The following is a 72,089-nucleotide window of genomic DNA, read 5'->3' as shown; positions in this document are numbered from 1 at the left end:
GGAGAACATACTCTTGGAACTTTAGTTGAAATTGCCATCACCATCACTGGGGCCTCTAAGTGGTGTCTAGGACTGCATATCAAACACACCAGTCTATGCAGAAAGACTACTCTGTCTAAAGACAGCCTTCTGGTTCCAGAGCTCTTCTGCCTCTCCCCCCTCACACGCACATTTCAAACTCAACACTACCATCTGTTCAGTTCAGTGACAGCTCTTCAGTTTAGCCATATTTTCTGTACTAGACTAGTAATGTTAAAACTGGGGCGCTGTCACTGAACTGAACAGATGTGAATTTGGAGTCTGACATACTTGCGGGAGGTGGTTTGCATGTGACCACAAGCCAAACTGGAATTAGATCAAGTTGCCTTTCTGAATGAAATGAATCTGGGATCAGTATTCATGCCAATGTTGGTGGGAGCAGGGAAAGTTCTACTGAAATAAATTCCAAGGTATAGCAAGGGGACATTGAACTACATGCAAATTTGAATACTCAAATCAAATCTTTCTACTTATAATAATAATGAAATGAGAATTAAACCCCAACCCTGAAATGAGCCCAAGATTCATCCTATCTCACACCACACCACCCATTTTATCCTCACAAGAACCCTCTGAGGTCTGTTACGCTGCAGGGTAACTGGCCTGGGCTCACTCTGAAATCTTCTGAGCTGAACAGCAGTTTTAATCCAGGTCTAACACTAACTAACACTCTTGTTTATTACAGTACAATAGTGTTTACTTTTTGTTTACTCTACTCTGGCCTTCCCCCTCCCTGCAAGTCACTCTTCATCTTTCTCTTTGTGGGATGAGAAGAAATAGAGAAGGAAAGAGAATTTTAAAAATTGATACAGAATCCTCAAAAAGCCACCCTTCACAGCTTTGAGCCTTGGAAGAAGTCATGGGAAGTCTCTATTGCAGATCCCACTCTTGCCCTTCCCGTCAGCCTCCTCTATAAGGGAGGAGTTGAAAGGTAAACTTAGTGACCTTTAAGGATCAATGGCAAGCTTGCCTTAAATGACAGGCCCTAACAGCCCATACAAAGTCTTGCCCTTGATCTATTGTGCAACTTCCAGACTCTCCATGAGCCTCGGATTTGCTTAGCAACCAACAAATAGGGAACAGAAGGACTGGTCTTGCTCCTACCAGCAGGAGAGTATAATTTGGCCAACCTGCTCCATGTATCACAATACATATTCCAGAACTTTCCGTTGGAAAAGTCTCTGAGTGCTTCCTTCACAACATTCGCTAAGGAAAGCTCCTCTGAAGTGACCATATCAAGAAAGGGATGACAATTGACAATATTGGTTAGCTTGTTGCTTACTTATTATAGCTATTTTTCTCAGAATGCCTCACATTTGCTGAAGCACAGTATCAAATAAAGGATGGCAATTTTAATTAGTGTATTTCTGACTTATTACAGGCCTTTTTCTGCCACTCCTCAGTCATGTTCCCAGGGTGGCTGACTATATCTGTATTGCTTCATATATAAATATATAGCTATTATCTTAACATATCATAAATTTTAAGTCTTGTCACGCTGTAGTTCTCTTGGCAACAGACAGGTGGCACTGCTACCAGCAGCATGATGAGAGGCAACAAATGGGCGGCCAAGGTGACCCATGGAGGAACAGCCAGAATAGGTTGCAGCAGCCCCTCAGAAGGTACCTTGCTCCGTTGCCAGTCCTGGTCTCCTTCCCTTGGGATCCAGAGCCCCATGCTGGCTGGTGCTGCTACTGACCAACTTCCTCTGCCCTGAGCAGCTTGGGGAATCTACTGCCACTGCCAAATACAAGTGTGGTTTGGAGCAACTCTTGATCCAACTCTTCATCCAGCTTGGCTGTAGTGGAAGGGGGAAGATCTTAGTAGTGTGGCTTGCTCAAGGAGAGAATAGAGGTCCCATTGAATAGAAACCTCTTCTCCCTCCAGGTCTGCCCTTGGAAGCCACCCCACACAGCTCCTTTCCAACGCTGGCATATGATGTGCCTAGAGCAGGGGTAGGCAAACTAAGGCCCGGGGGCCAGATCCAGCCCAATCGCCTTCTGAATCTGGCCTGCGGACGGTCCAGGAATCAGCATGTTCTTACATGAGTAGAATGTGTCCTTTTATTTAAGATGCATCTCTGGGTTATTTGTGAGGCCTACCTGGTGTTTTTACATGATTAGAATGTGTCCTTTTATTTAAAATGCATCTCTGGGTTATTTGTGGGGCATAAGAATTCATTCATATTTTTTTTCAAAATATTGTCTGGCCCCCCACAAGGTCTGAGGGACAGTGGACTGGCCCCCTGCTGAAAAAAGTTTGGTGACCCCTGGCCTAGAGGGTGCAGAGCTTCCCTGCTCCTCTGCTTTGCACCTCTGACACCAGAGGTACAAAGAAGTACCTGAGAGGACCACACAGCCCTTTCTGCTGCTCCCCCCTTCAACCTCCAATGTTGGGGGAGCCTTACCCACCTGTCAAAGTTGGCCCCACTTCCTGTCTCAGGGGTTTGGGGCGGATGGTAACGCCAATAGCAGCGTGGGGGAAGCATTGGGAGTGTTGTTGGGGGTGGAGGAAGTTTGGTAAGGAAGATAGGCAGGGTTGTTGAACAATATGAGTGAAAGTGCAGTCGTGTGGGTGGGTGTGTTATAAGTGATGAGATATCAGTTTCAAAATTCAGAGTGGTCCTTAGGCGATGAGAAAAACTAATTTCAAAAAACTAATTTCTAGAGCTGAAAAGAATATTGGAATTTGGTGAGTTTTTCCAGTTTTGTCATTCAAATCCTGGAATGAGAGGGGAATTTTGAAGCAAAATTTGAATTAGCCACAAAAGAGAAATGTTTGCCCCAGGTTTTAAAATTGTTGGCATCTCTTAGCAGGATTCAAATAAAAAAATCTTATAAACTTGTCATAATCTAAACACCATGCTAGAAATTTTTTAATTTTTTTTTTTAATTATCTACATATCGCCTAAATACCCTCTCATACACAGGGCTATCCAATGTGTATCTAATGTTAGAGCAATACAATGGCACGGCATCCATCAAACCATCATTCAGTCCACACAAGTGTTCAGTCACAGAATGGTTAAACCCTAAGAGTTCTACCGGTCCATTTTTTCTCCTGCATTACAAAATGCACGCAATATAAGATTGAGAAAAACGACAGCTTCAGACTTCAGGGCTTCCTAAAATAAAATAAAAATCGAACCCCAAAATGTAGACTTCAGAGTACTCTCCTTGAATGAAAACCTACAGCGCTCGCGCTCTCTCTCTCTCTCTCTCTCTCTGTGTGTGTGCGCCTGCCTGTGTGTATGTTTTGCCCCTCCTCCACCTTCTTCACCCCCTTCCCCTTCCTCTGAATGTCATCTGTGTTTGAAAGGCTGTTCCTGCAGGGTCCGAAGCCATCTCCTGCGACTGGTGCCCTCTTAAATACCAGAGGGGGAGCTGGAGACTGGGCAGTTTTCTGACTATGCTTTGAAATGACACTTGAAAGAGGAAGAAAGAGCATAAATGTCACTGTGTCACCCCCGATGAGCTTGAGGGCCCTTCACGCTCCCAGAACCTAATCTGAAGGCACAGCTCACTCCTCCAGGGAGCAACGCAGAGGCACAGAGATGAACCAAAGGTGTAGCTATCCCTTGCCTTGCTCTTTTTATTTCAGAAGCATCTTTTAAAAAAAAATCCCAAAGGCTTATTAATTCAAATTGCTCTTGGAAGAGATTCTCAGGCACAGCACAGACTGCGCAGTTTTGTTCTTTCCTAGGAAGGGTGTCTGTTCTGACATTTTTAAATCTAGCACCCTGAAACTCTTGGGTAATTTATAGAAGGGGAAAAGCTGTCCCTGGCCCTCACCTCTCCCTTGCCCTGGAGACCTCCTCTGAGTCTGCGCCCCATCTGAATTTAGGCAGGTGGTGAGTAGAGTTGGGGGGTTTCTTATTTGTGGCACTGTATATATGAAGTGGCACCCCCAACCTTGATGTCTTTCCAGCTTCACTTTAGCTGTTGGTGGGAACAGAAGATATTGAGGATGAGAGCATGGAATGGGCAAAGTGATGAGTTTTTCCCCCACAAATCTGATTTTTCAAAGCCCTTTTTCAAAGAGGGTCATTTCACATCAATGATCTTCAACTTTTTTCTGTGAAGTTAAGTCCTGTCAATTGGGATAGAGTGTTAACTTTCAAGTGCGAGGTTAAGACTGCATTCTGATTCCTATTTCCAGGGTTCTGTGTGATGGGGAGACTTCTAAGCATGTTTTGCTGAACAGACATCCCAGTGGTCAGGGATGATGGGAGTTGTAGTCCAACTACAGCTGGAGACCCAAGTAAGAGAAACACTGCTGAAACACTGGTTAGGCTGTTTCCCATGTGTAGTTGATGCTGATACAATCTGTGGAGCAAGAGAAGGCTGTTTAGCCCATGTATAGTTCCCCATATGGGGAAATGAAGGGGTAGAGACTCTGTGGCCATGGCTATTTATGTGCTCTGCGCAAACCAGAATGGAAATGAAGGAAGTTTGGGACTCTTGCTTTAAGATATAGGTTGCCCCTGGTGGCTGCAAAAACCCAGTCAGGTGGGCAGAGTATCAGTAAAAAATGGTGATATTGATGATTCTCCTTTACTTACCTGAGTAGAGTCGCTTGTCCTTGCATCCCAATTGCACCACTGGAGTTAGGATTCTTGCTGAATGTTTGTATCTTGAATTCTGAAATGGAATGCCTGTAAAGGTTCTATAGAAAACTAACATTTGGTTAACTTGACTATTTGTGCTAAGTGTCCTTTCACCTGTTCCTAATTGTGTGCCCAAATTCTCGTGACGCAAGGACAGTGTGATGTCCTTTAATGCTACATGTTTTGCTAAATGAGAGCATAGGTACCTGACCAGTCCTTAGGCATTGCTGATGTGCCATAACTGGCTGCACAGTTAACCTGTCTGCAATGCTAACTTCTTAGGGTGGATAAGGAGATTAAGTCATCTCTGACTATTTGCAGAGTTCATTGGGAATGTTTTCGCTTATGCCACCTTTTCACAGTTGGGAAAGATGCAAGGCTCATTTCCTTGAGCAGAAACGGCAGGCTTTTTTACCCTGTGCAAATTCTCTGAAGACCACCCCTTTCCATTCCTTCTAGGTAGCTTGTTTTGTAATGAGAAAGAAAAAACTGCTATACCACCTCAGGCTAGAATAGCTACTGGAAAGACTAAGAAAATTTAAAATAGCACGCAGCCACCCATGTTTTCATTGAATTCATGCAGCAAAGCTTCACCTCCTAATATCCTTACTGACGGGACAAAAGTGTTTTTATACATAGTTTAGCTTGTGAGACAGGCAATTTCCATATTGGTGATCATACATGGCATCATGTGCTATGCTGATTCTCCAAACAGAAAACTTTGGTGCATGGTTTTGGCATTGCAGAGTAGACTAGGTGGCTCTTTGGGTCTCTACAAATCTATGATTCTGTTATTCTAAGGTTTCTAACAAGCAGCAGTTATTTTTCTGAATAGCTTCCAGTCTATAATTGTGAACAGCGTTTGCAGACCTTCCAAGTGTCCCTAGGGACGTCCCTGAATTAGAGAAGCTGTTTCAGTTTCTGATTTGATCCCGGAATGTTCCACTTTTCCTTTGCATGTCCCTGTTTTCATTGGAGAAATGTTGGAGGGTATGGATTTTTCTGACCCCTGAGCTGTCTGAAGGCAATCCTGTTTAGGGAAGGTTTTTTAAAAAAAATGTTTAATGTTTTATTATGTTTTTATGTATGTTGGAAGCTGCCCAGATTGCTGGGGTAACCCAATAAGATGTGTATAAATAGTAAAAAATATCATTATGGAATGGGACATCCCTATTTTCATCGGAAAAGTGTTGGAGGGTATGTGCTTGCATTCTTCACATTGGGCTGTAGGGTCACAATCTGGAGACGGTGCATGTACCTTTTAAACTCCCGCCATGACTTGAGAAATGAGGAAACGGAAGCGTCTCCCACCTGTTGGTCCTCTCTCTCCTTTCACCTGTCCTTCTCCCCAAAACATACAAGGGCAAACACAGCGTCCTGTTTGTAGGGAGGGAGGAGGGTCTTCGGAAACACGAGGAGCAAGGAGGCCTGAGCAGGAAAAGTCACATTTGTCTTATCTCCTGTATCATCAGGGTGTTTATTTTTTTTTTTAAATGTTTTTATTAGTTTTACAGAATAATAAAGAACAAAGAATAAAATACAAAAGTTTCATAAATCATATTTCTTTTACAGAATCTTTTGGACTTCCCCACATCTTCCCGAATCTGCATTATTTATAATACCAACTTCAGCATTTTGTTATCTTATTTCATCGCTTATTGTATCTTTCATTTTGTCATATTACCCATTTCAATATATTTGTAACCCAATATTCATAATACAAAGTCTTCAGCTATTTATTATCTTATTTCATTACTTATTGTATCTTTCAGTTCATTATTGTATCTTTCAATTCATTACTTATTGTATCTTTCAATTTCATGTTACCAAAGTCAAAGTTATTGTAACCATGATCTTATATATTGTGATTAAAACATAATGCAATAAAGATTTTTCTTAATTTCACCTCTCTTTTCTTGTGCCTTAATTTTCATTTCACCTAATTACCATTGCTGGGGCTAATATTTCCTAAAAAGTGCATTTTCTTAACATTCATACAGCTTATAATATTTTTGTAAATAGTCCTTAAATTTTTTCCAGTCCTCTTCCATTTTTTCTTCTCCCAAGTCTCGGATTCTGCCAGTCATTTCCGCCAGTTCCATATAGTCCATCAACTGCGTCTGCCATTCCTCCAGTGTGGGTAAATCTTGTGTCTTCCAACACTTTGCGATGAGAATTCTTGCTGCTGTTGTAGCATACATAAAAAAAGTTCTATCCTTCTTTAACACATTCTGGTCTACAATGCCCAGAAGGAAGGCCTCCGGTTTCTTAGGCAAGGTATATCTAAATACCTTTTTTAACTCATTATAGATCATTTCCCAAAAGGCCTTCACTTTCGGACATGTCCACCAGAGATGAAAGAACGTCCCTTCCGCCTCTTTACACTTCCAGCATTTATTATCAGACAGGTGATATATCTTAGCAAGCTTGACTGGGGTCATGTACCACCGGTATATCATTTTCATAATATTTTCTTTCAGGGCACTACATGCCGTGAATTCCAATCCGGTGGTCCATAACCTTTCCCAGTCCTCAAACATAATGTTATGTCCAATATCCTGTGCCCACTTTATCATGGCGGATTTGACTGTCTCATCCTGTGTATTCCATTTAAGCAGCAAGTTATACATTCTTGATAGTAATTTGTCTTTAGGTTCTAACAATTCTGTCTCTAATTTCGATTTTTCCACCTGAAACCCAACCTTTTTATCTGTTTTAAAAATTTCCCGAATTTGAGCATAATGCAACCAATCTCGCACCTTGCTTTTTACATTTTCAAAACTCTGCAGCTTCCAATTGTCACCATCTTTTTCAATTAATTCCCAATATTTTGGCCAGTAGGCCTCCATGTTAAGTCTCTTACGTGCCTTGGCCTCTGCCGGTGAAAGCCACCTTGGTGTTTTGCTCTCCAATAAGTCTTTATATTTTGTCCAGACCATAAAAATTGCTCTTCTAACAATATGATTTTTGAACATTTTATGAACTTTAACCTTGTCGTACCACAAATACGCATGCCACCCAAAAGCGTTATCAAACCCTTCCAGATCTAGGACATCAGTGTTCTCTAACAAAAACCAATCTTTCATCCAGCAGAAGGCTGTAGATTCATAATATAACCTCAAGTCTGGCAGGGCAAATCCCCCCCTTTCTTTCGCATCTGTTAGTATTTTAAACTTAATTCGGGGCTTTTTGCCCTGCCAAACGAACTTAGAGATATCCTTCTGCCACTTTCCAAAACATACCACTTTGTCCACAATCTGCAGGGTCTGAAACAAGAATAACATTTTCGGCAAAACATTCATCTTTATAGCTGCTATTCGGCCTAACAAGGAAAGTTTTAGTCTTGTCCAAATTTCCAAATCCCTTTTGATTTCTGACCAGCATTTCTCATAGTTGTCCTTAAACAAATTCAAGTTTTTAGAAGTCAGGTACACCCCTAGGTATTTTACCTTTTTAACCACATTTAATCCTGTCTCTTTCAAAAACTCATCTGCTTCTGTAGACGTTAGGTTCTTTGCTAAGACCTTAGTCTTTTGCTTGTTCAACTTAAATCCCGCCACCCGACCATAATCGGAAATTAAATCCAAAACTCTTTTTGTGCTAGAAACTGGCTCCTGTAATGTTAATACCAAATCATCTGCAAACGCTTTCAGTTTGTATTGTTTCACTCCAACCTCAATGCCCCGAACTGACCGGTCCCTTCTAATCATATTCAAAAGCACCTCCAGGACCGAGATAAACAATAATGGGGATAGAGGGCACCCTTGTCGTGTCCCTTTTTCAATATTGAATTCCTCCGTCACCACATTGTTTACTATCAATTTAGCTTTTTGATCTGAATATATTGCTTCTATACCATTTTCAAACCCCCGTCCCGCTCCCATCCCTTCCAAATTTTTCTTCATGAACATCCAAGAAATATTGTCAAAGGCTTTCTCCGCATCAATAAAAATTAGCACCGCTCTAGTATTAATATTTGTTTGTAAGAGTTCCAAAATGTCAATAATGTTTCTCGTATTGTCAAACAAATGCCTACCCGGGAGAAAGCCTGCTTGATCTTTGTGAATCACCTCGTTCAGTACTTTTTTAAATCTATTTGCCAAAATATCTGCAAAAATTTTGTAATCCACATTTAGGAGTGAGATGGGACGGTAGTTCTTAAGTTGAGTCTTTTCAGTTTCTGTTTTAGGAATCAATGTGATGAAAGCTTCTTTCCACGTTTCTGGTGCCTTCTTACCCTCCATGATCTGGTTACATACCTCCATCAAGGGTTGTATCAAATAGTCTTTCAAAACCTTATAATATTTGGAGGTAAGTCCATCAGGGCCTGGAGATTTGCCTAATTGGAGGTTCTGTATGGCACTCTCGATTTCCTGCTGTGAAACTTTAACATTCAGGGTTGTTCTCATTTCCTGGGAAATTTTTTGTAATCCGTTAGTTTTGATAAATTGATCTATCTCAGATTCTTTCTGCGGCCCTTGTGCATAAAGATCTTTGAAATATCTCTGGAAACATTTCCTAATTTCTTCAGGCTTCTGAACCATTCTTCCTTCAATCTCTAGATTTGTAACTGTATTTAGTTTTTGTCTTTTTTTCAACTGCCATGCTAGCAGTTTCCCACACTTGTTTGCTGACTCGAAAGATCTTTGTCTCATTTGTTTAATTTTCCACTCCACTTCTTGGTTTATCAGTTTCATGTATTGGGCCTGGAAAAATTTCACTTCTCTCAGCACTTCCTTAGACTTGGGCCTGGATCTTAATTTCCTTTCACCCTCACTTATTCTCTCCAATATCTTCTGCTTCTTTTCATTCCAGAGTCTTTTCTTTACAGTGTTTTGTTGTATGAGAAACCCTCTCATCACCGCTTTACTTGCGTCCCAGATTGTTCTTTTTTCCACCGTAGTGTTTAAGTTTATCTCAAAATAATCTTTTAAAGTTTTTTGGGCCTTCTTCACAATCTCCTGATCTCTGAATAAAGTGTCATTCATTTTCCATCGGAAGGATCCGGTTATGTTTAGTCTCAATTCCATTTTCAAAGCATTATGGTCGGAGCAAGTTTTTGGGCAGATTTCCACTTTTCCAGTTTTAGGTGCCAGTCCTTTAGTTATCCATATTTGGTCGATTCGTGTCCATGACTGATGAGCTTCAGAAAAGAAAGTTCCTTCTTTTCCTAGGGGGTTCTTGACTCTCCATATATCAATCAAATCCATATTGTCTGTCATTTCAAAAAAAGTTTTAGGTAGTCTGCCTTCTTTTGTTATATTTGCACTCTGCGACTTATCCATATTTACAGAGACAACCCCATTCATATCTCCCAACATAATGATGTTGTTATAGTCTAGATAGTCCAGTAAAGTCTCATGCAGCTTCTTAAAGAATTCCGATTTTCCATCATTTGGTGCATAGATTCCTAATATCAAAAATTTTTCTCCATGTGTATAAATTTCAATAGCCAAAATTCTGCCTTGTTCATCTTTAAATAGAAATTTCGGTGACAGGCTCTCCTTTGCATAAATCACTACTCCTCTTTTCTTAACTCTGTCCGAAGAAATAAATTCTTGGCCTAACCTTTTATTAATTAGCACTTTCCGATGAAGCCTTGTCACATGTGTTTCTTGCAGGCAAATAATGTCCAATTGTTCTTTCTTCAATATATGAAATACTTTCCTTCTTTTTTCTGGAGAATTTCCGCCATTTATATTCCAACTAAGAAGTTGCAGAGACATCCTGAATCAATTTATGGGCCTTACAATGGGGTGTCTAGGTCCCCCGTTCCCGGCGGTGGCAGTGATGGTCCAGCTCCAGGCTGTTTGGTTTCTGGTGGTGGGGGTGGCCAAGACGCAACTGCTCCTTTCTGGAGGTCTTCCCCGTTGTCGTGAAGAAACTTCTGCTGGTCCTCTGGTGTTCTGATTCTTATTTTCCTTCCTTTATAGCTGAATGATAGTCCTTGCGGGAACTCCCACCTATAAGGGATTGTGTTGTTTCTCAACAGCTTTGCCAATTCTAAGTATGAGGCTCTAAGATCCAATAACAATTTGGGTATGTCTCTGTAAATTTCAGCCTTTTTACCTTCTATCTCTAGGGATTTTTTGAAATGTAGGCCTAGTATCTTGTCTCTTTCTTCTCTTGATCTCAAAATAACCAAACAGTCTCTGGACTTGTCTTTCTTCACCGATCTGCCCAATCTAAATGCAGTCACAATTTTAAAGTCTTTATCTTCTTCTATTCCCCAAAATTTGGAGAATAAAAGTGTCAAAAATCCCTCCAAATTACCTTCCTCCAATTCTGGGACAGCTCTCAACCTAAGGTTATTCTCCTTGTTTCTCAATTCCACCATCGACAGGTAGGCCTGTTGTTCCCCTACCATCATCAGGGTGTTTAAAGGCACATGCTAATTCTCCTGGCTTCTACCTGACAACCACAACTGCACATGTGGCATCACGGTTTATGCATTTTCACATAACATCATGTGTACTCGGCTTAAAACACCTGTGATGAGAGTGCACTGGAGCTAGAGTAAATGGCCATGTGTACACAGCCTCAGAAACCCCTGTGAAGGCTTACATGGTTTTCAATGTGCCCCTTGATTTCTTTGTCCCTGACAGGCTACATTTTCCTGCATATCGAAAAATATTGTTATGGGCAGCAGTCAGCTTTCAGGGAAAATGTGGGGGAGAAGCCCGAACTGCCCCAAGCTGAAGGAATGAAGGGTGGGACTTGAAATTAGCATATCTCTGCGGGTGGTTTTGTTTGCTCCAGAAGACTAGGTGTGGACTCAACCTCGTGCCAGCTCAGATGCCCGGAAAGGGGCATATGTCCAAACTTGCTCCTGATTAGCGCAATTAAGAGAGAGGGAGATAGTAAATTGTCAAGCTGCCAACTGGGGAAACAACCCTTCTCTGTCTGGAACATTTCATACAAAGAGACTATAAACTTTACTGGATCACTAAGAACACCGAGCTCAAGGTTTACGCACACAACTGCATGCAACACATATCTCAAGGTGTTTCTACCACAGCCACTTCACCGCACAAGCAGCCGGCAAGACCCTCCTTCCACCAACTCATAAGCATCCCCCCCATTGAAAGAGAGGAGGAAAAATGAGAATGAATAGAGAAAGAGAAAGACAGGAAGTAAAAAAAGGCAATGTCAGAACATAGGAAACCAGCTGCCTTATGACAACACAGATAATTATTGCCCCCCACCCAACCTCCTCAGCATTCTTTGATCTATGGCATGGGTAGGCAAACAAGGGCCCGGGGGCCAGATCCGGCACCATCGCCTTCTAAATCCGGCCTGCAGAATCAGCGTGTTTTTACATGAGTAGAATGTGTCCTTTTATTTAAAATGCATCTCTGGGTTATTTGTGGGGCCTGCCTGGTGTTTTTACATGAGTAGAATGTGTGCTTTTATTTAAAATGCATCTCTGGGTTATTTATGGGGCATAGGAATTTGTTCCTTTACCCCCCACCCCCAAATATATATATATATGTAGTCCGGGCCCCCACAAGGTCTGAGGGACAGTGGACCAGCCCCCTGCTAAAAAAGTATGCAGACCCCGATCTATGGATTACAAACAGGGATCTTTTGCAGGCCTACCTGGAGGCACCAGAAGTTGATCCCGGGACTATTTGCACGCAAGGCATGTGCTCCACCAGAAAGCTACAGCCCTAAGGAAAGGACAAAAGTAGAGGTGGCTTGCAAGGAATAAAAAAGAAAGATAAAGTGTTAGAAAGAGTAAGAGAAATCAGCGAAAGAAAGCATTATTTGTCTGTATTATCTGTTTCTTTGGATCTTCTTTCTCCCCTTCAGTTTATTTCTCAGAAACAGCCTGGTTCCTCATTAAATGCACCCAGCTGCACGCACAAAATAGCTCCCACAGCACCATTTTTCTCCACGGCACAGAATGTGTATTAACCACATGTTAAAACAAACTCTGACATGCAAGCATGTGTACACAGCAAGCAATTGCTATATGGTAGTCTGGAGGAGTATAAAAGCAGCTCTTACTTCATTATCAGATTATTGTTATTTATGTTTGTATGGAATGTATTAGGTAGGGCACGAGGCTCTTCCTGGTAAACACTGCACCTCTTGCGTGATGCAAGTCTTTGCAAGAAAGAGCACCTCAATGGCACACCATTTTCCCTCGGCTTCCTATTAATTTCTGAGATAGAATAACAAATGCCCCCCCCCCTTTGCCTTGGAGTGCTGCAGCAGCCAATCCCTTCCCTTCCAGGCCAACCTTATTCCCATCTCTTGATCTAGCTTAACTCTGTGGGAGTCCAGGCTCTTGAGGCATACCTTTGTGAAGCCATTTTTGGAGGCAGGTCTCCAGATTACAAGTTGCTACAACTCACACTCTCAACCTGGCCCAGAGAGGTCCTCAGTTCAATCTATAAGCACTTGAATGTGATCCAGCAAAATCATGGAGCCTATCTGTAACTTAACGATTCCCACGCTGAAGGCAATGGGAAATTCCCAGACTTAAAAGTCTTGGTCATTAAACATCTTGTTGTGGAGCAGAGTGCTTAAAACCATTAAAGTCTGACCCCAAAGTACAATATGGGCAGCTTATACAGTGGCACCTCGGGTTACGAACTTAATTCGTTCCGGAGGTCCATTCTTAACCGGAAACCATTCTTAACCTGAGGTACCACTTTAGCTAATGGGGCCTCCCACTGCCGCCCTGCCACCGGCGCACAATTTCTGTTCTCATCCTGGGGCAAAGTTCTTAACCCGAGGTACTATTTCCGGGTTAGCTGAGTCTGTGACCTTAAGTGTTTGTAGCCCGAGGTGTTTGTAACCAGAGGTACCACTGTACTTGATTGTGACTCACAGCCATCCAGGCACTATAACATCCAAATCCATGAAATAATAAAAATATGTGCTTTTGAGGAGCATCCAACTAAGTCATAGCCAGAACAGACCTACTAAAATCATCTCCTCAGAGTATGACTTAGATCAATACAACCCTTTGAAGTTAACATTTTCAAATTACTTTGTTGTATCATGCTCAGGACCAGCCCACCCATGAGGCAAGGTGAGGCAACTTCCTCAGGCAGCAGGATCCACCAGGGCAGTAGATCCTGGTGTTGATCTTTTTTTCCACTCTTGTTCCTGATGTAGATCTTCCCTCACCCCCTCTTCCCTGCTGTCAAATGGAGCTTGGAGATAACTCAGTCAGTAGAGCATGAGTCTCTTAACCTCAGGGTTGTGGGTCTGAGCCCCATATTGGGCAAACGATTCCTGCATTGCAGGGGGTTGGACTAGATGACCCTGGTGGTCCCTTCCAACTCTACAGTTCTATGACTTTGGGGTCTGCCTCAGGTGCCCAGATGTCTTGGGCCAGCCCTGATCATGCTAGTCACTAGCTTTCACAATATGGGCTTTCAGCCCACACTTTCCGTATTTCCAGTTTCAGAAAACATCCCAGGAGCAGAATCTGCAGGGGCAAGTATGATGGAATAAGGGAATACTAGACTTTTGCTTGGCCTTTGCTCTGTTATGGTAGTGTTAGGGATATGACTCTGTCTTTGTAATGACAACCTATTCCCTCACCAGTCCCTGCACTGCAAAAGCCTCAGAGTCTTGTCAGAGTGGCTTAGCCTCTGCTTCTTCCCTAAGCAAATGAAGACTCAGACTGAGTTTTATGATGCTCTTCTTCTTGCTTGATTACAAAGACATTTATACAAGTTTATAATACATCAGCAGGATGTATGTGTATTTGTCCACATGGAAGACAGTGATTGGAGAATAGTTCTTAATTAATTATTATGAAACATTTAGGCTACAAGCCAGAAACTTATTAGGAGGCGAAAACTATCAAACTCAACTGGGCTTACTCCCCAGTTAACATCTAAGGATTGGACTGTAGGTTCTTTACATTTCAAAAGGACTTAAAGAAACCACATTATCAGGTAGCTGCTAATTCCCACCTACTGTGAATGTTTTTTTTAAATAAAAAAAAATTAAATAAAAAAAAACCTCTTTCACACTCTGAGCAGCATCAGGCCACTAGTTTTGTGATGCTACACCAGGGGCATAGTGGGAAATTAAAATGTTGGCTGGATCCAGCAGCACATACCTTCCAACATTTCTCCAGTGAAAACAGGGACATCCTAAGGAAAAGTGGGACATTCCAGGATCAAATCAGAATCCGGGACAGCTTCTCTAAATCAGGGACATCCCTGGAAAATAGGGACACTTGAGGGCTCTGGGAGCATTGTGATGTTCAGAGTGCTGCCCACCTCTGCCTGGAAGGCCCTCTCAAACATGGAGCCAGCCCTGATAGTGCTGAGGGCTTCTAAACCATTTTCTAACTGTAACTTTCCTCTTTCCTTTTCCCTTTTTCTGCCCCAAACCAGCAAATGTAGCCTGCAGCACCAACCATGTGTGCGCTCCCAGACCCCCACTCTCACAACATAGCCTGAGATATTAGCTCAAGCACAGATAGAAATGGAAGCGAGTTACAGAACTGAGGTTCTCTATCACCTCCCCCAACTTGCTTCTTTCCTTTTCTCCTTCTTCTTTTCACATCTTCAGTGCTGAGGCTTTGAGAGAATAAAGCACAGTCCACAAATGCAGTGTGAGATCAAGTAAATTGATTAGCTGAGGCTATGGACTACAGCCAAAGTATATTTGTTACTCAATTAACACTACTTAATTAATGCTAGGAACATTAATTCATACCCCCCAGCTGTACCACCTTCACAGATGCAGTAACTGTTTTTCTCACTAGGACTGCAATTCTTAGACACTTGTATATGGGAGTAAGTTCCATTGATTTCAATGAGGCTTACCTCTTGAGTAAACACATATAGGCGTGCACTGTAACTGTTCCAGGTACTGATTTGTATTTCCAAACACAGCTGTTTGACTGTGAGAACATCATGTGTATCGTCAACAGTGGTGTACTTGTCCATTCATTTCAGGGGGGCTGGAGAAATTTCCCATTAATTATGTCCCATTTTCCCTATTCTTGAGCTGGATCAGATAATTTTACTAGTATATGAAACTTTGTTTTAGAAGTTACACTGGGGATGGGGCATATCTCAGCGGTAGAGCATCTCCAAGGAAATACCCTTTAACAACAACAGCAATCTCTGAACATTTCAGGTGTGATTCTAATCCTTCTGACCGTTTCATTTCACTTTTATAATTTTGTGGCTTTTAGCTTACTTTGATTTTATTTACATTTCCCCCATTGTTTTATTAGTTTTGTAAACTGCCTTGGGGATATGATTGGTATAAAAATAATGCAAAGAAATAAAATACGTGGCCATCTCTTTAACTGCTACCTTATAAAGTGGTTTCCTCTCAGAGAAGGGGCAAACCATTTAACCTCATTTTCCTTGTGTTGGCTTTTGTGCAAATCAGTAGCTGAGCTTGAACTAACGGCTGAAGCCCCTTAGCAGGGACCAAGCAGGGACCACCAATAGCAGCAGCAGGGGACTAGATGTGGAATATATGGCTGAGGATTACCCAGAGAAGCTTCGTCTTTAAAAGTGGCAGACATATGGTTTATTCATCCAAGGAGAAAGCTGAATCTGAGGAACTTGGAGAGTTTGATTGGCAGGCGATGCTGGCATGTGTAGTCTTTGTGTTCAGCCTAATGTCAGCTGCACCAACTGCCCACAGGGCATACCTTTATGTTACTCAAACCACAAACTCTTAGAAGCTTACTCTGTGCTGTTTTACAAGAAAAGGGACTAGCGTAGGTAACCATTTCCTGTCTTTCATAACTCAAGGGATTGCAGGAAATACCTAAAATAGACTTTATTTGATGATGCCTGCCATTAATTTGATACATTGCTGAATGGAGAGATAAAGATAAACATTAAATGCCACTTGTAGCATGAAGGGTGGGTGGGTGGGTGGGTGGGTGTTTGCTTAGTAACACTTTCCAAACTTCTAAATCCTTCAAAGGTATCAACTTGCTCTCACAACTTCCGCTTGGAGATAGCAAAAGAAGCCATCAGCTTTCCAAGTTCCTCCTTCCTCCCAGGCACTCAGTTCTCCCACCTGGCTGTGAATGTGGGCCCTTCAGTGTCTGTCTTTCTCTCACATAGCTGGGGCCATGGCTGGCACAACAGGACAATGAATGTAGATCAAGTTTACAAGAAGGTTTCTGCCTGACATAAAGGCCAATGACTGAGAGAGTCCCACAAAGCATGATTGGTAATATTAGTTGCATAGTAACTTGTTTGGGGGGGACGCAGGTCACGCTGTGGTCTAAACCACTGAGCCTTGGGCTTGCTGATTGGAAGGTCGTGGTTCGAATCCCCGTGACGGGTTGAGCTCCTGTTGCTCAGTCCCATCTCCTGCCAACCTAGCAGTTCGAAAGCACGTCAAAGTGCAAGTAGATAAATAGGTACCACTCCAGCAGGAAGGTAAATGGTGTTTCCGTGCACTGCTCTGGTTCGCCAGAAGCAGCTTAGTCATGCTGGTCACATGACCCAGAAGCTGTACGCCAGCTCCCTTGGCCAATAAAGCGAGATGAGTGCCACAACCCCAGAGTCGTCCCGGAAGCTGTCTATGGACAAATGCCAGCTCCCTCGGCTTATAGAGCGAGATAAGCGTGCAACCCCAGAGTCGTTCGCAACTGGACCTAACTGTCAGGGGTCCTTTACCTTTACCTTTTTAACTTGTTTGGGACAGGGAAGGATTTGAATCTTTCCACTGCAACATGCTTGTCCAAATATCACTTTTTACTAGGATGGAGGACAAGCTGGCACCAGAAGATATATTGAGGAAAGGGTGCAGAGAGGACTCTCTCTCTATATATATATATCTCCATGTTATCTTGAGAGTTAGTTTGGTGTAGTGGTTAGAATGTTGGGCTAAGAACTGGGTGACTTGGGCCTGTTACTGTCTATCAGCCTAACCTACATCACAGGGTTGTTGTGAGGATAAAATGGGGAGAGGGAGAACCATGTATGCCACCTTGTGCTCCTTGTACAAAAAGGTGTGATATAAATAAAATAAGTAAATAGCAAATCCTAAACACAATTATTTGGTAAAGTAAGGCCCACTGCTTTTGATGGAGTTAACTTTCAAGTGAACCACACTTAGCATTGCAATCTTATTTTAATTTTATGCTTATGATTCCGTCATAATTTGTATGTGATGCCTGTCCTTTGAGTAATAATCAGAGATGGAGATCTGGGGGTGATGGTGGTGACTTCCCCCTCCTCTGGCACTGCCAGTGCCCAAAGACCTGGTGCCACCTCCAATCTCTTCATCATAAAGACTACAATTTCACTAGCATTTTTCTGGAGGGAAGGCAACTTTAATGACTACACCTGGAAGGCTGTTGGTCACTTGACTGGACGTGGAATGTTGACAGATGAGTCTAAGGGCCTGAGGGGAAAGGTGTGGAATGATAAAAGAGGAGATGGAAGGAAGGAAGGAAGAGAAGGAGCCCTTAACAATGGTTAGAGGAGCTAGAGGGATGAATGAAGCTGGGAAGAATAAGACATGGTCATGGAGAAGGACAAGGCTGGAGGACAGAAAACTGAGTGCACTCTTGTGCATTCTGCCTTGGCCTCTTAGCTAATGAAGTGCGGTGAAGGGTGTTTAAAGAAGATCCAGCTGCAGTTCCAGTAAGCTTCTATATGTGGAATAAAAGTGGAGGCAGTACCATCTTGTCCTTTGCCTCAGACAGTCTCCATAATGTATCCGTAATGCTGAATCTATATAGGACTCTCTAAAAAAAGCTGGTGAACAGATAAATGTCAGTTCTGGAGTTACTCTCTGATCCTAGCATTAAAAACAAAACAAAACCACAGTTCTACTGATGATACACCGGCTGTAGTTACAGCTAACATTTTTGAAAGCTGGCATTTGATGGTAGAAATTGTTGGGTTTGTTTATGTCTTTTTGTTTCCCATCTGTTTTTGTTTTAAAGTACAGCCAAAGGAGGGTTGGCAATGACATTGGAAAGGGGAAATATACCCCTCCCTCTCCATAATAACCTTCCCCCCCCCAATTGTTATTTGCTTTGTAGCAGGAAAGACACAAGAATCTTTACGGTACCAGGATATTTTACCTCAGGGGACAAATAGAAGCTTGAAGGGATTTTCAATCAGAAAATATGGGGCAGAGGAAGAATTAAACCCACTCCCACAGTTCTCTGATCAGATTTGAAGCCCCCACAACTGCTTATTAACTGTCCTACAAATAGGTGACCCTGGTCATGGGTCTCTCATGCCACCTCCCATTTGGCCCTGAGTTTCGTAACGCCCTCTGAGACAAAGCGCAGGGCAAATGAAGCTAGCTGGCATCCCATCTCCTCCCATGGCATTTGTAGGCTGATAGTATGAAACCTGGCACCGTCTTGAGGATTTCAGTGACCTCAAACCTGAGACCAGAAATCCCTTTAAACCTTAGTTTTTCTTAAAAAAAAAATCCAGCCAGGATCATTCAAATTGTAGTATGCAAGAAACATAGCCAGGGGCAATGAGATTTCAGAAGGCGATCTGGGTACTGGAGTCTGTTAATAAACGAGCCTTCTGGCTGCCAAAATCCAAAAATTGTTCTCCATTTGAAGAGAGCAAAGCTGGTTCTTGGAGGCAGCTGCTTACTTTCCCAGATCCTGCGGTGGGGAAAATCTTCCTTTATTCATTTGCAAGGATGCATACTTTTGTTCTGGGTATAGATTGCCCCTGCATTCACCTCTTCTGTGCAAGGATCTCTCTCTCTCTCTCTCTGCTCCTTCTCCACCACCACCACTCCTCCCTTTCTTCCCATCCTCCTCCTGGTTTTGAATCTTTAATGTCATCATAACATGTTTGTCCTGTTTGCAAAAGGGCAGGGCAGAGCTAGGGAGTTGACAGACTCAGAGTAAGCTAAGCCTCCAGCTAACCACCTTCTTTATGGCACAGTGGAAGGAGAGAAAAGCCCTAAAGCCTAATATTTTTGTCTTTCATTCCCTTTGAAAAGGGAGTGAAAAAAATGACTTCATAAATGTACTGTGGGTTACAGATGTCTTTTATTATCTTTATTATTTTTAGGGGGGAAAATAATCTCATGCAAAGATCTAAATTTATCTCATATTGAAAGTCATTAGTGTACAGGCCCAGTGCCTTGGATAACTATAGCAATGATTAAGAATAACAACCCAACTCTTGTTCTTTGGCACAGCAATGTCTGCTGCCTCAAATAGAGGATGTGACAAAGGGTAGATTGATTTATAGAAAGGTGGTTGAAATAACTGCTTTAAATAATGGCGTTACTCAGCATAGCAGGCAGGGAGAGAGACAGTTGCGATCAAATTTCCTATACTGAAATTAATCTACTTTTTGCACAAACCTGCGTATTTCCTTGTTCCTCTAATAATGAAAACTTTTTGTTGTGGAACTAAACAAAGCCTCTGTTCAGAAGTTTATGATTAGGGGAATGAGTTTGTGAGACCCTTCAGTTTACATACTGTCTACCTGCCCAATCCTCTGACATGTTTTTTTGCTTCTGATTTAATTAATTGCAGGCTAGCATTAAATCTGAACATTAAACTGTGGTTAATCTTAACTATGGTTTGTTGAAACAAGCCAGATTCATAACTTATATGTTGAAGTTGACTTGTTTCGAAACAAACCATATTAAAATTTCTTTGTAAGAATCAGATGAAATGACAAGCATTTAATCAAAAAATAAAAGGGAAATTTCCTCTTCCTTGTGGCCATGCCGGAGGAGGAAAGATTGGCAGGGAGCGGGGGCAGGAAATGCATTAGCCCAAGAAGGGCTCATTTAGACCCATTCCTGTCATGATAAACCACAATTCATTGTGAAGTCCAAATGCAGCCATTTTGGCACCAGCCTAAAACCTTTCATCCCGCAGTTGGTGCATCTTTTGGAATTCAGAATTATATATGCTAAAAGTCAGAATTATGTTTGGTTGTCTCTATAAACTCACTTTCTGAAGGCCAAGGCTACAATCCTTTGCATAGTTATTGGGAGCCAGTGTAAAAAGTGGTATTTGAGTTTGAAATGTTCAGGCGGTAAATAACCAGAACTTTCCAGAAGCAAGAACTGATGGTTACTAAATAAAATTGAATTTCTCAATGAGATGGAAAGTATACAACCATGCTGTTGGGTTGAGAGGGTCACAAATATTCATTCCAGGGCATTATGGAAATGTAGAACAAAGACTCTCCGGCCTACTGTAGCTGCTGCCACATGAGAGTAGGGTAGAGTGATTCAGGTGGGGTCAGACAGAACTTTGCCAAAGGCCTCTTCAACCCTGGAGTGTTTTGTGCCTGGGATAAGTAAGAACTAAGAAGCGCCTGGCTGTATCAAGCCAAAAGCACATCTACAGTCCAGCATCCTGCTCTCCCAGTGGTCAACAAGATCCCAATGGGAAGTCCACAAGCAAGACCTGAGTACAGCTGTAACCCCCCATCCCAAAACTTGTGATTCACAGCAAGTGGTACTCTGACAGCAGAAGTAGAAGAGCATAGCTCTCCTAGCCAGGTAGCAGAAAGCAGGGACTGTCCTGGGTAAAAGGGGACAATAGGAGGAAGAGTGAAATGCCTTGAGGAAAGAATGTGCAAAGAAGAAACAGAGATTGCTGACACGTGCCCAAGTCTGGCTTTGCGCCTTCTGTTTACAGTACTGACAGAGTGCCGCCACTTTTGGACAGGAAACGTGTGCAATCATGAAATCATAAAGGAGAGTCGGTCTGTGTTTTATCCCCCCCTTTTATGACAATTCAAAAATGATAAATTCACTTTGAAACTCGCTCTCCTCCTTTTCGGGTGGAGGCACTTAAAACAAACTGGTTTATGACCCAACTGATATCTCTGATTGCAGGTGGCAAAGGCAGGCCAAGTCTGATAAGATGACTGATACAGCACAAATGGCTGTTCTGAGTAAATGTGCTTGTTAAGCAGGAATCTTGAGATGTTAGGACATTGGCTTGTGTTCCTCGTTGGCCCTCTCTCGCTGACCACTCACTCAGGTTTCAGACAAAACCTGATGAGATGCAAACTGTATCTCTCTGACCATACAGGAGAGCACAGAAAATCTACTCAAAATACCACACCATCAGCACTGTCTTGAAGCTTGAAGGAAGATGGTAGCGAAATTAAAATGCCTAGGACAGACTTCTTAATAATGTGGAAAAGGCATTAATTTACAATAGACATATAAAAAAAGGCAGAGAGACGGGATCTTTGTTTTTGTTTTTATTGTTTTAAGCATCTATCTTAAAAAAAAGTCAGTGTCTTCTAACCACCTTCTAAATTAAGCATTAAGACCTGCTAAAGCATACCTTGACCCTCTGTAATGGATGCATGATAACAAAAAGAGGAGATGTGGAGGGAAATCTGTGAAAACACAGCAAAGGGGGAAGCTAATGTAAAATGGACTTACATGAATAACAGAAACAGAAAGCTGCTAATGGGGAAAGAATTCACAGAATTAGAAATTTTATTTTCTGAGGGAGGAAAGGAGGCAGCCCCAAATTGATGAAAAGAGCTAATGGCAACATTTGTGCTTGGACCCTAACTAATCTGGTATATCAGTTTGGTACTCAGACTTCATGCTTGTTGAGAAGACAGCACTTAAAGTGGCAGGCCTTGACAATTTCGCAACCTCCAAGTTGTAATATTTCATATGCTTACTGATTATATTGGCCTACAGCAGGTTGAGTCCCATTCTTCACATCTCTGCCCATGGCCACCAGGAAAATGGAGCAGTGGTTTGCAGATCCTCCACATGGTGGGAACAATCTGTGGCAGCAATCCATGTGGGAGCAAAGTTCTCACACTGGAGATGCCACTTTTGGTATAATTCCCATAGAATCATAGGGTGCATCCTGCCAGCACAAGACTGTCCATTTGTGCAACTGGGCTTTCCCCACTTCCTGCACACCCTTTACCTTCCCTTCCCCAAATCTTCAAATGGGAGAACTCCTAGAACAGTTTTGGGGAGTGTAGGGGAAGGCCATTCTGTTACAAAGCAAAAATACTTGCACCGATAAAATGCTCATGTTATGTTGGATTCCACCCTAAAACTTCAGAGTCAGAGGCAGCCTGATTCAGTGACAATACAGCTCTTACTGTTAGGACACATCACCTACTGTCACCAAAATCTGCTTCCCTGCAGTTTCTGCCCTTTGGTTCTAGTCCTGCCTGCCCTCTGGAGGAACAGGGAACAAATTTATGTGACTAATAGCCCCTGATAAGCATCACATCTGGTTTGCAGAGCCCACCTTGTCATTAGGGCAGAGTGAGCTGCTTTCCTCAGGCATCTTGATGTGGGGTGTCATAAAAGGGCAGAAGCAATGACTATTTATAATTTATAATTGTTGTATTTTTACTGCCAGGTAGAAGCATTTGTGGGATTTTCTGCCTTAAGTGCCAAAATAACTTGGTGTTTGATATTATCACCCTGACGAGTGTGCACACGTGTGCAGTGCTGTTACCTGCTTCACCTCAGGCGGCAAACTGCCTTGGGTGGACTCTGCTGGGATGGCTCTTGTGGTCACTACACAGATAAGAATCCATACTTCAGCCACATGACTCTATGGAAAACATGAGGAAATTCACCATTTTACAACTAGCCCCTGACTGTCAGTCAACCAGAGGGTTCGATTTAGGGATTAGCCAAAATGGCATTTTGAGCAACCGATTTACAGGATGCAGTTGGGGGAGTCCAGACCCTCCAAATGTCCCTATTTTTCTAGGGATGTCCCTGATTTAGAGAAGCCATCCCAGTTTCTGATTTGATCCCGGAATGTCCCGCTTTTCCTTAGGATGTCCCTTTTTTCATTGGAGAAATGCTGGAGGGCATGGAGTTATCCAACCCCCAAGCCATCTGAAGGCATTCCTGTAAAGGGAAGGGGTTTTTTAATGTTTAATGTGTTATTATGTTTTTTATATATTTTGGAAGCTGCCCAGAGAGACTGGGACAACCCAGTAAGGTGTGTGGGGTATAAATAGTAACAATATTATTATGGAATGGGACATCCCTATTTTCATTGGAGAAATGTTGGAGAGTATAGGAGTCAGTGCAGCTTTTTTCCCCATGGAGGGAACTGAGCAAATTTGCCCCTGGTAGTAGCAACACCACTCCTTCTAGCAGGTAGCAGAAAGTAGCTAGCATCCCTCCCTCCACACCCAAGCCCCTCAGAGCATAGGTGCCAACTCTCTGGGGCCCTGGGTGCCTGATTACCCACAAAATTCCCCATTAATGGGCCAGGCACCCACAAATTTCAGTGCCAGAGCCATACACACTGCATGGCACCCACAGCCACAGGGCCAAGTTGGAACTCCTGCCTCAGAGTGAGGGAAAGAATCATTTCCCTCACTTCAGTTGGCTGCAAAACACCTTTCTGAAGCCAGAGCAAAGGAAAATCTTCCTCCTTGTACTGTTACAGGATTTTGGTGAGGGTGGTGATGAGAATAATAATAATATTTATTTATTTATTTATTTATTTATTTATACCCCGCCCATCTGGCTGGGCCTCCCCAGCCACTCTGGGCGGCTTCCATAGAAACCAAAAATACAGTAAAATATCACACGTTAAAAACTTCCCTGAACAGGGCTGCCTTAAGATGTCTTCTGAATGTCAAGTATGGCAGCCACAAACACACACAAACAGGTGGCAGCTACGGTCCTGCAACAGCACAAAAAGAGTCAAGGATCAAGCAAGTCCTTCAAGACAGAATTGTCATATATTGCTACAAAATTCTGAAATAAGCTCCCTCCAAGCCACTGTAGCAAGCAACTGCAGCAAGCAACTGCAGGAGCTCAAGAGGCCCCCAAAGCACTAACATTTAGACAGTATCATCTAGCATACTGTGCCCTCTCCTCCCAAAAACTTGGGGCTAAACATTCTTCCCAAGAAGAGCATTTGGCTCTGAATTGTCATGTGAAGCAACTAATTAGCATTAAACAATCTTGAGCTGGTCAACCTCTTCAGTTCTGGAGACTCCTCTGCCCTCAGACAGAGACCTGGGAATAAGAAGTGTGAAATGGCTTTCATGACAAATTTCCCATGACAGGGTTTTCTAGTCATGAAGCATATGCATTCAAACACAGCATATTAATAAATGTGTTAGTCTTTAAGGTGCTAGACGACTCCGTTGTTTTTGCTGTAAGAAGCGAACATGGTTACCCCTCTGGAGATATGAAAATCCATATGTATATATGACATGCATGTTACATAGAAAAAGAACAATGTGACGTTCTTAAAGTGTGAAGAATGCCTGTTTCCAAAAGCCTGGAGAGTTGGTGGGATTCTCTTTTCCATGATAAGGGAAGTTGAGGAGGGATTTTTAACCAGACCTTGATTAAAATATGAGAGGACCACTCATATTTTATGGAGGGGAGGCACAAATAAAAATGCCTCAAGTGTTGGATCCAGCCCAGAAGCCTTCCCTGGTCTGAAAATGCCATGCCCTCAGGAACAAGACTAAAAGAGAGCTTTAAAAAGAAGATTCCCCCATTTCCGCTGCAGAGCGGGGACTGTGCCAAATTGAAAGGGAATGGCTTGTGGTGATGCAAGTCAGACAATCAGCTATATAGACATCACAAATAAAAGAGTAAGGAAGTGCTGGCTGGCTGCAAATCTGGTTAACAATCCTTTTTGTGCCTCACAAGAGAAACTAACTCATCTGACATTCCAGAAATAGCACAGCTACATCCCAGAGTGAGTAAGTCACTGGGCTGTGTATTCAAGCTGCAACATGCCGGATGCTGGCATCTCCTCTACTACAATTGCATTCAGTGGCTCTCTGCAGAGAAAGCTCCAGTGCCAGCTCCTCCCAGCATCTAGCCTCCCCCCCCCCACTCACTCCCTGGCAATAAAGAAAGACGCCCTAAATTACTAAGAGCAAAAGGGGAGCCTCGCTCCAGGCCAAGCATTTGGATGGGTCCGCCGAGTCCGTGAAAAGCAGCCGGCATGAGGGGACATGACACAACCTGCCGTAGGAATTGTACTGAAACTCTGAGCGTGTCAGAGCAGGAGAGCATCAGAGCAGTGACTGATGAAAATTAGTCTAGATAGGGAGGAGGAATGGTATGTCAGAGAGGGAGCGGGGGGGGGGGGCAGCAATCTGGCTCAGGGGAAGGAAGGGTAGGGTGCAGCCAGTGGTTCAGCTTGGTGCCTTGCCAAAGTACATATATGTTAATTGAGCAATCCTGTTTCACTGCTTTCTGAAGCAGGTAACAAAAGGCCAGAGTGTGCATAGCTGGACTGGAGGCAAACAGGGGTGGGTGGGTGGGTGGGGAAGAGAGAGGGGAATTAGCAATGCACCACTGGCCGTGTGGAACTATCTTCAGAAACAGCATTGCCTCATGAAATGCCTGGTTGGTCTGGAATATTCCAGAACTGGACACCAGGCCATCTGAAAAGATAAACAAGCTCACTTTGCAATGTCCTGTTTTAGGCCACTTTTAAAAATGACACTGATGGGAAATAACATGTTATGTATTCGTTTTACATTTGGTATGTCTCATGTGCTTTCGAATCTTACCGTATTTTTCGCTCTATAAGACGCACCGGACCACAAGACGCACCTAGTTTTTGGAGGAGGAAAACAAGAAAAAAAATATTCTGAATCTCAGAAGCCAGAACAGCAAGAGGGATCGCTGCGCAGCGAAAGCAGCGATCCCTCTTGCTGTTCTGGCTTCTGGGATAGCTGCACAGTCTGCATTCGCTCCATAAGACGCACACACATTTCCCCTTACTTTTTAGGAGGGAAAAATTGAGTCTTATAGAGCAAAAAATACGGTAATTGCACTCAGCATCATCCCATCAGGTACGACGCAATTGTCGTTCTGCAGAAGGGGATGAGCCAGCATTTCAGGCAGAAGACAGGAGCATTTCAAAACACTGACTGGTAACACCTGGGATTGAAAGTGAGACCTTTGGCATACAAACATGGGCTCTGTCACTGACCAGACACACTAGCCAAGTATACATGCAAAATGCTCTGCTGAAATCATCTCAGTAATCCTTATGACAACTCTGCAAGAGGCCACATATCACTGAATTGTTACAGATGTTGGGGTTTGGGAGAAGGGAAGTAAGGGAAGTAAGGGAGAGACTGACGGAATGGTTTTTTAATGGTTCTATGCTGCCTTTCCATAGCTCAAGGTCGCTTATAAAAAAAAGGGTTACAATTTAAACAATTAAGGTCACAGCATGAAACCACAAATAAAAATGCAGTGCAGCATAACACAACTTCTGTCTTATACAGCTGCGCCCCGTCCTAAGCTGAAACAACAAATTGGAGGGACACAAAGGGGAACACATGCATTGCATGCAGAAGGTTCCAGGTTCAATCCCTGTTATCTTCCGCTAAAAGGATCAAGCGGCAACAGGAGCAGAGGCAGGGGGTGTGGTGGGTGCGGGCCGCCCCAGGTGTCAACACTGAAGGGGGTGACAAAATGGCAGGTGACACTCACCGCAGGGCCTGCAGCATGCCCGAGCCACACGTCTCTCCTGGGAAAGACGCAATGGCTTGGGCGCACACAGGCTCCACGCTGCCCAAACGGTCCGCCCGCTGCTTCCCACCCAGCTGTAGGGCAGCTGAGTGGGAGGAGGCAGGCAGACTCCTCGGAAGCCCCACGGTGCACCCCACCCCTATGGGCGGCTCACCCCACCCTCGCCCCACCCCTATGGGCAGCTCGCCCACCCCTGGGCGCGCCGCCCCAGGCGCCCAAGCAGCTTTCTCCACTGCTGAGTGGCAAGTGAAGTGAGAGCCCTCTAGCTAAGACCCTCAAGAGCCACTGTCAGTCACAGTAGTAGGCAATTCTAGGCTAGATTGAGAACTAGTCTTACCTAGTATAAGATGGCATCTTGTGTTCCTAATTGGTGTAGGGGCTGACATGGGAAGAGACAGTCTCTAAGTCAGGGTGGGGGGGCCTCTGAACATAATTAGTCGCAGCAGGCCTCCCCACTTGGCCTGCCAAGCCATTTTGTCCAAGCCACATCCATCTGCCTACACCTGACTTCAGGTATGGAGCAAGTACAGGCCTGGCTTGGACAAAAGAGGCTTTGCAGGCACTGTAAATCATCTGCTTGGTGGTGGCTGTGCAGCATCTTCCAGGTGTTAAGTATCAGCTAATGGTTGGCACTTGGGAAACTCAGCCCTTCCCCAGTTCCAACAATCAGGTGACAGATGAGGCTTGAGAAGTGATGTGTCTAGCAGACATGTCCAAAGTCTGTATCAGGGGCCTAATCCGGCCCACCGGTCGATTTAATCCGGCCCCCGTGGCAGTATATGTACTGGGGGGAATCCTTAAAAAAGCTGAAGCTCAACAACTTCGGGGTAAACTTCAATCCTAAAAAAACTTTAACAATTCTGGGTTAAAATTGTAAAAAAAAAAGCTCAACATCTTTGGTCAGCCCTCACGATGTTCACTTCATCAAATCTGGCCCTCTTTGAAAAAAGTTTGGGCACTCCAGTAGGGCTTCTGAAGGGCCAATAATCAGACAAAGTGCTACATGCACCTTGTGTGGTTTGATTTCTAAATAGGTCACCTGCGTCATTGTGACATTGATCACTTGGCAGTTGGGTGGCCCTGTGCCACCCAGGCTGGGTCCATTGGGATGTATGGAGATAAGCACCCAGCCCATCGTCCAGATTTATTTGTCTATCTCTGCTCTAACATATGTGGGACTCAGGCTTCTGCAAGGCTTTCCTGACTAATACCAGTGCCTTGAATTAGGACCAGAACCATACTAGCAGCCAGCAAGAGTAATATAATGTATATTATATTTGTATATTATAATGTATAGTTGTAAATGTCCAATATCCATATGGAGACATATAGTCACTTTTTGCACTACCTGAACCTGCCTAGTAATCTTCAAGTGCTGCCCCACATACAAGGCTGGATATAAACTAAGTTAGCGCAGAGCATCTAAAACTATTAAAAGAATGTGGAATACAATGAGGGAAACAGGATATACATTGACTGATGCTGCCTACAAGACAACAGAGTTGGAGTCAGGAGAACTTAGGGAGGGGGAGAGAGAGAGGGAGAATTGGCCCACCACCAGAGAAAAGGCCTTTTCTCCAGTAGCCGTCCACCTTACCTCAGGAACCCCAGATATGTGAAGAAGGTTCCCCAGTGAAGCTGACAGGCAGGTTCATGTAAAATAAGGTAGATCTTTAGATACCTCACTAATAATGTTATAATGATTGTCAGTGTTTATTTTATTCTTCTTAGCTGCTGAACCCAATCACTGTTTTGTTGTTAGGTTGTCCTTTCTTCCACTCAGTGTCATTTTTGCCTAGCTATTCATGTGTTATAAAACTTACAGCCACAGCTACTACAACGGTTCATGGGCGTAGGTGTCAGTTACTAGTACAGGCCAAAGTCTGAACTCTCACAACTGCCACACACACCGGAGATGTATTTCACAATAAAGGAATTTGTTTTGTCTTCTGAAATGTGTGCGCAAAGGACATTCTAAATCAGTTTTGCCTGGCTCTGATTTTTATAGTTTCTACATAATAAATATACGAGCACATGTGTGCGTCAGTTCATCCAGCAAGCACAAGTAAGGTTTTAGCTGCTGAGCAGAAAGCAGTTCAGGACATGCACAAAAGGGAATAATTCTTCCAACTGAAACTGTAAGGTGAAACTAATTGAAATGCCTGTTTGTCTAGGGCTATGTATGCATATGAAAAATGCCCAGAAGCAGCATCTCTAAAGGCACAAGGATGTTGGTTCAGCACTGACTCAGAGAACAGTGATTTGAACTGAATCACAGGCAGGTAGAGCACCTCCTTCCCGCTTGGTAGAAAGTGATTTTGCAGTGCAGGCCCTGGCTAATGAGTGGCACAAAGAAAGCAAGGCAATGCATTTGTTGATTTTGCCAAATTTGCCAGTTGGGATTGGGACAGCTTTCAAGTTCTCCATGCCCCAGACAAGAGCTTTGTGCAACTCAAAAGCTTGTACATTTTCATCAGTTAATGAATGGCATCCAGTTCTAACTGTGCTCCATCTACTTTCCTTGGCAAACAAGATGTTGCCCATTGAAGTTGGACTGCATTGTGGTTTGAACCAAATCAAAGATGGTGAGGACCAGATGATGAAGTCACCAAAAGAAACTTATCCAGAGTTCAAAAAGTGGCCAGTTGACTAGTGGGGATGGTGTGGCAATGGATGTACCTATGATTGAGGTTGACTCAGGAAAGCTTTGGCTAAAGAAATGGGTCTTTGCCTAGCCCACCAAGATATAGATCCATTAAAAGAAATGTTCACCTCAAGAAAGATAATTGCAAAGGACCCTTTGTCTTTCTCAACTCTTTTTCTCACCGTGTTGTGGGCTCTGCAGGAGGGGACCAAGCTGAGGTGATGGCTGTTGACACCAGAGAGGCTGCCACTGTGACAAAACACAGAACTACACACTAAGTGTTAGTAAAGGTAAAGGGACCTCTGACCATTAGGTCCAGTCGTGGCCGACTCTGGGGTTGCGGCGCTCATCTCACTTTATTGGCCAAAGGTGCCAGTATACAGCTTCCGGGTCATGTGGCCAGCATGACTAAGCCGCTTCTGGCGAACCAGAGCAGCACACGGAAATGCCGTTTACCTTCCCGCCAGAGCGGTACCTATTTATCTACTTGCACTTTGACGTGCTTTCGAACTGCTAGGTTGGCAGGAGCAGGGACCAAGCATCGGGAGCTCACCCCGTCGCGGGGATTCAAACTGTCGATCTTCCGATCGGCAAGTCCTAGGCTCTGTGCTTTAACCCACAGCGCCACCTGCACACTAAGTGTTATCTACTATTAAATGTGCAAGGGCCAAGGATTGCACCCCTGCTGCTACTCACTGTAGCATCATTGCAGTGCCATGAGGACTATTATTCTTATGATTAGCAGTGGTAATGTGCAAAGTGCTTTTGAGCCTCCATCTTGCTTGCTTGCTTCCCAACAACAGCTTTGTGAATAAACTTTAAGAAGCAGAAATTGAGGTCATCAGGCTAACATGGGATTTGAACCTTGGTCTTCCCAATCAGGGATAGTCATCATGTCTACTCAGACTACAACTCCCATCACCCCTGACCGTTGGCCATGCTAGCTGGGTCTGAGGAGAGTTGGAGCCCAGTAACATCTGGGCTCCCTTTTGAACTTTGGCTACCCCTGCTCCAGATGCATGTACTTTATGGTATCCACAGATCACTCTCCCAGGCTTCCCCTGCACTGAGTATTTTGCGCATACTACATAAAAAGATTATTTGTGCTGTCAGCCCTGCCCAATGTGTTGATTGCCTGCATTTTTCTTTTTGGTGTGTGTAGTATGGTATTGAATGCAGAAGCCATTAAATTTAAAGGAGCAACCAGCACTGTCAGAACCGATAGCCCCAGAAATCTGTTCAGCAGCAGCAGAGCAAGAGATATCCACAGCCCACTGTGCATGAGAGAATCTTGGATCAGGCCCAGGCAGCTCAAATGCTATGCAAGTTTGCTCATGTCCCACAGAATTCAATGAGACATTTCCATATAGCACGGTATTGGAGTGGTGCAGCCTGATCCTATGCATGTCGACTCAGCAAGAAATCCCACTGTGTTCACCGTGGCTTACTTCCATGTACATCTGCACAGCCTTCATTTCGAAGCAACCTACAAAGTCATGTATTTGTACACACATTGCATGGATTTGGTTCTATTATTTTGCTTTGCATGCAAAGCGAACTACTTCCTGGTTTGGGTTTTTTCAATTCATATGAGTGATGATGACGATGATGACCAATACTTCAAAGTCTTTGAATTAGGCTGCAATCCTGTACTCAACTGGACTTATTTCTGATTAGGCAGCTATAGGATTACTTTGTTGGGCAAGGCACTACACATTAGGATCAATGTCCCTTGCCATCCTCTCCCCCATTCTCAAAACACCTTTCATCAGCTCTCATTAATAGAACATACATTTGAGGAGCCAGACCTTTCACTAAGTAGCAACAGATGCCTCATTTCTGCCTGTCTTCGTAGCTTCACTTATTTGCTGAAGTCACTGGAATGCAAGGGTTACTGACCCCCACGTGAGCCCACACCTACATTCCAGCACACAGAGTGTGCCCTCCAGCAAGCTGCACAGAAGAAACTCCTTGCAATTGGGCGTATCCATTCTACCAAGTGTTTGGATACATAGCCGGAGGCTTCATTTTAAAAAAGGAAAACAGCAAAGAAAGAAAAAAAGAAAGTACACACACACACACTGATGACACCACTTTAGTTCTTCTAAGTCATTGTGAAATATTTAACCCCTCCAAGACACAAGCACACTGGTCAGAAGAACAGAGGTATTAATTTTCTGTGGTATTTTCAATCATCCCACAATGATTGATCCACCCCGACAGAAAATACAGCACTCCAGGCAATCGTTTTACCTGGGGGTGGGGCATTATTTCTATTAACTGTAATTCAAGTTAAAAAGCAGTTATTTGTATTAGTGGCCATCTGGTGGATTAGAAATATCTGTGGATTACAGGAATTAAGAAATTAGTCTATATATGTTTACCCAGAAGAAAGTCCCCATTGTGCTCAGTGGGTTTTACTCCCAGGAAAAGTGTGTCTGGGACTACAGAATTAAGCACACCCTGTTCACTAAATCCAGCCTTTGTGGCACAGCCTCATTCCTTAAACAGGCACAATATGGTGCCCTTTTATTCTGTGTCTTCACAATCCCCAGGTCCACAGACCCCACATTTATCCAACATTTTTGCATCCTTTGTTTTATATTATGCTATTCTCCTTACACTGCTGATATTAAATGGTTTCACAGCTCAATCCTATACTCAGAAGTAAGACCAATTTTGCTGCATAGGACTTACTCTCAGGTCAGTAGGTATAGGATTGCAGCCCCAGCCTTCCTTCTATTTCTTCTTTCTTTTTTTCTTTTTTTCTGCATCTGACAACATGTGTAACTGTGGCAGCTCTACTCCAGACAGGAATTAGATGGAAAAGGATCAGTGCAGTTAACTGTACAGTGGTTCTACATATTAAAGGCAGTATGAAGCAACAGGTATGTATGAGAGAGACAGGCAGGAAGGCAGTGACTTTGACTTTTGTCCTATAAACAACTACCTGGTAGCAATCCCTTTTGAACTCAATGAGCTTTACTTATGAGTAGACAAGCCCCATGAAACTATGTTTGGGTTGGGGTGGGCACACATATTCAAGTCCTTGTGAATGCTACTTCTACTAGAACCATACTCAGCACCTCCCCTTGGAGACTGTGGATTAAATACCAGATTAGCCTCGGTCATTTTGCATTTGAAATGGAAAATCAAAATGTTGCATAAGCAAGTACACACCCCACACCTCACTCTGAGATTCCTTTCTTTTAAAAAATTAATAAATGCATAGATATGGAAATTGAAGACGTGCTTTTCACAATTTGCCACCCAGACTCCTTTATGCCATTCATAGAAAGGCTGGGCCTAGGAGCAGAATCTCTGCTCAAGTCACTGAACCACATGCCATTTTACTACTCATCTAATTTGCTCTGAGTGATTCAAAATAGAGATGTCTTCACATCTGCTCCATCAGTTGTAGTGTGTGGGCAATCTACTCTGTACTGGTTCTCTATGAGCCATAAATGCAGAGCTACTTTTACAGCATTTTAGGCAAACATTTATATAGAACACACACCCCAGCAAAACCATTCCCCATTGCCTATTGCTGACAGTGAAGGTTTGCACAGATTTAATTAATTCCCCAACATGCCTAGATAATGCTGGCCCGAATGGACAAATAGTCTGACCTAGTATATAAGGCAGCTTCTTACGGTCCTATACAAAAAGGAAGAGCAGAAGGGAAAATGGATGTGAGCCGCTTTCCTCCTTAGCTGCTTGCCAGGAGACGGCAACCATGTAGACTACACAACTCATACTGGACTGAGCTGCATGCAACCACTTTTATCTGTGTGGACTGACAGAGAAGTAGCACAGGCCAAAGCAACTTTGCATGTACTGAGAGGTGGTTGTATGCATTGAAACAGAGTCTGACCTCCTCGGTGAGTGTTTTGTGGAAATTATTCTGTGAGTTCAGTGGTGTTTCTGGACATCCAGTTACTTCTACTTCTACTTCTTCTTCTTCTTCTTTCCAGTGATGGAGGAATATCTTCCCAACCATCCCAAAGTTGACTGGTTTCATAAGCCGGTCGATTTGCATGTCAAGACTTTAGTACACACAAGATCATTTTATCTCCTGTCCCAGCACCTTCTGTTAGACCACAATTGTCAGTTAAGGTCAACAATGGCCGCCTGTCGTAAACTTGCATGAAGCACATTGAGGAGGAGTGTGTATGTTTGTTTGAACAGGATTAAGAATGTGAGTACAATTTTTATAGCACCAAAGACAAAGCTATGTTTTATTGACAACTTGAATGAGCATCCTGAGCTTGCTCGTTCTGAACTACACAGCCTTCAGCCGGTGAAACCGATTCTGTCCCAATAATCTGGGCTTTTATCAAACTGATAAAAGATTGTCTCCAGGAAGAATGGCATTTATATGGATTAGAGAGGGAGGCCCATTTTTAAAAAGCTGATGCAGGGAAACAGTTGCTTTGGTTGTGAGCTGAACAGAATTGTAGAAAGGCAACTCTTGATTACTCAGCTCTTCAATAAATTCTTCCTGATGCCAATCTGTTATCAGATAACATGCAAAGCAAGGAAACTGGGAGATTTTAATGAAGATGAGAGAAGACACAATGGCTATTCTCCAGAAGCCATGTGATGAGAAAATCATACAACAAATACAATATGTGATGATGCACCAGTCAAATTAGCAGACACTAGACAGGACGTATATTAACTCTTTCATTTTGTTGCTCAGAATGACATCTCTGGAGTTGTCCTGTAATCTTTTTGCTATACCAGCCAACAACTTTTCAAAGAAAACATACCATGTGCATTATGTTGCTTGAACCAAGAACTAATCCATGAAGTCAAGCCCATCGGAGCCAGAAAGATCTTGTTTCTCAGGCAAAGTCCAAACCCAGTGAGGAAGCCTTCTCCAGGAGGGCCCAATGGCCAGTCCAAAACCCGTGAGCACTTCACTGCAGGGGTGATGTTCCAATGTATAGTTCTGGTGGCTGGCCACATGCAACAGCTACACATGAAAGCTGAGCTTCCTGGTTCTAGCTCTGGTTCTAGTGCTGCCAGTTCCTGACACTCAGAAGCTGCTGCTGCTGCTGCTGCTGCTACCATTGTGAGGGAAATGTCTGAGCCTTTGTGGACATGATAGTGATTTGATATCTATATAGCAAACAAGGGGTTTTATAACAAGAAAATAAGTGCTATAAAAACTATGTAGGACACCCACCAAATGACAATTGACTTGCAGTGTTAGTTGACTGAGCTCAACTAATTTCTATTCATTTCTTCTGGTGATTCACAGAAGCACTTCTGTTCCCAACATTTCTCAGTGAAATGTGCTAGTTTAGGTGGAGGAATGTTCAATGACACGGATACACACACATGCACCTGCAGTCGAAGACTTCTGCAATCTGCAGACCTGCAGCCTGAGGCAAGAACTAGGAACACAATCCAACCCTGCAATCTTCCACAATGGATGGGGAATGGATGGGGCAGAGATCTCCCTCTGTCCAGTCCAGATCATCTCTGCTTGTAGAGTGAAGCTAATGTCACTGGCTTTTTTCCCCATCACTGGCCCATGGTAACTTTGCAAATTGCCCACCTTCTGTGCAAGTCTCAGAGTGACCCTCCATGGAGAGACCCACTGTATGCCATCAGTTTGCTGGCCTCGTGAGATACTGGGGGGAGGCTTCACACAAAGGGAAATTGGGTTTCAACAGCAACGGGTATGAAGAAAAACCCTTCCCAGTGTGGGGTGGATGGGAGTTCTGGCCTTAGAAATATTGAGGCAGCTGCTCCTTTATGGGGGAAAGGGAGGGATTTGGAGGAAAAGGTTGATGCAAAGAGCAGCATTCCTTTAAACTGGAGACAGCTGAAAGGGGAAAGGAGGCACAGACTGGCCCAACAATAGGAAGGTCAGAGCTAATGAGTTAAAAATATACATGCACTCTCTCCAGTTTGATTTTGTTTCCTGGAAGAAGTTTTATTTTATTGCCGCTGAAAGGCTGAAAACTCTATGAAGCCTTTGCCAGCTGGAATAGCCTCTTTGCACCTGTCTTTTTGTTTACACAAATCCCTTCTCTAATAGAGCTAATCACTGAGCTTTGATAAATTTGCCAGAGCCCCTGATAGGAGCACCATTCTAGTTCCTCCGTGCTAAACAAACAGACCATTGTCTCCATCAGGCTGGCCAGCTTGTTAATAGTTAAACTGGGAATAGTGGGAGAGGGAATGGGTGAGGGGGGGCGTGCACCCCACCCGGAGTTGAAGCATCAGAGAATCAGACTGTGAACAGTCAACTTGTTTATGCAATTTTATTATAATACACCCAAATGTGGATATTTTGTGCATCTGCTTGCCTGGTGCACAGAGAAGAATCTGGTGCAAACTTTGGCTTCCTGTGAATCTGATTGTTCCTTTTAAAAGAGTGTGTGTGTGTGAGAGAGAGAGACAAGATTCTTGCCCTTCTGTCTGCCAATGGGAAATGTAGAAATGTTTAGGCAATGTCTGCCGAGGTCTCGAGAGCAAAAGACAAAGGTTCCAGTGTGAGGGGGCAGAGCTTTTGCTACCCTACGCAGCTGCCCCTGGCTCAGGGCCCGGTCCGTGCCTCCTCTCCTCATTGCCTTGGAGCACCCCAGCCCCTGAGCAAAAGATTCTGATTCCTCCGAGAATGCAACCCAAACAGTACAGTTTGATATAACTGGTGTAGTTTACACAGTTCCTCCATTCTGAAAGATGCTGGGGGACTGTTTCAGGATAGGGTGGCAAAGACTGTCAGCAAAGCTTAAAGGCAAGCTCTTTCCCTGCCCACTGTAATTTTAAGGCTTGACCTCAGCACCTTGGCCAGCTACCAGGATCCCAAGACCCTGCCAGAGCCCACTGCTGATGCCTGTATGCCTGTCTTGGGGGTAGGATTTAAATCAGGAAAATGGCATGGGGGTAGTGTTAACCCTTCCCCTGCCCAGTGCAGTGGCTCCTGTGCAACTTCTTCCCCACAACCTTTTTTAAAAGGAAGTAGGAGGGGTGGGGTTTCCAGTCATGGATCTCATCTAGGTCTGGATCACATGTTTATTATGGAAACAAATCCAATGGAATGCCTCAGATAAATACGTACATATATTAAATAACATTGAACAGGCATTTTACTCCTTGTGAGGTGGAAAGGAGGAATTTGTCTTCCAAGGTAATGTCTGTCACGTGAAGATATTATAGTAAAGTACTTGTATTATATTTTTAAAAATAAGAATTGATATGCTGCACAGTTAATCAAGGAGGAGCCTTTTAAAATTGCTCAAAAGGTACTTAACTGTTCAACAAAATCCATTGATGGACTAACTTGCCATCCATTGTGTCACAGTTGTATGCAGGTGCTGTATACAGATAATGCATGGGATCAATGTAGGAAGCCACCAAACTATGGCAAGCAGGGAAGGCCATTCCTATGTTGTCGCTTGCTAGAGATGTTCATTGCTTTGAGCCCTCTGGGGTCTGAATCTTCGTGTGAAGAAATGTGGATGCTCTTGCCCCTCCCAGAGACAAGAGTTTACAGATAATTGGTGCCTAAGGTGATGATTGCAGCAAATGGAGTCTCTTTCCTTCTCCGCCCGTGGCATGTAATAATTTGCACCTTCTCCCATCTCATCAAAAAAAACTTTGGAGATGAAGACAACAGATCAGGTATTTCTTCCTGTTCCTTACACATCCCACCTGGACTTTAAAAAATGTCCAGAACAGTTTACAATAATATTAAAAGAGCAATGAAACATTGCAGGACAATTAAAATGGTAAAATAGATGTAGTAAGAAAATAACCAAATAAATGATAGCAGAAGCAATAAAACCAGGAAGAAGCAGGAGCAATCAACGCTTCAGATATCTCAACCATGCATCTTTTTAGGGGTGCATCCAGACTGTTCCTGGGAGGGATTCAGGTGGATACCAGAAATGTGGGTTTGCACAACTGAAGTGGATTAAAGCACTCTGTTGCCCTGATGCACCAAATCCACACTAAGGGATTTGAACATCTAAAGGGAGCTGAACATCTAAAGAGCCACAGGTTCTCCATGCCTGCAATTTTGCATAGTCTAAGGTGTTGAGTGTGGAATGGGTCGTGTGTACCATCTATCATGTTATGATATAATGTTATTTGACTTTTAGAAATATTTTTACTACAACCAATAAAAATCTTAATAGGAAAAAAAGTTCTGATAGTCCTGGCTAGAATTTCAAGACAAAGTAAGTTGACATTCCTTGTCAATTTCCTTCCCCCAATCTCCTTCCATCCCTCTCTCCTCACTCTCTGTCTTTCAGCCAGGACTCCCTATGGCAGACTTCACTAACCTGGTGTCCTCCTGATGTTTTAGAGTAGTTCTTGCTACAGACCCAGTCAGCACAGCCATTGAAAGCCAAAATACCTCTAGGACACCAGCTTGGCAAAGACTGTCCTACAGTTTCCACTCCAGGAACTCTGTGGCAGAGGGAAGATCTTGTAGGGCAGGCTGTGTTGAAGAGAAGTCATGGAGAGAGGTGGGGTTACATAGTGTCAACAAGCACATCACCCCCCCCCAAAAAAAAAGGAAAAGGAAAAGGAAATGCAATAGTTTGGATATTCAGGAAGAAATTAGTAAGAATGATCCAACCAGTAGACAAAAAGTAGACAAAAAACCCCAAGAGTTTCCCTAATTTAACTGAAATGCCAAAAAGAAGGGCTAGTCAATGGGATTTTTCATTTTTGGATAGCAAAATGGATACACAAATGCATACACATGGATACCAAATTATCAGCAATGGACTTTCCTCTGTGTGTATTGAGGAAGGGGAGATAATAGCCACAACTGGATCTGATAGTGCGCCAAAATTCAGTGGTAAAATACTGCTTACTTGTTATGAAGCATACAACACATACTTTTGCTCTCTGGTTACAGAATCCGAGCTTTTATCATGCCTAGAATATCTTTGTGTAGCATACATCCTTTTCACCAGATGGACTACCAAGGCAATTTATATTGCAAAGCAAAGCCATACACACCCATAGATCTATTTCATACACTTGGCAGAGTAGTTTTGTGTGGCGGAAGAGCAATGTGAACAGACAGTTGCGTGGAGATTCCATTTGATTTTTCTTCCCCCGCCAAAAAAGATAAGGAAAGATTGCGAGTGATTACAGCTCCCATCCTCCCTTGTCAGCTGGGACTGATGGGAGTTGGAGTCCAACAACCTCTGGAGGGGCACAGCTTCCCCTTCCCTGGCCTAGAGTGCTCCTACTCAGAAACTCCAGAAGCCAGGGCAGCAGACAAACCAAGTGAAACACACACCAGCCTCCTTCTAAGACTTCTACGATGCTGCAGCCGATATCATTATTCCTTCGGTGCTTCTGCCTCCCTGTCAAACCCACCTCCCTTCTCCAGACAATTAATATCAATGCGGAGCGGCAGGTGCTCCTGGCATGGAGCCATTTTGTTTTGTTTTATTTACAGAGCACTCCTTGAAGATCATTTGTGTCGAAATCTCTTTTGGCTTTCTCTCTCTCTCTTCCCCCGATCTTATTAACATTCTTTGAGCCAGTTTTAGTACCCTGAGGGCTCTTTCTCTGTGACAAGCCCGACTTGCACAGTCTGCAAAGTGAACCGGAGCCTGAGCCGGGGACCTTCCCCTCCCCACAGGAGCCTGGGGGTGAACAAGAGCAGCACACAGCCAACCTTGCCGTGAAGAATGGGGACTCTTCCAGCAAACATCTTCTCTCTCTCACTCCTTTTGTCACTTGCCTCAGAGCAGAGAGCTCAGTGCACCATTGTCCAAAGGCAGTGTCGGCCCTACGCCCCTGACCCCATCATTTCCATTTGAAAAGCAGCATTAATGCAGAAGAAACTCTCAGAGTCATGTTTAACTCTTCATCTTCATAACTCATGTCCTTCTGCAACGTTTCGTGCTATCTTTTCTCTTCCCATTATTTTCTCCCCCGACACTGAAACGGTACCTTTTTTCTCCTCTCTCCCTCGCCAAATCTGACATTTTCCTCTTTCTGCACCTAAATTACCCTCTTTTTCAGGTTACTCCATTCATGCTGGGCTTACTTTGGAGTTCAGCTAGATCTATTGAGCTCTGCCTTAATGTGGTGCCTTTGTAGCAATTTTGTCCATACAGGGCATATTCTAAACAGCTCCGCCCCTTGTGGGTCAGTAGTTTCTGCCTAGCAACCTGAAACTCATTGTTCTTCTTTCAAAGAGAGTTTTAAGGATACACAGCAAAAGCAGACACAACGAGCTGCTCTAGTTTCATCTCTATGCTCCAGGAGGACTAGAAGTGGAGCTTGGGTAGCCAGACTTCTCTGGAAATCATTTGGTATTTCATGCTGTGTTAATGATGTGCTGATTGCTAAAATGTAAATACCTATTAAGTAGCTGCATCAACTATGGGTGTGGGGTGGATCCATTCAGAAACACAGAGGGTGGAATTCAATGTCACGCTAAGGTGACCATTCCGCCAGTGTGGCCATTTCTGTCTGTCAGATAAAATGGCCTCCACTCTCCTTTCCCTGTGCACTTCTGACCCCCCCCCCCCGAGCTGATTTGGGGGGCATGGGGACATGTGAGTGAAGGAGAGGAGGGAAGCCTCAGTGCTCCAGCAGGACTCATTGCACTGGTTTCCACTAGTGCAGTGATTTAGTTGAATCCAGCCTGATTTTTTTTATTTTAAAAAACTATCAAAACCAATACCAAGTCTGGGAACACATTAGGCTAAATCACACATTCTAGCAGGCCAAGTATTTCCAACCTTCCTGAGCCTAGAGGTATATTTGAAAATCTAAGAAACTGCACCACAAAATACTTTTTTTACCAACACAAAAGTGGCAATGCTCAACCACCACCACTGCCCACCCCTCCCCCCAAAAAACCCAACAACCCAGCAATCACAATGGTGCTGAATAAGGCACTTCCCCTCCTATTTGCATGCCACTATTGCTAGCAAATTAGAGCAGACATAGGCTAACTCGACCCTCCAGGTGTTTTGGGACTACAACTCCCACCATCCCTGACCACTGGTCCTGTTAGCTAGAGATGATGGGAGTTGTAGTCCCAAAACATCTGGAGGACCGAGTTTGCCTATGCCTGGATTAGAGTGTTGCTAGAGCACTCCAGCAAAGAGCAAAATGGAAGAGAGAGACACATTATCAACAGAGGAGTAGGACAGGTGATGCTAGACCAGAAGGAGTAGAAGGTATCTTCCCATCATGCCATCAACCTATGAGGAAAGTTAACTCTCCACCTAGCCCAGCACAACAATGATAGGGAAATCTCATTCTCTGCTCTTCAGAGATGGATCTGAAAAGAAGCAAGAGCAATTTTGCTCCTCATTTGCCTGAACTCCCAGTCCCCTCTCAATCCATGAATTTCTATAACCTACCCAGTCCTCATTCTCCTTCCTTTCCCTTCCCACATACCTGTCAGTAGTAACTGAGAAGTCCCAGTGGAGATTCCCTGATAAGTTTTAGTTTCTCCTTAGCACCTTAATACTGAAATGTCAGCATCTCAGGTAGCAAGAACCCTGAGAAATGCAGTCTTTCAGGCCAATGGATTCCTTGCTGTGAATGTCTGAGACTGCATGTCTCAGGAGCCCTTGCTCCTCGGATGTCCTCATGAGTAAGTTCAGCAATGTCCTAGCTCGAAGGTAGAAGAACCTCTGGGACTTGCAGTTTTTAGGGTGCTTTACATCCATAATAAAGACTCAGAAGCCCTGGAAAATTCCATTTCCTAGGAACCCCAGGCCCTGGGATGCTGTCATTGCAACATTCAACAGGTCAGGGTCAGAGAAACTTGCTTGAGTTAAATTCCAAGCTGGGAAAAGGCTTTCAAGTGACATTCCACTCTCTTTGCAGATATTATGAGCTAGGCTAGTTCATATTCTGAGCCAGGTAATTATGAGTTTTGGTAACATTGCTAAGCATTATTTTTTTTATTAAAGACATGAAGCCTTGTCTTCTCCAAGTTCTACTTTCAACTTTTCCTTCTTCCCTTCTTCTTATTCTTCTTTTTTGCACTGCTCCACATTTGTCCTTCAGGAATTAGGTGGGGCTGTCCTTGCAGCATTCCACAGTGGTAGAAAAATTAGAGAAGACTAATAATACTTAATATGTCACTGAATGACATTGTTGATGTTAATCTTCATTATAGACCTGAAAGGAACTTAATTGAAAATAATGTTTTATGCCACAGTCTTATGTTCAAGAACTCCTGATTCATCATTTAGAAATGTTTCAGGTTGTCAGGGTGTCACATGTTCACAAAACAATAATCAAAATAATAGAGGTTTCATTTGAAAGCTGTCTGTGTATCTTTCTCCATCTAGTCTGCTTCATGAGCCTAAAGTAACGAAGAGAGTTTTCATATACGACAGTAACCCAGTTGCAATTCTAAGCACACACACATAAAAAGCAGTTCAAACCCCTGAGCCACTATGCTAGATAGAGCTGAATGTGTTGAAGGTCTCCTTCTGCCTGGCTCTAACAAGCTTGTCCACATTTTCGATTAGGGATTTAAGAAGACATCACTTTCCATTCTGCCCTGTGTTCACCTCATGCAGCACTGTTTCCTGTCTGCTGCAGTTCGTCTTTCACCCAAAACGTGATTCGTCTCATTGTCTGCTGTGGTGAAATTACATAACTTACATTGTCATTACACTATTCCGTCATCAATTCATTTCAATGCAAAGGAAATGTTATTCAAAGGGTGTGGGGAATAATCAGTTACAAATTTGTCGTGGACTGAAAGCAAGAACGGCAGTGAATACTGGTTGCATTTGCTGAATTGATTTCTGTTCTGGACATGAGACGAATAAGTGAATTTCAGCCATTTCTGCTCCCATTTTTGTTTTCACCAGAGTTTTCTGACATTCCTGTTCTAGATGCACGTTTCTTGTACCCCCATCAGTAGGAGCCAGCAGAACTACTCCGCTACCACTAAAATGGGCAATTCTGAGATGTGGAGGAGTGGATGATGCTGGAAAGTAGAGAGATTTTTGGCATAGCAATGTAAACAAATAGATTAGATCTGTGAGCGCAGATGGTTCAATCTCCTTATTTTGTACCATGGTGGGGCTAGCTATTCAAGCAGGTTGCATAAACAAGTACACCTAATTTCACCCAACAAAACCTAAGAGGCACTTGAATGAGAAGAACAGAAAGGAACCCTTGTTTGAGATCCTGGAGAACCTAACTTCTACTCCAAGTCAGGATTGATGGTACTGGACTTCATGGTCCATTGGTCTTAGTAAGAATGTGTCTCCTTAACTCATTGAGATGGTTTCTTTTGCAGAAAAGAGGCTTAAATAATACCTTCTCCTTTTCCAGCATTGTAAGGTGAGCATGCAGGAGAAACTGTAGATGTGCGCACACACTCACACGCGTGAATAATAAAGACCAAATACCTCTGAGCAAACAATAGAATTTTCAGGACAATGCGAGTTGAGCATTTCTAAGCAGAGAAAGGCAGCTTTCCAAAGCACTTTGTAACTTGCATAGCCCTAATCCTCCTATGGAGCAGGCTGCCAGGCTTGTCACAACCTGTTTCAGGTGTATAAGCGATGCCCTGCCTTATGCCTTTCACAGCTCAAAGCTTGAGGCCTAAGGGCAAGTGAAGAGGAGGGGCGGAGGGAGGGAAAGGATAGCATGCTCGAAATAAATGGAGCAGAAAGAGAAATCTGGAATCCACACTGCCTTCAGGGCCCCAATGCCAAACAGGTTCAGCCTGATACTAGGAGAGCAAATATATGGAGAGAATTCAGACAGATCCCCCCCACACACACCTGTATCTGAGCTGTGGTGTTAGACAAGGCAGCAGCCCTAGCCCAGTTTTGAAGGCAAACGTTTAAGTTGAGAGGGGATTTGGGGAAAGGGGGAGTCTCCTGAAGCCACACATTTTCTTCAATCCCTGAGTCATTCGGAATGAGGGGAAAGGAGGTGGCTTCGCCATGTGTCCTCCACTGACCCTTTCGGCTCGCCTTGTGCTTTTTTATTTTACCTGTTGAAAAAGAAGCCCCATGAGCCTCCACGCCCAGCAATACTGTGGCTCATGAAAGTCATGGAACAGAAGGGGTCAGGGCCTGACTAGGTTCATCAGCACTGAAATAATTAGGGCCCGAAACTGAGTGTGACAAAAAGATGGGGGGGCAGAGTGGGGAATGGATTTATTTCCAAATCCGGCATAGGGAGCTCTGTGTTTTTCCATAGAAGCAGCCTCCATTGACAGCTTATGCATCAATCCAAAAAGAGGATTAAATAGGGTACATATATGCATAACAAGTGCATATGCTTATTTTATGCATAGGTGATAATTTTGAGGCAATTACAATGGATTAGAAATACAATACTGTACAGCTCAGCGTAATGGAGAAGATTGTGGCCAGGGGATCTGCATGCTTGTTCAGTCTGCTGAGGGACCTTGGGCCTGTCACTGCCTCTCAGCCTAACCCAGGCATAGGCAAACTTGGCCCTCCAGATGTTTTGGGACTACAACTCCCATCATCCCTAGCAAACAGGACTAGTGGTCAGCGATGATGGGAGTTGTAGTCCCAAAACATCTGGAGGGTCAAGTTTGCCTATGCCTGGCCTAAACTACCTCACAGGCTTTTTGTGGGGATTAAATGAGGAGGCGGAGAACCATATAGGCCATCTTGAGCTCAGGGTGTCTTGTAATAACATCATGGGCCCTGGTCAAAGTAGGGAGGAGAAGGAGACACCTTTTGATGGCATAGGAGCTTATCATAGTTACATTCAGAAGAAGGGGAAGGTGTTCTGTATAGGGCCCCTCTGGGCTGTTGGGGTTTTGGGGGCGGGGAGTGGATTCTGACACAATAATAGGACATTCACATTAAATTTAAAACCTGGGCAGTTATGGTTAGAAAAGTGGCCAGGATTTTATCAGGAAGTTACAGAATATGCACTGACCCAAAATTGCCCCAAAAGTTTTACAGGCAAAAAATATTGAATGTGGGATCACTTGCTGTAGCATCCTGAACCCAACTCATCATGAACACACACAACGAACTGAATGTCTAGAGATACTCCTGCACTACATAGTATCCCAGGTGAGCTGTGTGGAAGTGAGGCCAACATTGTGCTTTCAACATGCCAGATTTTTGAAGCTTGGCAGAAATGTGATGCCTTCAGAGCCAGTTGTGTGCTGGACCCCCTGTTATATATGTATTATTGTTGTAAAAATGTGTTGTATAGTGGGAGGGGGGAAATGGTTGTCTGAGAGAATATTATTTACACCTGAGCAAAATTTGGGAATCTCTATTCCCTCTATTCATCTTCCAAATCAACCTGCATAGGAGATGAAAGAGGATCACATAAAGCCTGTGAGAGCACCTGTTGTGGCTCCCTGCCAGAAGGTGCTACAATCAGAGAACTGTTAAGTTACTACAACAGGCCTACTTATGGCTTGTAGGAAGTATCCTGAAGTGATCCAAGGGGCAGGATGTTAGGATGTTGTAAGTTAGTTAATTTAACCAAGAAACAGGCCCAGGATAGACAAAGTGGGCAATACCAGTAAATACCATTGATTAAGTTTTGTGACCACAGGGTACATGGAATCACTTGGTTAAAAAAAAACAAAATAGTGACTGTCTGGAGGAACCCCTTACTTTTTCATCACTATATCAGTCAGATATTTCAACTCTCAACCCCAGACTCTCACTGAAAACTCACCCTTCCATCACATAAGGGACCTAGGAAGCTGCCTTATACTGAGTCAGACTTTTGGTTCACCTAGCTTCATAGTGTCTACACTGACTGTCAGCAGCTCTCCAGGACTTTAGGTAAAAGTCTGCATTCAAAGCAGATGCTCCACTATTGAAGTGTAGCGACTTCTTTTTACCAGCTTGAAAACTTCAGCCAATCTTTCTTTCTTTCTTTCTAGATCATCCCTACTCCACCCACATGACCCGAAAGCTGTACGCCGGCTCCCTCGGCCAATAAAGCGAGATGAGCGCCGCAACCCCACCGTCAGCCACGACTGGACCTAATGGTCAGGGGTCCCTTTACCTTTACTCCATCCAGAGGACTCTATATGACTTCTTTTCTAAAGACAAAGAAGGGTGTGGAGCTCTAGTTGGCATAAGCCATCAGGGTGGAATCCACGATATGGGGTCAATGACTCTGGGTGTTTCAAGCAACTGTGTTGGCCCAACTAATTTATGTTCCTTACTAAACTCAAAGCTGATCTTTATTGATTTCATGATGTACAGAAGTGTTTGCTCTTTGCTAAACATAGAGCAGCAACTATTGCAATGCCTTCAACATTAAAAAAGTGGGGGGGGGAGGGAGTCTTGAGTTCAAATCAATTCAAAGCCCTGAATTTAACTGAGTGACCTTGCGGAAATCATCATCACTCAGCCTTGTCATTTCCAAAATGGGGAGTGTTAGTGACCCATACCCTGGCAAGGTTCTGTCCCAGGCCAGAGAACCAGCAAAGAGTCCCGTGCTTTCAGGGGCTTCCCACTCTTCTTTTGACATGAAAGTAAACAAGATAAATTTGGGGCAGCAATTGGGACAATAACTCAATAATACTAATACCCATCTATATATCTATCTAATAGCCATCTCTTAACAATCTATTTCTGCCCATCTGTGCAATGTCATGCTCAGAGGGTATGATAAATACATTTGGGAGAGATGCAGGGGGGGAGGGTTATAAACTGGGGGTGCTGAGTGGTGAATGGGAGGGTTTGATGCAAAGGAGGGAGTGGAATATAAGAAGGGGAATGGGAGAGGACAGAACCTCTCCCTTCAACACTTCCGCACTTGGCCTTTGCACTTCCGCACTTGGAAGTGGCTTTTAATTCATGGCCTTTAATTAATGACAAATTACACTTATCCAATCCAGTACCTGCTCTACATGTTAAGAAGTAAGCATATATTACAAAGTCAGCTTAGATGCCTTGGTTGTCCCTCTAATTTTCTGCTGCTTGTTAAACCTATCAGTCTCTGACCTTGAAACACGCAACATTTGACCAATGCGGAAGAGAAATGGTGGGCCTCAAGACATTTTGCTGCCAAATGTCAATGCCCCCGCCTCCAATACCCACTAGGGCCATCACATTAAAATCTCTTCCCATACCATTCACATGCATTGAGGCAGAGGCTTAATACTATAAACAGGTTATTCAAATATCACAAACTGGTCGCTGGCAACAGGGTTGATTTTAAACGTTTTGGGTTTTATTCCAAATTAAATTGGGGGGTCGGGAGATATATGTGCCGGGATTTTGATGCCAGCAATTTTGTGTGGCTGCTGGGAAAAAATATGCATGAATGAGGATCTCCCATCCTACAATAAGCACCTATCTCTGGGGACCCACCAACACCTGCCTTTATTTATCCCCCTCAGTCCCACTTGAAGCAGGCATGCCTTCTTGCTGTATGGCAGAGACGGCTCAAGAAGCAAAACTGTGTGAACTGTCAAGTATTACAAATCCACACACATTCAGGGCACACAGTTTGAGCACTTAAACAGCCTTCACCAACCTGGTGCCCTCCAGATATTTTGGACTACAACTCCCATCAGCCCCAGCCAGCAGAAGAATGGATTTGTGACTTTCTTCTCCATCTAGAGAAATCTAAAGGAATGCAAGTGCTCCATGTGGAGACCCATATATGACACACAAAAGTGATTTCTTCATATGCTTAACACACCCATTGAAATCTGTGTGACTTAAGAATCTTTAACTTTGACTGCATTCTTCACTAAGATTTTCTTAGAATCCATGCTTAAGCTCAGTATCTCATTAGCATTTGTATTTGAATAGCAATAGCATTTTGGAATCATAGTCATGGACTGGGGCTCCATTGTGAAAGACCCTGCATATCAGTAGAAGATGCTCCCTGCTACAAAGAGTTTACAGTTCATATTAATGGGACAAAACAAGATGGACGCTTGTGAAAACACTGCAGCGATATTTGACCAGCATTCTTCAATGGGCAACTGTTTGTAATCCATATTGAGTAGAATGTAGAGAATGTAATTGGAAGAAGAGAATGTAATTAAAAGAAGTCAATTCAGCATATGTTTGGAGTGTGCTTCAGTTATGAAAGACAACACATGAGAATTCACCAGAGGTGATTGTGAGAAAATGTTGCACGTAGGCAATGAGGACTAACACCACTGGCAAAGCTGAGGGAGGAATCAGCATTGCTATAGATGCCGCAGTGACTGGCAGGGCATTCTAGGCAATGAGCAGTAAGTCAGACATCTCTCCCAATATGATTAACAGCTCAAACCTGTCACATAGCTCCATGCCCTCTAGTACCTGTGATGCACAGGTTTGGGAACAGCATTCTGAGCCAAAAGCTGAGCAGTTAATCAGTGTGGCTTGTATTTGACTCTCATATAAAATATTAACACTCTGCCTGGGAGATGGCTTATCTATGTGGTTGTCAAGACTTGCAGCCACAAATGTGACACTTAATTAACTTGCATTGTGCTGCCTTTTCTTGGAAGCAGAATGCTTCATTGCTTCCTGCAACCTCCCCATAACATGTCTTGAATCCTGCATTCACTTAGCTGCATGTGAACAACATTGTTCCCTTTCAGAGGGAGTGTACACTGCTCTGCTATGCAGCATTTCCAGATGAAGAAAGTTCAGCTTTCCCTGAGTTGCTTAAGGATGTGCCAGTCTTGTTAACAACTCCTAGTCTTTTTCTCATATGCATAAAGGCTCAGCGCTTGAGCTTTGTTGCTTAGGTAGATAGGTCTGAAATGAAAGGTTTCTCCCTAGCCTCTTGCACTGAAGGATGGGCGTTCAGTTTCTGCTCCAATCTCTATAGCTTTGAAGAAGTGCCTCTGTAATCTTTACAAGGCTTTGGCAAGATGGGTGCTTCGGATACACAAGGCGCAGCTAACCGTCTGATCTGATTGCAATATTCACCCCTGCCAAGTCCCCACCTTTCCTATCTTACCATACCAAGGCAAGTTAATAAATCTACTTCACAGGTTCACAGAGCTGTACATATTTGGAAATGGTAGCATACCCTCCAACATTTCTCCGATGCAAATAGGGGCATCCTATTCCATAATGATAATTTTACTATTTATACCCCACACATCTTACTGGGTTGCCCCAGCGCCACTCTGGGCAACTTCAAACATATATAAAAAACATCATTAAACATTAAACATTCAAAAATCTTCCTACAGGATTGCCTTCAGACAGCTCGGGGATCGGAAAACTCCATACCCTCCAACATTTCTCCAATAAAAAAGGGACATCCTAAGGAAAAGTGGGACATTCCGGGATCAAATCAGAAACCAGGACGGCTTCTCTAAATCAGGGAGGTTCCTGGAAAACAGGAGCACTTGGAGGGCCTGTTGTAGCCAGCCAGATAAACTCTATGCCATCTGGTAGCTCTGTAAATTCTGTGTCAGCTTTAGGCAAACTCAACATTTGTGGATCTTTCCAAGATAATACAGTCCACCAGTGCTGTAGTAGTAGTATTTCTCAGCTCAGGAACAGGGAACTTGTTCTCCAGATGTTGCTGGATTCATGCTCCCATCAGCTCCAGACAACATGGTCGGGAGTAAGAAATGATGGGAGCTGTAGTCCCTGCCCCCAGGGCCCAGGCTTTGTACCTGAAAACCATCACAGTAGCATGCTGCTTCAAATGGCAAACACTCAAAAGCATCAGTCCTAGCTGTCTAAAGGCCCATAATACAAAACAGAGCTCTGAATACCAGACACTGGGTAACAGCAGCAGGAGAAGGCTGATGCCCTCATTGTAGGTGGGGTTCCTAGAGACAGGAGGCTGGATTTGAAGAACCATTGGTTCACAGGTCTGGAGTTGCTCAAGACTGCTAGGAAAGGGTGTGCTTGAGTGCAAAAAATGCACATCAGTGTGCTTAGTAGCAGAGCAATACTTCTAACCTCTGAACTCGTATCCCATTTCACGAACGCTTTGTCACTTTCTGTATCCCTATGGGGGATTTACTCTCACGCTTTGGTTTCTGCTGGCCCCTGAAAAGGTTGGTGCGTATATTTCGCGAGCAAATAAAGAATGATAACTGAGGTGCAAAAGTCCCATCTGATGATTAATTCTTTTCCTGTACAAAGAAGCTCTGTGGTAGAAGCTGGAGCCAGGATTAATGGCATACCTTGAAGTGGAGTGGTTTATGTAAGGAAATAGAGCTGGCAGCCTGCCCAACCCAAGGCTCTATTTAGCACCTGATGGAGTCCCCCACCTGTTGCACTGCAGTAGCAGCTTATCCTTTAATATTATATAAAGGGTAATTTCAAAACTTGGATTCTCCACTTGCTTTCCACTCTAGCCAAGCACACGGGGTTTGGGTCACTCCCCCCACCCTAGTTTATATGGAGATTCCTGTACAAGTGTCTGTGTGATGAGTCAGCCTTATGGCCAAATTGCACATTTACCCATGGGCGTGTTTATCTTTTCCCCAATAATTTAACCTGAAAGCAGACTCAGAGACTGCATGTTTCCAGTGCAAAGGGAGGAGGAGGTGCAGGTGCTTAACCCTTTCCCTCCTATTCATTTCTCCACTCTTCACTCCTCCTCCAAGCTCCTATTCACCCCATTAGGAGACAGTGGGAAATATATAGATCCTCATATATTTTCTGCTAATATGTTTCTGTGTCAGGTGGGGGGGTTGGAAAGGAAAGGGTTAAGCAGCGACCCTTCTGCTGATTATCCATGAAACCTGTCACCTCAGAAGCTGCTTTTGAGGTGTGTGTTTTTAAATGATGCATCTGGAGTAGTGGGCTGTGTCCTACAATAAATCTGTAAATCTTTTAGGCTCTGAGCAACAGATACCCATATCAAGATTTGTAAACAGGACTAACTCATTTCCCTTGAAAAATCCCAAATTTACACCAAGGGTGGGAGGGTGGGAAAGTCTGACAAAGACTGCAGTGCCTGAAAGCACTACTTGCCCCCTTATATTTTTCCCCAGAGTGGACCTGGATGGGCGAAGTCTTCAACCAGGTCCTCCCTAAAGCCCCATCCCAGCGTGAGGTCTCATTTGGTTCCTGAATTCTCGTGGGGTTTTCCTGACCCCAGGATGGCCACAGGAAGTGGGAAACTGTACTGCCCAGAGCATTGGCGCCAGAAACTGCTGGGAGCCACCCACCACCAATGGACCTGGCCTCAAACACTGCTCCTGGTAAGTGGGGGAACAGGGATTTCCATGCAGAAGCTCCCAGGTCCAATTCCCAGCATCTTCAGGTAAGGCTGGGAATGTTGGAGACCCACTGCCAGTCAGTGAAGACAATACTGAACTAGTTAGAGCAATGGCCTGCCTCAGCATAAGGCAGCTTCTTCTGTTCTGAGGAGAAGCCATATAATGTGGGAATTCCTATACATCCGTGTTCTCCTCAGTAGTGTTTCGGTTGTGCCTCTGCCTGCTGTTCCCTGACAGGACTTCCATGCACAATGGATGAATGCAAAACCACACCTTTGAAAACAACAGGTAAAATTTCCTCGTTTAACTGCACGACTAAGTTCCTGGCCCTTTATCTTTATTGCGCCAGACAGTCCGGGGTGACTTGCGGCAGACTCATTGACCTGACTCCTGAAAGTATTGTGCTCGAAGGGGTGTTGTAGTTGAGAGTAAATATATAATTATAGTCCGCAGGCAGTCTGAGAAAGCAAAATAAGAACTGCTGAGTTTATTAAGAGCCAAAGATGAAAGCTTTCAGAGCTAAATTGAAGCTGCGTGAGCAATACAAAAGCTATCTCGGGTTCCGTGTGGTTCCCCAAGACATCAAACCTCTCAAAGGGGTGATGACAATACCTCACGATCAAACAATGGCAAAGGATAACCTGAGGCATCTGTCTTAGGACAGAAGCAGTTCTTATTTTCTACAAGGACTAGTTCCTCCCCCTCCTCCACCCCCACCCGGCTGCCGTGCAGAGTCCTACCACCTCTTCCCTTTGAAATTACGCATGGAAGGAAAATACATTTCTGTCACTTACACACAATAGAAAACTCGCAGCTATGACTTCAGTATGACATCAGCCAGCCAAACCGATTGCAAGGCACCAGTTTGAGGAAGGCTGTTCTACTACGGGAATGGCATCACTGCCTGTTTAAGTGCCTAAAATGTATCCCTGATTGTGTGTGTGAATCTGTACTAATTGACAGTTCACACAGATTGACTTCTTGAGACATTTCTGCCTTACAGCAAGAAGGCATACCAGATTCTTTTTCTGGACACCAGGTGAATGCTCAGTTTGCTATTCCAGAGTCAGATTTTTCCTTGATAGATTTTTCCTCCACCACCCAGTGCACTCTTAAAAATTATTTTCTTTTATTTGTGACTCATATTTAAAAGACTCGAATATTATTGTTCTTAGCACTAAAGCAGGGATGGGGAATCTGTAGCCCTCCAGATGTTGTTGGGCACCATGTCCCATCAGCCCCAGTAAACATGGCCAATGCTAAGGGATGGTGGGAATTGTAGTCTTGAGGACTACAAGGGCTCCATTCCTACATTAAAGGATAAAGGTAAAGGGACCCCTGACCATTAGGTCCAGTCATGTCCGACTCTGGGGTTGCGGCGCTCATCTCGCTTTATTGGCCGAGGGAGCCGGCTTACAGGTTCTGGGTCATGTGGCCAGCATGACTAAGCCGCTTCTAGCGAACCAGAGCAGCGCACGGAAACGCCGTTTACCTTCCCCTGGAGCGGTACCTATTTATCTACTTGCACTTTGACGTGCTTTCAAACTACTAGGTTGGCAGGAGCTGGGACCGAGCAACGGGAGCTCCCCCCATTGCAGGGATTCGAACCACCAACCTTCTGATCAGCAAGTCCTAGGCTCTGTGGTTTAAACCACAGTGCCACCCGCGTCCCTTATTCCTACATTAAGCTGTTTCTATTCCCCCCTCCCTAGAGTTTAGGTATGCAGAGTGCCATCACCTAATCTTGTCATATTGACAGTCAAATGATATTGGGCAAAGCAACTGGATTTGTTGGGCCAAAACACACCCTTCTCTTTCTAGGCTGGTGGGGGAACCATCTGAGCATATGAAGTCATGCACTGATTCTTCAGAGCACTTTTTTGCACATGGGTTAACAGTTTCAAGTCTACCCAACACCCTATGGACCCTCCTTGGGCACTGGGTGCTATTCCTGGATCTACTGCTGGCCTGGTGTGTGACTGTTATATCATCCCCCTTGCACTTCTGTTTCCCCTTCCACCTATCCTGTCTGGTCTGATTAAAGTAGAATTCTGTGCTTAGCGAGAATTATCCATCTAGTGAGATAAAATGCATCATCCAGTTAAGATCAACTTGCTTCAGAGTAATTCCTTGAGGTACAATAGCAAACACATATTTATCAAGCTTATTGGAACAGTGTCACCAAACTGTCTTCATGCATTTTCTGGGAACCTGTGATATGAGGAGCCGGTATTAGGAACGCAGGAAGCTGCCTTAAACTGAGTCAGACCAATAGTCCACGTTGCTCACTATTGTCTCTGCAGAGTTTTCAGATAGGAAGTCTTGTGACATTCTACTTGCAGAGCAAATTCTCTACCACTGAGCTATGGCCCTTGCCATAATATGTGCCCTTCACAATTCATATAGTAGTGGTGTACATCATATGGCCAAACCCATCTGTTCCCTATGTTATCCAAGTGTGACACAACTTCCCTCACCACACACATACAAATATACACACCTTTCAGTAGAAGCTATCAACATTCATGTTAATTTTCTTCTTTTTCTTCCTTCTTAATTTAAATATTTTGTCCCATTGCTATGGACCATCCTGTGTGTGGGCCATCCATTGCTGGTGGACGGACTTTCACTGGGCTCTCACAAGCCAGCACCAGGTTTTTGTTGTTGTTTTTAGATTTGGGATATCTCATGGGAAATGTTATTCAGTGTTACCCAAAGCAGGGGTGAGGGGGACAAGGAAAAATAGCATTAAAAAGTAGGGGGGGAATAGGCTGACAGTTCCAAAATGGAGAAGATGGGCCAAATCATTCCCTCACAGGTGTTATATCAATATTCTGGAGTAAAGAAGCAGTGGTTGCTCTCCATTTCTGACAGTGTGAGTTATAACTAGGGATGGGCAATTGTATCCATTTTAGTTTCTCTCATTTTTCCAGTCCTTTGTTCAGTTCTCCACACCCATTTGCTTTCTATTTATCTTTTAAAATAGTCCTCAGGAAACTTCATCAACATTTTAGTGTGAATTTCTCCTAGTATGCACATTTTTTGCAAAGCAATTTCCACAAATATATTGCATTTACCTAGTGGTTGGAAGATCTGCGACACTCAACATGCAAAGTCCATTTAAAAGCTTGATCATCTTGTCTGTTGAAGAGTTCTATAGTGGGGATGCAGGTGGCACTGTGGTCTAAACCACTGAGCCTCTTGGGCTTGCCAATCGGAAGGTCGCTGGTTCGGATCTTCACGATGGGGTGAGCTCCCATTGCTCTGTCCCAGCTTCTGCCAACCTAGCAGTTTGAAAGCACACCAGTGCAAATAGATAAATAGGTACCACTGTGGTGAGAAAATGAATGGCATTTCCATGCTCTCTGGCTTCCATCACAGTGTTCTGTTGCACCAAAAGTGGTTTAGTCATGCTGGCCACATGACCCGGAAAGCTGTCTGTGGACAAATGCCAGCTCCCTCAGCCTGAAAGCCAGATAAGTGCCACACCCCATAGTCACCTTTGACTGAACTTAACTGTCCAGAGGTCATTTACCTTTACCTTATAAAACTTTACCGCAGTGTTTTGACATTTTCAATGAAGGAATTGACCAACTGTGGATTTGGGAGTACAGTGGTACCTCGGGATAAGAACTTAATTCGTTCTGGAGGTCTGTTCTTAACCTGAGGTACTTTAGCTAATGGGGCCTCCCACTGCTGCCACGCTGCCACCACACAATTTCTGTTCTCATCCTGAAGCAAAGTTCTTAACCTGAGGTACTATTTCTGGGTTAGCAGAATCTGTAACCTGAAGTGTCTGTAACCTGAAGTGTCTGTAACCCGGTACCACTGTAGGTTTCTTTTCTCCTTATAGACCATGTTCGATATAACAAGTTATGCAATGATTATTATCAGATGCTATGGTACTGTAAAATTAACCTGAGAGGATGTGTCCCCACCAAAACAGACATTTATACGATAAAGAGCACGCATGGTGCAGTTAACCCTCCTCTTAAAATCAACGATGCACAAAAGACATTCAAATGAGATACAAATATTTGAGAGTGATAAAAAGACCACTCACAAAATGAAAGTCTGTTTGCAGGCATCGGGGTGGTGCATTGAGGTGATTTGAATATTAATTGGATTTTGTTTGATCATTTGCATGCTTATCAGTGGAGGTAAAAGACTCTGAAGCACTCAAGCAGCTCACAGGCACGCAACTCAAACCCGTAAAACTTTGTTCTCACTGTGAAATAAAACATTCTAGGACTAGGTGATTACAGGCAAATGAAAGGCAGAGCAGAGGAGTAGGTCTAATGGTTGCTTGAGATACAATATAAAATGGCCTTTTGCACTCTAAATTATTATATATAATACCCATCCCCACCATTACCTAGTATTGATTTTATTTCTGAAACAACCCTGACATCAGTGAATACTGGAAACTCTTGCAAACTTTCACAAGCTGCTCTTCTATTCTGATTGGACAGAATGAGCATTTGAGTTATTCTGTCCTCACTGCATCATGTGTCATGTCAACATCATTTTCCCCTTCAAATGGGGGGGGGGCCAAAATACGCATATAATCTTTTTTAAAAAATGAAACCTATATTTGAAATCACAAAAGTATGTTACCACTTTTAAGTATAAAATGCAGAGACTTTTTAATTGGATTCACTTGCAATGCATACAGGGCTAGCCAGAAAAAAATCCAGATGTTTCCTCTTGGTAGGTTCTAAGAAATACTGCTGGGGCCCACTGTGATCTGTGTGCATAGAGTGCACCACTACAATACCCCTTTCCTCCAAGACAACTGTCCGTACATTTGTACATAGTTGCGTTGTTGCTTAAAGCTACATTCCATGACATTTAGAAGCTGGCACAGAGTGCCAAGAAGTCCCCAGAACTGGAGGGTACAAAGCAGTTATATGGGATGCAGGTGGCGCTATGGGTTAAACCACAGAGCCTAGGGCTTGCCGATCAGAAGGTCGGCGGTTCAAATTCCCACGACAGGGTGAGCTCCCGTTGCCTGGTCCCAGCTCCTGCCAATAATAATAATAATAATAATAATAATAATAATAATAATAATAATAATAATAATAATATTTTTTATTTATATCCCACCCTCCCCAGCCGAAGCCGGGCTCAGGGCGGCTAACAACAATAAAACAGTACAAATGTACAGCACAAACAACACTCTAAAATCATTCATTATAAAATTAATTAAATTCAAGCCACTGGCCACCATTGGGCCAGAGCTCCGCGAAGATTGCCAAGGGAGGGAGTCAGGCTGTGCCCTGGCCAAAGGCCTGGCGGAACAGCTCTGTCTTGCAGGCCCTGCGGAAAGATGTCAAGTCCCGCAGGGCCATAGTCTCTTGTGAGAGAGTGTTCCACCAGGTCGGAGCCACAGCCGAAAAAGCCCTGGCTCTAGTTGAGGCCAGCCTAACTTCTCTGTGGCCTGGGACCTTCAACATGTTTTTATTTTAAGACCGTAAGTTTCTCTGTGGGGCATACCAGAAGAGGCGGTCCCGTAGGTACGAGGGTCCTAGGCCAACCTATTAGTTTGAAAGCACGTCAAAGTGCAAGTAGATAAATAGGTACCGCTCCAGCGGGAAGGTAAACGGCATTTCCGTGTGCTGCTCTGGTTCGCCAGAAGCGGCTTAGTCCTGCTGGCCACATGACCAGCTGTACGCTGGCTCCCTCAGCCAGTAAAGTGAGATGAGCGCCACAACCCCAGAGTCATCCGTGACTGGACCCCATCCACAGTAGGCCAGCCCCCCAATTTTTTGACCTGCCCTACTGTCACGTGTGTGTGTGTGTGTGTGTGTGTTTTATAGTGCTTCATACTATTCTGGGCAGTACAGACACACTGCTAGGGAATAGTGTAGTTTTATGCATAGGCAGAAATGCTTTATACACACTCTGAGCACTAGAGCAGAGGCAAAATGGTATTACTCTTTAGCAGGGTGACTGCGTTGTAGTGAGTTGGCTGAGTCAATCTAATTAAACCCAAGTTGGCTCAGACAAAATGAGTCTGCAATGAGAGTACGGCAGGCAGACCCAAATATCACAAAGAGGATCTTGTTGTCTGGGGCCCTTCAGCAATATTGCACAGATAATAATTATTGAAATAAAACTCTGTGCCCTTTAATAGTCGTCTGCAGTGATTCAAGAATAAGCAGCCTATTGCAGGCAGAGGGCCTTCCAACAGGTTAACAAGTTCTTCACCAACAGAACAATCCACTTTTGCCCCATTGGCTTAGTGGTTCTCTCTTCCAACAGTATCTCAGGGAGAATATCTCTCTCCCGTGGAACACACTTCAAAGAAGCTTTTGATACAGCTCCATTTCAATATGAAAAGAACAGGAGACCTGTTCTCTGGAGACCCTGAATGGGCCCTGGTTTATTTCATGTGATAATCTCAGCATGGGGCTTAAAAGGGGAAAGAGGGAGGGTTTTTTAAAGGTTAATCGCAAACTGACTGTTGCATTCACTGAAGGAATGGCAGATTGATGGTCACCATTAATCACTGACCACAGGGGTAGAGGTAACGTGGAAACGCAGGAGGAGGGCCTGGGTAAGGTCCAGGGCAAGGGTGCCTAGGCGCGAGCCAGGGTCCAATCAGCAAAGAACCTGAGCTGTAGCTGATGGTGAGACACGTGGCCTCCACACCTGCTCTCTGCTGGAAGCTCTGGGACTTTGGAGCAACATATTTTTCATCGGTGGGGAGGGGGATCTGCGTATGTCAGCAATATGAAGTCGTATCTACACAGCCATGAAAAGAAAGGCAGAAAGAAAGTTTACACGAAGTTCTTTCTGCGTGCACACACATTTATTTGCATTATGACTATACGGGGACAAATCTTAGAGCCGTAGGCTTCAGTTTGGGAGGCAGGCTTTACTCAGCAAATGCAGAGCTTTGCTAGAAGAAAAGGCAGAGGGGTGATAAAAGAAAAAACTTCATATATGGAAATCTTAATACATGGAGAATGAAAGCACTTGATTGGGAATGGCAGTTTTATTGTATTTGTTGGCCTTTGGGCCATTTCTCATCATTGAATTAAACCCTGTTGGAATTGTGTTTGTGTGAAAACAGTAAAAGCAATAAAAGGCCACCCAAGTTAGGTCGGTGTAGGCCGCTGATTCAGCATTTTCCAATCAGCTAATAACAGGTTTTCTATGCTTCTGACCCAGATTAATATTTGGTGTAATGGGGAGTGAAATATCCTGCCAACATGACAGATAGAAACACACACACACACACACACATCCTAGTACAATACTAAATACTAGGTGGTCAGATCCAGACAGGCTTGCCACATTTAGTATGTATGAGGTTGCCAGACTCACTGAAGAACTAGCCTATGGTCTATCATCAATTGCAGACCAAATCATTTCATCTTTTATTTCGTCCCCATGTTAAAGCACATCACTTCATTTACAGCTTTTATTTTCCTGAATTTTGACTATTAGATATCCAAGAACTTGCAGAATGATGTATTTAGAGAAAAACTCTTGGTTGCTTTATGAGGATTTATGTGCATTAAATGCACATACAGTGGTACCTCTGGATGCAAATGGGATCCGTTCCAGAGCCCCATTCGCATCCTGAGTAGAGCGAAATCCGCGTCTGCGCGTGCGGTGATTCACCGCTTCTGTGCATGCGTGTGATGTCATTTTGAGCGTCTGCGCATGCGCGAGCGGCAAAACCCGGAAGTAACACACTCCGTTACTTCTGGGTCACCGCAGAGTGCAACACGAAAATACTTAACCTGAAGCTACTTCAACCCAAGGTATGACTATGTATATATATGCAAATGAGACATGTTACAGTTTTTCCCTTAGAAAGCAACCCTAATAGTATTCCTGCACAGCATCCTGACTGTTCGAGCTATTTACTTCTGTGTGCACCCTTACATTCCAAAGGTTGTCCTTTACATTATGAAATGAGATGAAAGCCCTGTTCAGGCAGTCACGAATATGGTACCCATGGAGGGGTCATGGGTCTGCAAGCACTGTCCCCCACCCCTTTCTTCCCCAATCCTTCCACACTGAGCAGGAACGTCCCAAGAGGGTATCTGAAGAAGTGTGCATGCACACGAAAGCTCATACCAAGAACTAACTTAGTTGGTCTTTAAGGTGCTACTGGAAGGATTTTTTTTATTTTGTTTTGACTATGGCAGACCAACACGGCTACCTATCTGTAACCAAGAGGGTTTGTAAGCACATTTGGCTGGAAACAGTTAAATACCTCCCCATGATTACAAAGCCTGCATGATCAGAGCTCCTAATCATTGGAGGACCATAACAAATTCAGGTGGATGTGCTACAACCGCCTTCTCACCTTCTCACTCAATGCAGGTAGGTCGCAATGGAGGAGATGCTGAACATGGCCCCACAGATCCAGTTAACACACATGAATGGGGCTTGTGGTGTTTCCTTAGCAGCAACAATGATAGGTTCTGAGCCAAAGGTAATGGCCAAAGGTGAAGCTCTGGAGGTGGGAGATTGCATCTATTTCCTCTTGCTGAAGTAACTGCAGTGCTTGTTAAAGCTGTGGATATTTCATAAAGCTGTCAGTTTATATACAGACAAAGCACAATCCCCCCCAATGATAACAGCACAAGATGGTTCCTTTTTCCTGTTCCTTAACTCATTTGTATGATTTGTTATAGGCTCAAATAATTGCAAGTTGCCTTCAAAATCCTTGTGACTTGCAAAGACCAGCTATAGAGCAGGAGTTTGGACCACTCTCTGTGCCTGACTATAACTCCCCTCTGAAGAACTGTATGTTCACTATAAAAATTCCAGCATAGTGGATACAGCAAAAGAAATAAATTAAAATTATAAACACAACCAACCATGATAGAAAACACATTAATGAGCAGCATATTACTTAAAGCTAGGTATTAGAAATCAGCAAGAAGTGTAACCAGAAGTGTCTGGAGATTGGGAATTTTGTGTGCCTAAATTCAACAGATTATAAAACGCCTAATTTGTAGGTTCTCATTGTGTATCCCTTCAGAACCCCAAACCTAAATTGCTTGAGTCATGCTTTGTTTTTGTGCAATTCTCAACATGACTCATCCTGTATGCTCAATGAAGAAATCAGGGTGCATTGATACAATTCTTCGGGTGTGCCATACTTTCAAGTCCTTATGTCATTCATTATGACAATAAGGTTATCAGATAGGCAAGGGTTGGATCCATTTTAGTGAGATAAAACACAATCTAAGTAGAATGTGGGAAGCTGCAGCTTTCCCCCAGTCCTACCTGTGGGTCTCTCACTTCTAGGCAGGGGTTGCTGCATCACCTGTTAACTGTTCCTTTTATCTGAAGGTACCAGGGATTGAATACAGGACCTTCTGTGTGCAAAGCATGGGCTTTGCCACTGAGCGGTGGTCCTTCCCCTCCCTAATAGTTACATATGAGTCCCTGGCTGATTCCAGTCTCCAGGAAACAACAGCCACTTGATCTACAGTCATGAGTGAAACTTGCAGTGTCTAATACATAGATAGGCAATGTGATGCTGTCCAGATGTTGTTAGACTACAGTGTTCAGGAATGATGGGAACTGAAGTCTAGTAACCTCTGGAGTAACTGCCACTTTTGTTACCCCTGGTCAAATGGCTACATGAGTAAAGAAAATGTAATTATACGCTTGCTACCAGTTGGAAATGAAAGGACATCAGAGATTCTAATTTTCTTCTTTTAATATGGCTTTTCAATAAACAGCTAGCAGACCCACCAGAAATCTGATCAGAGACTTGAACATTTAAGGGGCTCTTTATTTGCTTGCTCTGTGTCACTCAGGATGCCCCCTCCCAATGCTAGCTTCCTTTTCCCCTTCAAATCAAATAGCTGGGAGGTCAAATGATGACCCAGAGCAAACTGCATGAACTGCCATGCTCCCCGCTGATACTAGAGTTGCCAACAGCACCACAGTTGTTTTCCCAATAATGATCTTGATAATGTGTCCCCCAATTATTTCTTCCTATATGCCCTTTCATCCTATGCCATGTGCAACTTTCTCTCGCTATTGCAGCTCAGATTTGCCAAATGACAGGTGAACCTCAACACCCTCTGCTCTTCACACACACACAATCTCTCCGCCCATTGCCATTCTCCCCGTCTCCTCACTATAGAGTTTATTTACAAGGAGTGGGACAGGATAATGGGGGCACACAATGATGATAATGAGGTGCAAAAGGCCTCCGCAGTGGCCTCCACAAAAGGCCGCATTGTGCCATGCTCTGGAGAAGAGGGGGCCGAGAAAGGGGTGGCGGTGGGGGGAGAGTGAGGGTACCACTTTGATCCATTTGGAGAAGGAGAGACGGAGGGGAGGGGGAGGAGCAAACAGGGAGGGGCCCGACAACAAAACAACAAAACAACACAAAAACTCTCCCAGCTGGGACACAAGTCAGAACCTTCCCTTTATTTAGATGGATAGAGTCAGCCACAATGCGCACACTGACCTGCTCTCATTGTCCCAGAAGCTGCTCTGAACTCTTTCAAACCTTCCTCCCCTCGGAGCGATCTCCCTCCCACTCGCTTCACTCCTGCTCCTGTCTTCTTTCTGCGTTCCCAGTTTGTGAAAAGGGAAAGAAAGAAAGAAAGAAAGAAAGAAAGAAAGAAAGAAAGAAAGAAAGAAAGAAGTGATATATGATGTATTTTGGTGTATGAAGGGGAGAGGGAAAGATCTGGTGATGTCAGGGGAAGTTAAGAACCAATCAAGACAAGGAATGCCCTCATGAACTAGCCAGAAGCCTTTCTGGAAAAGGAGAGGGCTGTAAGGGTGAAGGCATGACTTTTAAGACATATACCTAATGCCAATTGCGCTAAATTGTTGATAGGGTAGCTGAATCTATCAATCTAAGTTTCTTCCAATTTTTCATTTTGCAATTATTAATTTCGGTTCTCCACATTTCTGCATCAGTTTGCAATTATTTTTTTTTTAAAGGAAGGACTCATGAAAATTTGTCAGTATTTTAACTGATAGCATTTTAACCTTGGGGTCCCTTTCAACTCTACAATTCTATGATTCTGTAATGTACATTTGACTCTAATATATATTTGTGTAAGCAATTCCCCCTAATATAATGTATTTTTTAACGTTTTCGCTAATATATGCATGTTTATATGCACATCCCCCTAATATACACATATTTGGACCCGTTTCTTGATTGGTGAACTGCCTTGCAAAATTCAAAGAAATGCGAATCTTGAAGGCTAGCTGTGTTTTGACCTCAGATACACACATCCTATAACAACACGGAGAGATATGTAGCCGTCTTTTAAAAGTTTATTTGAAAGTATCAAAGGGATATTCATCACAGTACTTGCTTCAACTTTCCCCCCTGAAGGATGGGGTGGCTCAAGAAACTGGCACCATATAAAACATTGCCCAGCCTATAATCCTCTTTCTGTTGGCTAAAGGCAGAAGGGAGGCAACAGAGGCATTTTCTCAGCCGATCTCTCTCCTGGCAGTTATAATGAAGAAAGTAACAACAGTGTTTATGAGTTGTGTCTGTTTGCTCTCAGCGAAGGCTGTGATTGCAAGACAACTTCTGGCAAGAAGGCATTAATAACTTTAAAGGCACCCTCTTGGAGGTTCCTTCCTTATTGCCCATGCTTCTGTGTAAGACTTGTTGCCTGTTCCCTTCCTTGTGTTGCATAGAGCTGCAGCAAAGCTGTTAACAGTGGAAGGGAACAGTGGTAGCAAACTGGGGGCTGGCAGGTTCTCAGTTCCACAGCGCAACTAAAATTACCAACAAAAGCAATGTGTTGGTCCTTGCCCATACATCTTTTTTCTAACCAAACAGCTGTTTTAAGATAGATTGTGGCTGTGTACACACAATGCACTCAAAACATTTTTCTTCCAAAGAATCCTAATTCAGGATCCTCACAGAACCACAATTCCCAGCATTCTTAAACTACAGTTCCCAGGATTGTATGGGGGGAGCACTTTAAATTTATCGTGTGTATGTAGCCTGTGTCTACTGTGTTCTAACCCCTCAAAAAAAAAAACAACACAGATGCGAATGATAAAATCTGAGTTTTCACAGAAATCAGGACATTTTGATTACACAAGTGGAACCAAAAAGGAGAAGAAGCATGGAGTGAAGAAGGACAAGGGAGGACAAGGAAATGGGCTCTTAGGTCACCTCCAAATTCCATATTTTGTGGGAGGGATTCAGTTGCATCCTGAAATTTAAGTTTGTGCAATTTAAGTTGATTAAAACACTCTGGTACAACCACTCCACCTTTAAAAAAACAGACTTTTTGCAGTTAGGAAAGTGATGAGGAAATAAAAAGTGTGAGAAAAATGACTGATTAACTCGTAGGAACAAGCAAATCCAGATGAAATCTGGATGGTTGCTCATTGTCATATAATCTCCTTGCAGACAAATGAGAATGAATGATTAATTCAGACTGGGCATTGCTTGATCTCCTCATGAGCTTTCTGCAACGAAATCAGAATGAATGTTCAATAAATAGGTCATGTGAAAGAGTCTCAAACCTTGAAAACCTTGAAAACCCCAAACCTTGACCATTGCAACCCTGTCCCAGGGCCCGATAAGCAACGTAGTTTCAGTGGCGTAGCGTGGGTTGTCAGCACCCAGGGCAAGGCAAGTAATTTGCGCCCCCTAACCTGGGGCAAGGCAAGTAATTTGCGCCCCCTAACCCGGGGCAAGGCAAGTAATTTGCGCCCCTAACCCCTAACCTGCCGCCGCTGCCAGCTTCTTCTTGCTGCTGCCTGGGCTGGGGTATTTACGGTAAGGTAGCCACGGCGGCAGCGGCGGGTCCGTGTCAGGTGATCTGAGGCGAGTTGCCGCTGGCGCTGCCGCCCAAACGACGCCGCTTGCCCGGAGGAGGAGGAGGGCAGAGAGGCGAGGAAAATGCAACCTGGCCCAGCAGCTGCAGCGGCAGTGGGGCTGTGAGGAGGGGCTGCCTGGCGCGCGGGGACCGCGGCGAGCGCTGAGAGCCGCTGCCTGCCGGACGCCTTCAGCCCGGACGCGCGCACAGCTCGTCGGTTCCGTGAGACATGGGGCTCTGCTACAGCCTGCGCCCGAGGCTCTTCGGCGACTCCGGAGGTGGTGAGCGCGCCCCCCCCCAGATGTTGCGGCCGCCCCCCCTGCACCCCCCACGCTATGCCACTGCGTAGTTTCAAATTTTTGATCTGCAAACCATGAGGGCTAGGAATTTGTCTTTAAAATTCCCAGTTTAGGTGGGTGATGGAGCAGGCCCAATGGATTCTTTCCTACAGATTGTACCTTCTTTCCTACTGGAGCCAGCTTGCAGCACTGGGTCATCTGTGAATGACTGCTCCAGTTCTGGCTTTGGGAATGAGACATGGCAGTAGGAGGTGGGATGGCGGTGCTCACCTGGCTTCTGGCCGGTTGCATTGCTGCTGCTTATCAGGAGGGGGAGGAGGAAAGGCAAGGCAGCAGGGAGCTTGGTAAGCTGCAAACGCATCAGCAGATTGGCTCTGCCAGTGTGTTTGCCCTGCGCCCACCTCACTGCTGCCCCTCCCCTCCACCTGCCAGGGAGCAGCAGAATGACCGATCAGAGGTCAGGTGAGAGCCACAGACCCACCATGTCTGCTACTGGGGCCTGGTAAGTAGCAAAACAGAGCAGATCCATAGCTTCCTTTTCACAATCTGCAGGCAAGGATACCAGATGAAGGATTTGAAGAAATGGTTTTCCAGGGGAAAGAACTAAGGAGCCTTGTCTAAGAGTCAAAACATAATGGCTGGGTTCTCTAACAAACCTTGGCTACAGCTGGTGGTTGGTGAGGAGAGAACTAAAGCACGGATCCTGGTTTAGACGTCACACTAAGCCAACTTTGTGGTTCATTCACCATGGCATAGGAGTAGAAAGAACCAGGGAGAACCTCCTGGAGAGTAGAAAGAACCAGGGAGAACCCATGCAGGTGTGAGCTTTTCTGCAGAAGCATATGTTTTCACACTGTCCCAGTCAGTAAGCCATAGTTTGACTTACCATGCTATTGCCAACCAGGCCATAGTGTCTGTGAACCAGGCAAACAAAAAATGTGTATTTGTCCAATTATTTACAGTGGTACCTCAGGTTAAGTACTTAAATCGTTCCGGAGGTCCGTTCTTAACCTGAAACTGTTCTTAACCTGAAGCACCACTTTAGCTAATGGGGCCTCCCGCTGCTGCTGCGCTGCCACCGCGCGATTTCTGTTCTCATCCTGAAGCAAAGTTCTTAACCTGAAGCACTATTTCTGGGTTAGCGGAGCCTGTAACCTGAAGCGTATGTAACCTGAAGCGTATGTAACCTGAGGTACCACTGTATTTTAGTTAATATCCTCATCCTTGTTAAAAGTATTAGATTATTAGTTTAATCCCCATTTTCCCCAAGATTGTCCCCAGTTGGGACCGCTGTTCTTTCCACCGTCCTAGATCCACCGAGTTCAACTTTGCAACTAACTGGTTAGCTCCAGCAAACCAACAAACCTGTAGACTTCCAAGAGGAGACTGACCAGAAGCCTACAGGCCATTTCCAGGACCCCTTTAAAGTCTTCACTTTGCAGATTGCAGCCTGGATTATCAAAATACTGTTGACTTGGAGAGAAAAGGGGAAGCCTGGACTGCAGCTAGCCTCTTATTGAGCTTCTGACAAGTACTCACTTCCTCCTCTTATTTTAACTGGAACAGTATAGCTAAGGAAGAAGAAAGGAAAAAGCAGAATTTACCAATGGCCAGCCTGAGAAGAGTGTTATAGTTTAATGTTGTGAAGTCTGTATTGGTATCGGCCTGGCTTGCGGTTTTGAGTTTCTGCAGAACCATTAAACACAAGAACATTTCGAGAATTGTTTTTTATTGCCAGTCTATGCCTCACACTTGCTCTCTCCCCTTTCCTCTCAGGATTTTTTGGTTACAGCAATTGTACACACCGAAACATGCCCTCTGATGAAGCCAGAGGCAAGACAAGTCTTACACAAGGTATCCTGACAAAGCTTTGATGCTTATTCACTTGAAAGGCTCCTAAAGAACCTCTGGGTGTAAATGAAATTGTCTACTCATCAGCCCTATATGCTTATTTCCAGTTAACTAAGAGCCAGGTTCTGACACCAATTTAAATGGAACTGAACAGGAGTAAAAGCACAACACAAAGACCTTGTGCCAGGCTCCACTTCACTAACAACTATTATCTTGGTTTTATTTTATATTTCTCTGCCTTATAATCAAGTGCAATGAAATATGTCCAATCATGATCTAGATTCTGAAGGCTGAAAGTTTGCGACAGAAATTAGACCCAAAGCTACTCTTCAATGGGCCAGTATTCCTATAAAATAGTTCTTGGACTTGCAATTTCTGGCTCAATAGCATAATTAGTAATTAAGGTGACATACAGTGGCTGTTTTTCTTGTGTAGTCTCACAAAAATAATGTTTCCCTTTTCCATTGAATAAAGCAAATATAGAGTACAGGTAAAAGCCATCCATAATAATTGAGGTCTTTGTTGTAAATTTTTCATCAGAAGTGGTATGAGCTGTATATATCTAAGCACTTGAACACAAAAATGCTGTCCCGCTCAACAAAGCTTAAATATATGCTATAATGCTTTGCCATGCAAATATTAAAAGCCCTAGTTAACAAAGTAATTGTGCTATGTATTTGGTCTTTATCTCTGATGGGGACCCAAGTGAGAGACTGATGCCAGCAACTGAAAGTAGGAGCAGCAGGTACGTTCTACAGCCATTTTCTCAGTGTAAAAGGTGCAGAGTTTTCTATCACACAAGTATTTTACCTATACAAATACTGTAAACTCCCCCTATTTTTTTTACTCCAAGAAAAGTTGGGTAAAAATAAACATTGAATTACTTACTTTGGTAAATTTGGTGTCTCTGAATAGGATAGACGTTAGGAGCCTAAAATCCCTTCTAATGCTGTGTATGTGCAACAGGGAGAACTTACAAACCACTTACTAGCATTAAGGCAACATATAGTAATGTTATGTAATCCATGACCAGATTTGAGCATCATTCTAAACTAAGAGTGAGAACCTGAGACCCTCTATATGCTAATGAACTAAAATTCCCATCCTCTCTGACCATTGGCCATGCTCACTAGTGCCGGTGGGAGTTGGAATCCAACAGTATCTGGTGGGCCACAGATTCTCCACCCTCAGCTTAGCATGACATGATTGAGCATAGCCTCCCCCAGGTCTCCAGGTTCAGAATCTTCCACTTCCACATTTAGTTAATCACAGCTTCCTGGGTTGCCTGAACCAGAAACTCTGGCTAACACTAACTATGGGTGATTTCAAGAAGCTAGCATCTAAAACCACAATTTTAAGTTTCCCTCTGGCAATTAACTATAGTTAAGTGTTGTTGAGTTTTGACACACTGGACAAGACAACAAACTGTGGTTAGGGGAAAGCTTTCCATACCCTGGCTGCATAGGAAAGGAGGGAAGTATACAAGCAGAGGCTAGGCTCATTAAGTGACACTGAACCATGGTTCAATGTGACATCTGAACCCAGATTATGAATATGAATCTAAACAAAGGTAAAAACAGTATTAATCTGCCTCTGTAGCTTTCCCTTTCCCACATCCAAGAGATCAGAATAAGACAGCTATGATAACAAAGGCTATTTATAAATAGATTTTATTTATAAAGTTGATTTACATAAAATAGGATACTCTTTAAAAACTGCATATATACATCTCAACAAATCCTAACAAGTGCATACAAAAATACCTTCAATACATTAAAAATAAAACTTCAGGGTTGTTGTTTTTCTCCAGAGAATTGAACCTTCACACCAGACCCAAAAACAAAATACAAACAAAGTCTTGGGACATCATATTCAACACAAACAGTTTTTACACTCCTTTAGTATAAAATGTTAGGAAACTTTATCTAAGTTGTATAAGGTCTCAAAACATCCTAGCTGGCAGTGTTAAGAAGTCAAGGGTGCAACAGACTTCTACAAATATTTCCTCTCCAATTGCAATTTCTAGAGATTTTTGTACAAAAATAAGTCTTCATATCAACAGTGTTCACACAGGCAGTTCAAGTTACACGTATAAAGTTAATTTCTGACATGGCAATAGTCCCCTTCCCATTCAGAAAAAAGGAAGCATCAAGTTTTAATTATTTCACCCCTTCCCATATAAAAAGTATGCACGTATTAAGTGTGGAAGCCCAGTAATCTCCATCTGCCACTGGAATCAGTAATAAGCTTTTTCATTGGTAATTCAAGAACTCAAGAGGGGGCACCATATACTACTGTACAACAGCAGGTATAATCTTTGGCCCCTATTACCTATTTACATAATTGCACTTTTTTAAAAAGAAAGAAAGAAAGATCACAAGCCACTAGTCTTTTGTTTCATGAAAGAACAATGTCAGATGTCACAAGGATCTGAGCGTTCGATGTCCTTTGCAATGAGGCTCGCAGGAAGTAGGAAGCATGTTAAATTAAGGGTCCTTGTTGCTCTTCTGCTGCATCTTAACGGGTGCCTGGGACAATGAGGTACTGAAGTTCTACACAGCGCTCCTTTCAGTCTTGCTACAAAAGAAAACAGAAAGGCCATTAGGAGCACATAACTGACAGATCCAGCGGGGCTGAGGGGAGCCATCCAGGGCTTCCTCCCCTGGTCACATAGCTAGACTAATCCATGCAGTGTAGACCTCTTCTACAAGTTCCGTTAAAGCAATTCAGGGCGCAGTAAGTCCCATTGAGCTTAGTGTGGCTTACTTTTGAATACACATATATAGGATTGCACTGTTGCTGTCTATTCTCCAAGCAAAATGTGGTACACATATATAGCATTTCTCAACACACTCACCTCTATTTTGTCAGGAAAACTGGTGTCTTCTAAATCTAGCCTTTTCCTGCTTTCCTTAAGAAATTATAACTGGGCTTGTAAATGGCAGAATTCTGATCAACAATTTCTTGCATGTCAGCACCAGTATGTGAATGTTCCTGTATGCAAATTTCACTGAAATTGATAGGACCTACAAAATTATTTAGAACTGGAGGGATTTGCCTGCAATCCTATATCCACACCTGAGAGATTGGAGTAAACCACACTGAACTCTGTGGGCCTTACTTCAGAGTTGTACAGGGCTGCACTCTTGGTTATTCTGCAAGGCAAACTCACCCATAAACATTTTTAACCTATATCTTTCTTCTTTCCAAATGAGAAACACAGGTAAGCAGCAGATACAATGCCCTTGCCAACTCAAACAGAACTCAAGATGAGAAACAATCCTGAGATCTGAATGTCTATAAGTTATGTAAAACTATTGGCACAAACCTTTGAAGTGAAGTTGATTTGGGTGGCCCTCCCCATGAAGAGAACCACATTCAATAGTGCATTAAGACCACCGACACACCAACACTAAGCCCGTTTTCATGGTAGCCCCATTCATTTCAGTGGAACTTTAGCACCACTGAATTGCTTCTGCATTACCAGCTTCAGTCAATTTATTTCAGCCTTCACTGGAAAGTTTTGCATGCAAGCAATATTAAAACATCTGAGTCATTCACATGACTGTCTTGACTTGCAGGGGCCGGTTTCAGTTATTCAGTGCTAACTTCCAGCTACACCAGTCAGTGATGGGCCAGTTGTGTGAACGCTGCCCCTGCCACCCTGGGCCAAAATCCCAATCCAGGTTGACAGGAGCGTGCTGTTGCAGCATGCGCATAACTGTCTAACCCTGGCTGACACAGCAATGAAGCAGGGGATTGTTTAAAAACACAGGTTGTGTGTGCTGTGTGAAGAGTTTTACCCTGAAATGACTAAATGAAAAGACTACCACGAAGAATCATAGAACTATAGAGTTGGAAGGGACCCTGGGGATCATCTAGTCCAACCCCCAGCAAGCCAGGGATATGGGGACCAAACCTGCAACCTTCGCATTAAGAACTTTCTGACAGTTAGGAGCTGTTCAAACTCAGAGGGTGGTGGACTCCTTCCTTGGGGGTTTTAAAGCAGAAGTTGGATAGCCTTGGGGATACCTGCCAACCCTACAAGTGTACGAAGAAACCCTGGCGCGCTTACGACCTCCTCCCATGCAGCTATACTGCGAAGCATGTCCCGCTGTGTCCGACGGGGCTTCCTCTCTGCGGCGACTTACCGGAGAGCGAGCTCCCTCGACGGAGTCGGCGGTGGCGGCTGGGGGTCAGTAGCTGCCGAACCAGCTGGTGAAGTCGAGCAGCTCCTGCTCCTCGGGGCTGAGCGCCCCCTCGTAGCCGCTCTCGTCCGAGGAGTACGCCGAGCGCGGCGAGCCGGGCACCGAGCTGCCGTCGCGGCCGTCGAAGGAGGGCGAGGCGGAGGAATACGAGCTGCCGCTGCAGCCTCCTCCGCCCGCGCAGGCGGCGGTGGCGGCGGCGGCGATGCGGCCGGGCTGCAGGAGCCTGTCCTGGAAGGCGGCGCTGACGGCGTCGTGCTCGTCGAGGAGCTGCTGCAGAGCCCGGATGTACTCGACGGCCGAGCGCAGCGTCTCCACCTTGCTCATCTTCTTGGCGGCGGCGCCGTTGGGCACGTGCTGGCGCAGCGTCTGGAAGCCCAGGTTGACCAGCTTGACGCGGTTCCTTTCGCGCTCGTTGCGCCGCGCCACCGCCGCGGCCCCGCCGACGCCCGCCTGGCCGGCCAGGCCCGGGAAGGCCAAGCGCCGCTTGCAGCGCAGCAGCTCCGGCGAGCTGGAGCGCCGCTTGGCGCTCTTGCAGCGCGACGAGGACTGCGCGGCTGGGCCGGGCCCGCCTTTAGCAGCGCCCCACGGCGGAGGCTGCCCCGACGGAGAGGGTCCCGCCTGCAGCCGGAGCGCCAACGAGGAGCCCGGGTGGGCGCCGCTGCAGCCGCCCAGAGGGAAACTCTCGCCAGGCGCCTGGTGCGTGGCCGTCGCGATCGCCCCGCCGTTCATCTTGGGGCATCGATGTTCCCGGCTCTCGGCCTCGGCGCCAAGATCCGGAGTTTGGCGCGCAAAATCGAAGCGGCGGCGGCGGCGGCAGGCTGGAGTCGACGTCCCTTGGGATGCAGAGGTGAAGGCCGGCTGCACTGGGAAGGCGCTGTACCCGGGCGCGCCCCGTCCCGCTTTCCTTCCTTCCTCGCTTGGTGCCTCCCTCCCTCCCTCCCTCTTGCTCCTCGCGCGCTGCCCAGGCACCTCTGCAGCCAGCGCCTCGCCGCTCTGCCCCTTATCAACACGCGCTGCTGCCGCCGCTCGCGGGCCCCCGCCAGCAGCAGCACGCGACGCGGCGCGCGCCGCACACCCAGCGCGCAACCCCCCGCCGCCCGCTTGGCTCCCGAGCCTCCTCCCACCCAATGGGAAGCTCGCTTGGCAACTTCGCGCGCCCGGCGCGTGGCTCCCGGCCCAAGTTCCATAAACAAGCCCTCCTCCTCCTCCTCCTCCTCCTCCTCCTCGCCGGGCGCACGCGCTGCGCCTCATTTGCATCCCAAAGCGGCCCGGCCGGGGGCTGCGCGAGCGCCTCGCCCAGCACCTGAGCGAGCAGCGCCTGGTCAGCAAGCTCTGTCCCCACACACGACTTAAGGAACTTGGGAGTGCAGCTGCTAACATAAGTAGCGTCTGTGTTGAGAGTCTTCACATTGAGCCAGACCCAAGGTGCATGCTGTGTCCACTTTGACAGACAGCTAGGTCCTAGGATTTCAGGGCCTGCTGTACAGGTGCTACAATGCACTTGGGGTGAGATGTGCCCCAGTCTTCAGGGTTTCAGTTGCATAGCTGCATAAAAGCATAAGATGCTGCCTTATGCTGAATTAGACCTTTGATCAATGTCAGTATTGTTTGCACTGACTGGCAGCAGCTCTGCAGGGTTTCGGACAGGTTGCTCTCCTGGCCCCACCTGGAGATGCTACCTGGAGGTTGAGCTAGAGACCTTCTGCATGCAAAGTGGATTCTCTGCTACTGAGCCCTTCTCCATAGACTGGGCACATACAACTTCAAATGTTTGAGGTTGTTTTCATTACTTTTGGCACCCCAAAAACCCAGATGGTGTGGGGAAATTTCATGGGTACAGCTGTTTGTCTCGAAAGGGCGTGATCCCATATTTCCACTCCATATGCTGATTACCATTTTGTCTTTTTGGGGGGGGGAGAGATGCAGAGTGCCAAAGCGTTTACATAACATTGATGTCACCCACACACCCCTAGGAAGTGCCTTTTCCTCTCCAGATCAGGTTCAAATGAATGGAATAATTAACCTGTCCTTTCAGGATCACTTTG

The 72,089-nt window shown here is 44.3% G+C and overlaps 1 protein-coding gene across 1 annotated transcript; it reads right to left on the bottom strand.

Moving 5' to 3' along the window:
* Window positions 1–67,490: 67,490 nt before the first annotated feature.
* Window positions 67,491–71,431, bottom strand: ASCL2 (achaete-scute family bHLH transcription factor 2). Its single transcript, XM_081841534.1, has 2 exons — window positions 69,988–71,431; window positions 67,491–68,413 (listed from the first exon to the last, which is right to left on the bottom strand). The coding sequence occupies exon 1, from the start codon at window positions 71,422–71,424 to the stop codon at window positions 70,033–70,035; it is 1,392 nt and encodes a 463-aa protein (XP_081697660.1). The 5' UTR covers window positions 71,425–71,431; the 3' UTR covers window positions 67,491–68,413; window positions 69,988–70,032.
* Between the last annotated feature and the right edge of the window lie 658 nt (window positions 71,432–72,089).

The sequence above is a fragment of the Podarcis erhardii genome (assembly GCF_964252035.2).
Source record: "Podarcis erhardii genome assembly, chromosome: 1".
In the NCBI taxonomy this organism is placed as follows: Eukaryota; Metazoa; Chordata; class Lepidosauria; order Squamata; family Lacertidae; genus Podarcis; species Podarcis erhardii.
Note: the sequence above shows the minus strand (reverse complement) of the source record. Positions and strands in the feature narration are given on the sequence as shown.

Bases quoted from the DNA above. Each gene is read 5' to 3' on its own strand.
- ASCL2 (XM_081841534.1), bottom strand. From the start codon at position 71,424: ATGTTAGCAGCTGCACTCCCAAGTTCCTTAAGTCGTGTGTGGGGACAG.